We start from the raw sequence: 72,089 nt of genomic DNA on the forward strand, positions 1-72,089 counted from the left end.
CAAAATTCTAATTTTCTACCCCGTCCTTTCATTTCATGATCCATTTTTCTACATCATCCCTCACTTGATTTGTAGCCTGTTGTTTGTATTACCTCATTTTGATCCTGGAAATCCTTATTTAACTCTTGGATTTCATGGTCAACCTTTTGATTCATTTCTGACTTACAAACTTCTAATTTCTTACCCCATTCTTTTGTTTCATAATCTGTTTCCCTGCAACATCTCTCAGTTTTTAGCGTCAAGATTTTTAACATTTTGTTCTAAAACATTAAACGTACCATTAATTTGAGCTATTCCTATGCTGACTTCTTTTAACCTCATATCTACTTTATTTTGAGTTTTGTTTAATTCCTTCTTATTTAGTTTTTGTTCTTGTGAAATTAATTTTCTTAATTCCGTCTCATATTCTTTTTGTTGTTGCAAAATTAATTTTAGCATAGACAAATATCCTAATCGTCCTGAGTTGGCAAAGTGTCAGCTGATGTTGTACCATGACTTACTTCCTTTTCTCCAGACAGTTTACTAATACTAATGTTTCAATTACAAATTTTAGACTGCTATATGCAGTTACTTTTCAATCTCGACATACTGCCGCTGATTCTCGTAGCTGTGGGCCACACCACTGTCTGCAATTTCGCTGTTGTGGTGTGCAGAAGTTGACAAGTTATATGCACCCTGTACTGTTAACTGCTCTCACGTCTTCTGTACATTTATATGAAGAGCTCTTTATGGTAATAATATACAGTCTTACTTATAGAAAAAGTTAATGACCATGATAAGTAGCATGATAAAGAGATTTGATCGAAAGTGCTATTGATTTGAACTGTTTTTATTTTTGCTGTTGTTATTTCAAAGCGACATTTTCCATTTTACAACTGAGGAACTGTAATATTTGAAATTTGGAAATTTGTGGTAAGTTCTACGAAACCAAGCTGCAGAGGTCATCAGTCCCTGGGCTTACACACTACTTAATCTAATTTTAGGTAACTTACACTAAGGACAACACACACACCCATGCCCAAGGGAGGACTCAGGACTCGAACCTCCAACAGGGAGGGAGCCGCACGAACCGTTGCGATGCGCCCTCGACCGCATGGCTACCCCTCACAGCAGTATTTGAAAAGTGTAAGAAACATGTATTCACATTATGTTACAAGGTCAGGTTTATTTAGAAACGAAGCATGCTCTCTCTGTAAAACTCCCGTACTGGACTGTAAGTGCTGCAAAAATTAATAAACGAAAATACGTTAGAGGAGATTCACAAACTTTCAAAAGCCATCTATTGGTTTTTCGTTTGTATGTATATGTACCTGTTAGCTAACCAATTGTGTATACAACCCTTTTCGTTCAATTATAATCCAAAATCAATTTTGGCTTCTTACCAGTCCTGCCACTGATTTCATTGTCACAGTGGAGAGTACTCATTAGTACAACATTCTTATTTCTCTTAGAAATATAATTGACCACAGGATAGTGATATGTTAAGTAAACCGAAGAGCTATGATCGTCCTTGTTGATCATTTTTGTGGAAGTTCTAGCATATTTTTCTGTATTATATCTCTCAAGGTCGTTAATTTTCTTTTGAGCAATAGTTGTACCAAATTATATCAAGCAAAAATAGTGTTACATGACATTCTGATCTCTTAATTCTTAAGTGAGACCAGTAATTACTCAGATTCTCTGATTTTTATGGTGCTGCTCCTCTCTTCTTTCCTATATAAATTTGGGCACCCAGTATGTATCAAGATTCGCTGTCACCAGAATGTATGTTTTGAACCCATATTTTCTCAATTTACTAGGGATATGCTATTTGAATGGACAGCCACCTCTAAATTCTGCAAACTGCTCGTTGATAGTAACATTAACTCATGGATTAAAAAGTTGAGTATGGGCTTCTACCAACTTTCCCAGGTACTACGAATTGCAGCAAGTTTAATGGTATGTTGTCTTTCCTCTCTAGTTGAGTTCTTATCAAATCACAGGACACGCATTATTATACAGAATGTTCGATTAGGCATGGTGCTCGAAATACGAAAGTCATAACATTATGTCCACCGCCCATCGTGACGTTGGATGCTGCCTGGTGGCGTTGTAGACATGTACCGCGGTAATAAAAGGATATAAGCAGAGCAGACATGGACGAGGAATCACCACAGCGAAGGTATGGGCTGCAAGTAGGGAAAACCATTGAGATAAGAGACTTTGACAAAGGTCAGATTATTATTATGCAGAAATTGAGAACGAGTATCTCGAAAACGGCGAAGTTGGTCGAGTGTTCACATGCTACTGTCGTGAGCATCTATGGAAATAGGTAGGACAGTGAAACTGCCACAAGGCGCTAAATGGTTGGGTATCTACGACTATTCACAGAACGTGGGGTTCAGAGGCTTATCTGCTCTGTAAAGTAGGATAGATGGGTGATCTGTGGCATCTCTGGCTAAAGAGCACAATGCTGGTGCATGCATAGATGTTTTGCAGAAAATTGTTCATCGTACATTGTTGAACATGGAGCTCCATAGCACACCACCCTTCATGTATTCACATGTTGACCAAATCAACCGCGAATTATGACTGCAGTGAGCACAGGACCATCGGAATTAGACCGTCTATTAATGGAAACGTGTCGGCTCTTCAGGTGAATCACATTTTTGCTACACTAGGTCAATGGTCGTCTCCACAAACGCCGTCATGATGGTGAACAGCGGCTCGAAACCTTCAGCGCGCCATGGAGGCAGGCTCGTGGGAGTAGTTTTATGCTCTGTGAGACGTTCTTCTGCGATTGCATGGGAGCTGTGATAGTAATGGAAATATACTGACAGCTGCGAGTCAAAAATGGTTCAAATGGCTCTGAGCACTATGGGACTTAACAGCTGAGGTCATCAGTCCCCTAGAACTTAGAGCTACTTAAACCTAACTAACCTAAGGACGTCACACACATCCATGCCCGAGGCAGGATTCGAACTCGCGACCATAGCGGTCGCGCGGTTCCATACTGAAGCACCTAGAACCGCCCGGCCACCACGGCTGGCCAGCTGCGAGTCACCTGCAGCCCTTCATGCTTGATGTCTTCCCTGATGGCAATGCCGTCTACGGGCAGTATAATTGTCTGTGCTACAGTGATTTGAGGAGCATTACAGTGAACTGACATTGATTTCTTTGCGACTAATTTCGTCTGATGTAAATCTTATGGAACTCATCTGGGTCGCTATGGGGCGCTATCATCGTGTTTGCAAATCAGCGGCCTGTTATTTACGTGAATTACATGACCTGTGTACCTGTGCATAGACATCTAATGCCACAACCTCCACAAACTTACCAACAAACTGTTGGTTCAAATGGGTTCGAATGGCTATGAGCACTATGGGACTTAACATCTGAGGTCATCAGTCCCCTAGAACTTAGAACTACTTAAACCTAACTAACCTAAGGACATCACACACATCCAAGCCCGAGGCAGGATTCGAACCTGCGACCATAGCAGTCGCGCGGTTCCAGACTGAAGCACCTAGAACTGCTCGGCCACACTGGCCGGCAAACTGTTGGTTCTCTGATATACACAATAAGTGATGTATTTCGTTCCAGAGACGGACAAACAAGATATTAAGGAAGCAGTCATAAAGTTTTGGCTCATCAGTGTATATTCTGTTCAGTATCCACATTCAACAAATTTTTTGTAAATGCTCCATGTGATAGATACAAACCCACAAGGAATAAAAGTCCTAAATATCCTAAATATGGGCGATAAACAGAATCATCCATATTTGTCTAATGTTGACCATAAACTCTATGCCCCTCAATATTTGGCATCTCTATTTATTATTTTGAAGTGCTGAACAAAATACTGTTTCAAATGAACTTTTTATGTCACTTATTCTGCTGGTTATGTACCTGGGATACTCTTGATGATATTCGAAGATGATAGGCAGCCATGTTCGCTGGTGGATGTAACTGCCATTATATCTTCAAATTTTTAAAAAGAAAAGACTGCGCATTATTTTGCACAGGCTGTGGACTGTCATCACTGACATCGAAACACTTGCTTTCGGATGCAGTGCTGACATGATTTCCAAACTTCGGCAATGTTCCTTCATCAGCTGAAACATCTACTAGTTCTTATAAATCAATATCAGTCAAAGATCTAATTGTCATAGTGTCACAACTCAAAGTGAGCAGAAACAATAAAGAGTCAAAAAACTGAGAAGCACTTAACAATGTCGTGGAAAAAATGAGAAATAAGCCCAGTGTCGTAAAAGTAGTTTGTTGACTATTCAAAGTAAACTGGAACGATAAAAATCGTTATTATAAAAAAGTATAACAAAAAACTAAGACATATTTCACATCAGAGTAGTCACACTTACGTCAGATCATTATGATGAAGTCATTATGTATGTCATTTTGATGGTTTATAACCAAACTATAAAATGTTTTAAAAAATTTTAGACACATATTGCTCTCGCATTTTCAGACAAAGTCATCGAACTTCATAAACTTATTTTGGTATTTAAATAATGAGAAACGATATTTGTAACTATTTTGTGTCATATAGGCTTGAACAGAACATAGAAATTAATATCCCTAAACATTTTGAAAATAATTAGATCACTATGTTAGACGATTGCAGGTTAAAACATTTGGACATTAATGTACACTCCTGGAAATTGAAATAAGAACACCGTGAATTCATTGTCCCAGGAAGGTGAAACTTTATTGACACATTCCTGGGGTCAGATACATCACATGATCACACTGACAGAACCACAGGCACATAGACACAGGCAACACAGCATGCACAATGTCGGCACTAGTACAGTGTATATCCACCTTTCGCAGCAATGCAGGCTGCTATTCTCCCATGGAGACGATCGTAGAGATGCTGGATGTAGTCCTGTGGAATGGCTTGCCATGCCATTTCCACCTGGCGCCTCAGTTGGACCAGCGTTCGTGCTGGACGTGCAGACCGCATGAGACGACGCTTCATCCAGTCCCAAACATGCTCAATGGGGGACAGATCCGGAGATCTTGCTGGCCAGGGTAGTTGACTTACACCTTCTAGAGCACGTTGGGTGGCACGGGACACATGCGGACGTGCATTGTCCTGTTGGAACAGCAAGTTCCCTTCCCGGTCTAGGAATGGTAGAACGATGGGTTCGATTACGGTTTGGATGTACCGTGCACTATTCAGTGTCCCCTCGACGATCACCAGTGGTGTACGGCCAGTGTAGGAGATCGCTCCCCACACCATGATGCCGGGTGTTGGCCCTGTGTGCCTCGGTCGTATGCAGTCCTGATTGTGGCGCTCACCTGCACAGCGCCAAACACGCATACGACCATCATTGGCACCAAGGCAGAAGCGACTCTCATCGCTGAAGACGACACGTCTCCATTCGCCCCTCCATTCACGCCTGTCGCGACACCACTGGAGGCGGGCTGCACGATGTTGGGGCGTGAGCGGAAGACGGCCTAACGGTGTGCGGGACCGTAGCCCAGCTTCATGGAGACGGTTGCGAATGGTCCTCGCCGATACCCCAGGAGCAACAGTGTCCCTAATTTGCTGGGAAGTGGCGGTGCGGTCCCCTACGGCACTGCGTAGGATCCTACGGTTTTGGCGTGCATCCGTGCGTCGCTGCGGTCCGGTCCCAGGTCGACGGGCACGTGCACCTTCCGCCGACCACTGGCGACAACATCGATGTACTGTGGAGACCTCACGCCCCACGTGTTGAGCAATTCGGCGGTACGTCCACCCGGCCTCCCGCATGCCCACTATACGCCCTCGCTCAAAGTCCGTCAACTGCACATACGGTTCACGTTCACGCTGTCGCGGCATGCTACCAGTGTTAAAGACTGCGATGGAGCTCCGTATGCCACGGCAAACTGGCTGACACTGACGGCGGCGGTGCACAAATGCTGCGCAGCTAGCGCCATTCGACGGCCAACACCGCGGTTCCTGGTGTGTCCGCTGTGCCGTGCGTGTGATCATTGCTTGTACAGCCCTCTCGCAGTGTCCGGAGCAAGTATGGTGGGTCTGACACACCGGTGTCAATGTGTTCTTTTTTCCATTACCAGGAGTGTATTTAACACTTTCAGAGATAATTACAGTAGTGTGCTAGACCGATGTTGAGGATGCCAACTATCATCATTGAGTGTCACACTTCATCAACTATAATACAGACTGAGTTAAATCATGACTTAATTATTGTAAATTATGAAAACGTGCCAGAACAGGGGTTCATACATACATACATACACCCATGATGAACATAGCATGTTGTACCTTAAAACATTCCCTATATTTCAGTACACTATTGTACAGTTTGTAGATAGATTTGTCAGTTAATTAATTAAATTTTCATTTGACCATTAATACAGATATTAATTACGTAAAATCAAATGTCACTACTGAATAGAGATCAAAAAGACACTTTGTGTGAGAAGGTAAAATTTAATGTTAATTGTTCATTTGTGATGTTTTATTTGTTCAAATGTTTGTGAAATCTTATGGGATTTAACTGCTGAGGTCATCAGTCCCTAAGCTTACACACTACTTAACCTAAATTATCCTAAGGACAAACACCTAGACCCATGCCTGAGGGAGGACTCGAACCTCCCTAGGGACCAGCCACACAGTCCATGACTGCAGCGCCTTAGACCACTCGGCTAATATTGTGCGGCTATGTTTTCCTTGTTGTAGATGTTGAGTGTATGTGTGAATAATTTGTATTTAAACTATTTATGACGAAAGTCTTAGAATTCAAGTATCATGTGTTGTCTGAGAAGGCTCATTGGAGAGAGACATTCCTCTCAGCATGTAAATATTAATCTGTAAGTTGCATATATTTTAAATGGTGGTCCAATCTATTCATTTCATTTATTTGGCTGGGCTGAAAACAGGCATATGAGTGGGCGCAAATGGCCATTTCAGGTCATTCTGTTCCAAGCCAGTGTAGAGGTAACTTGAGTCTGTCTGGAAGGATTTGATGTAATGAAATAATAGAATTTTGGTGACAAGTGGCCGCATGGTACTCAAATATTTGCGAGGAGTTAGTAAAATTTGGTACTGAGTTGAACAGAGAATTTGGCAATGGATTGGCACTCAACTTTGGTGAGCATCTGGCGAAGTGCAGCATGAGAGTTAGAAATATTGTGAGTGCTTTTAAGATTTGCTGTGAGTTAGCCTGCAAGATTCTATGAACGCTGGTAGGTGTTTATCTTATTACCGAACTGTAACCCACCTGTGAGTTAGCTATGATTAAGGAATAGTTAATGCAATATGGAATTTTATGACACTCGCATATTAGACAATTAGTTGAATTGTGGGAATCTGTTTACATTTGTATCTGATTTATCAATCTTAACTGCACTTGATTTGTTATTTGTTTCTTCTTCATTTGCATACGTTTTTAGGGCCACCATTTCTTTTCATTTTGTGCTTTTCAGATGAATAAATCACAATTTTATAAGAATTCAAACCTCTAGTGTAGCCAACCATTACTTATCCTAAAACATACATAATACACAGAGGCCTGGGTTTCATGACCATTACAGTCGTAGGGTAGAGTTGCGGTGTTGAGTTGTTGTCAGGACGATTGTCGATGCTTGTTTGTAGATACATCAGCAATAGTCATATATTTTACTCAAGCACAAACTACAGCACTCATAGCAACACTCATCAGTGGCAACATCCTTCTATGGGTGCGTGCTTAAATCAGTGAGTGTGGAGGCATTGAAGCAAGCAGGTAGCCTGCAGCCTGTAGCCTGTTATGATGCCCATGGTGGCAGGAAAGCTGATGTAAGGAATATGCAGCAGCATGTGTGTCCCATCTGTGCACAGCTCTGCAACTCAGGGCAATGGCAGAGGTTCTTGTAGAGGAAAGCAGCTCTCGTCAGTGGTATCCACAATTGCGAGTGAAGGTGTACAGCAACAGTTTGCCCATCCATCTGAAGAAGGCTGAACAGCTGTACTGCCATGGACTCGAATGGCTGCCCACTAGGACAGAAGGCTGGTTGTGGCTGAAGTGAGCTCAGAGGTGGCCCACCAGATGGAAGACGCTAATTCCACAACAACTGACTTAGAGCATAGCAGGCCTGCTGTTGGTAGAAGCCAGTCATGTGGTGATAGCTCATCAACCAGTGTAGACCTCCTTTTGTAAGTGGTGGCTGGTGGACTGAAATCCCTTTGGCTGAAAATGATGGGTATTTATAGTGGTTCGGTGTACAGTTATTTCTTCAAAGCACTGCTTTCAACTACATAGCCCATAAGAAGCCCATGATTTGGAGGTGTAGTAACTATCCCACCAATGTTGCCATCATTTTACCTTTCTACTGTGTCATCACAGCCCACGATCTAAAAACCTGTCAGTGGCGTTGCTACATCTTATGTAACAGTGTTGTGGTCGACTATGTACTCGCCTTTTTCCCTGGCCTTTTGCAATAGCTGTGGCAGTATTTCTGTTTTAGTCTCTGGGGCACACTGCCTTTTCGAATACTGACCATGCAGGTGGAGAGGCTTGCATTTTCACATGAAACTGAGGGCTATGCTGGCTGTAGTGAGGCTACTGGCAGGGTCTCCCTTGCCAGACAGGCCCCAGCATATGAGTTAGATGAAGAGTGTCCTACAGTGTCCCATCTCTCCCTCATCCACTCCCATTTCATTCCCTAGTTGCCCAGATATCCACCTCAAGCTGTGATGCAAAACATGTCGAAGGATGTGTGGCACATGGGAAGATATGTCATGAATAGGTAGCAACCACCCTTCTGCTGAGTAGTTGGTCTTGCACCACATGGGGTTCCGTGGTGTCAGCTGAATGGATCCCCAGTTCTTGTGCGACCAAAATGGTGAACACAGAAAACAAAACAAAAACTGAGGGACTTGATGTTTCCTTAAACACGCAACCATTATGACCAAAACCAATGGAAGTTATTTCTACAATTGGATTGCCTGACAGGCTAGTCCAAGAACTGAGAACTGCTACTGAGAAGTTGGACCAGGTCAATATCAAAACCTGGTCTGGACTTCTGAGGAGGAAACTTCTCAAATAACAAAATGAGAAGATAGGTAAAGAATAGCTTCATAAACATAAATGGAGGGAACTAAAAGGTCTTGAACTTAAGACCTCGGAAAAAAGACTGCCTGATCAGATCCTTTCTACCTCTAACACAGGGGAAAAAGAGAGAAGGGAGAATCTAATTCTCACACTTCTCAGCATAAATGGATCCAGAAACAGCTGAGGCAGGAAATAGTGAAGCAGACCTATAGTAGTGCAGTCTCCATTTTCTTGATGGTGGTTATACAACAAGGATGTCTACTTTCAACATAACCTCACAACAGGTGGAGCTCGTTCATATGGCTTTCTCTAAGAAGTTTGGGGTGGCTGCAGGTTGAAGTCAGAAATTCAAAAGGGTTCTGTCTGGACAACGTGCTCTTACCATTGTCTGCGAGAGGATGTAAAGAGTGAATTGTCCTGAGGAGATAGTGCCCAAGATACCTTTGTGGGAGGAGGCAAAGCTGATCAAGACTATGGTTGAATTCTTCAAGACCGCAAAGATATCAATCTGGGTACTGAAACTTTTTAAGAATACTCCTCCTAAAACTCTTTTCGAGAAAGTACAAGCCCAGAACCAGAAAGTCTGGACAGAGGACTGGAGAGTTCAAACAATTTGAACAGTCAATTCGCTGGGAAAATTTTAAAATCCACATCAGACGACTGGAGAGTTATTTCAGAAAGGTTATATCTGATGGCCAAACCCTTGTGATGGAAGTTGGCAAAAAATACCTGATGGTAATGCTGAAACAGGACCTGAAATTCCGCTTAGAATTCTCGCAGGTTGCCATCAGGATATTCGTAGATATTGGAAACGATCATGGTGGCAGGTTTGATGTTGAAAATGCTGCAGATAAAACTGTGACACAGTAAACAGGCAACTGCCTCCTAAGGCCAGCTGGTGTGGCCGAGTGGTTCTAGGCGCTACAGTCTGGAACCCCGCGACCGCTATGGTCGCAGGTTCGAATCCTGCCTCGGGCATGGATGTGTGTGATGTCCTTAGGTTAGTTAGGTTTAAGTAGTTCTAAGTTCTTGGGGACTGATGACCTCAGCAGTTAAGTCCCATAGTGCTCAGAGCCATTTCAACCAACTGCCTCCTAAGCCATCTTCTAGGAAGACAGGACACTGACATGCCCTGATCTAGGAATTCTGTCTATATAAAAGGGATGTCCCAGGTCTTGTGGGAACTACGAATATAAATAATTCCAGAATGTGCGTTTATGTTAAGAATGGAATTTCGCTCATGCTGATGGCGGCCTTCTGTACCAGGGATTTAGAGACCATCAGGGTGAAACGACCTGCGGAACAGAGCATAAAAGAAATTGTATTGGCCTCAACTAACCTTCCTTACAAAGACAGTGCTTCTCCTTCTCAGGAAGTGAGAACACATGTAGATAGCTGCTCACAGCAGAATGAGCAACTGCTCGTTGGTTGTGATGCCAGTTCCCACAACCTTGTATGGAAGTAGCGACACCAATATCAGAGGTGAGTACCTTCTTAAAGTTCTAATCGACAACAACCTGGAGATCCTGAATTGGGGCAGGGAACCTACATTCAGGAACATAAGAAGGGAAGATGTAATTGACATAACTTTTGGGTCCATAGTAATGTGTAGCTACGGCAAACAATGGCATGTGGCATTGGAACCATCTCTGGTACTGGGTGCCACAGAAGTTGTATACCTGCAAGGAGGAGGTGGGCTGAAATGGCCATTAGAGGGCACTATGACCATACAGCGCTGCGCTCGTGTGACGAGACCGCCGTCATGTGAATACAGCAGCCAATAGCATTCCACATGGCTGTTATATAGGTGGCCACCCAGCACACAGTTGGTTAGTTCAGTGCTTGGACTTCATATTGTCGCATCTATCTTTGCTGCACTAGGACTGCTTGATAACTGCTTTGCTTGTCGCCTAGTTACTCTCTTTGGTCATGTCTTAGACTTGTCTCTCTGCTGCTCTTGGCCTTGTTGTCATCACTGTGCCGAAGGCTTTGCTTAACACCTCATTTTCCGCAGTCGTCTGTCGCATTTCACTCACCTACCGTTAGTTTGGGTTACTTTTCTGCAGGCAATTCTCCCACCAGGCTCATCCCTAGATGTCTCCATTTCTTACAGAGCTCCGAAATGCGCACCGATATCCAATTAGATGCGAATATAACACCATCCTTACATGACCAAGTGTATATTATTTTTCAACACAATAAACTTTACCGACAGCCATACATTTTAAGATATTTTATTTTATTTCGAACGCAACCAGTTTCGGCAATTCATTTTGCCATCTTCAGGCCCCATACGCTTTTATCGAATCAACGAGCTTATCGTTTAGAGCCATAAAACTGGATATCGTGAATCCCAATCGTTGTGCAGTTGACTCATAAGAACGCTTGAGTTGCTGTCACGCTTTTGTATGAGTCAGTTGCACAACGATGGAATTCACGATATCCAGTTTTATGGCGCTATACGATAAGCTTGTGGATTCGAAAAAAGGCTAGGGGGTCTGAAGATGGTGGAATTAATTGCCGAAACTGGTTGCGTTCGAAATAAAATAAAATATCTTAAAGGGTACGGCTGTCAGTAAAGTTTATTGTATTGAAAAGTGCGTACCAGCCCATGTCCCCTGGCGATAATGAACCGACAGAGAAGTGTATATCATGTTTGAGTTGAAGCAAGTGTAGGAAAATAGACTGGGACTCTTATAGGAAAGACTTCAACCCACGCTTAACAGAAGTCAGAACTTCGATAAGAAAGCCAGTAAAGTTTGTCAGACACAGTGACATCTGCCACTATGACCTCATATTTAGAAAACTGCCCAATCACAACGAAATGCACAAACAGGAATGATCTTAATGGAACAACAACCTGGAATTGCAAACGAAGCAGACAGAAAGACCGTTCAACCTTGCAAGAAGGAAAGGACAGTGAGGAAAATATCATTAAGCCATTGCAAATACAACATTGTGATCAAGAAAGCGAAAATATCATCCTTGGAGGTATTCTGTGATGAAGTGGAAGGTACCGCTACTTGCGCCAGACTTCACAAAATCCTCACCAGAGTAGCAACTAATCCAGTAGGTACTCTAAGGGAGAAGGATGCTGAGCACACAAGGACAGTTTATGACACATTGAATGTGTTCCTCGAGACACATATTTCCCTCAGGGCTCTCTGGCACAGACAAAGTTTGTCTCTAAGCAGCACTGGTTTACAGGTAATCAGAGGGAGAACTGAGAATCAGCCGCATAATGTGCCGATTTCAAAAAAATCCACTGGGCAGTGAGAATACCTCAACCCCTCAAGTCGCCAAACCCAGATGGTATCTTTCCATCTGTACTGCAACAAGCAGGAGATAGTTTAATTAGACTCCTATGTAGGCTGCTTATGGTTAGCCTAGATACAAAAACCATTCGTAATGCTTAAGGGACAGTGAAGGTTGTTTTCATTCTGAAGCCAGAAACAATAGATCATGCCAAGGCCAAGGAATCACACCGATCTGTCTGTTCTTCATTATTTGTAAGACACTAGAAAAAGAAGTTAATGTGCACCTCGAAAAAATAGATTGAAAGATGCATATTTATTTGGACATATTTTTCGTAAGAGTTTATCCTGGCAACTAGGTAGGATTTTTTATCATTTTCATATTCCTTCTTTATCATATTCTACTTGGATCAATAGCTATAGTAAGAGATCTGTGGGGTATATGTTTTATTTAATCCTAACTTTCCCTTAATAATCAACGGCCTCTATTTTATGAACACACCCTGTCTTTTATGAAATCCATTCCTTTAGTTTGCATTTGGGCTACGGCCAATTTTCTGCTCTTTATGAGCTTAAAATGGAGGGCTGAACCATTGGAATGCACAGGATAATAGCAGAGGGGGTGAAGTGGGGGTGGGGGATCAAATGGTTCAAATGGCTCTGAGCACTATGGGACTTAACATCTATGGTCATCAGTCCCATAGAACTTAGAACTATTTAAACCTAACTAACCTAAGGACATCACACAACACCCAGTCATCACGAGGCAGAGAAAATCCCTGACCCCGCCGGGAATAGAACCCGGGAACCCAGGCGCAGGAAGTGAGAACGCTACCACACGGCCACGAGCTGCGGACGGTGGGGTATCGAAGAACAATGACAGAAATACGATGTTGCAGTGTCTGTGTTATTCCGATTACGATGCAAAATTCCTTTGGACATGCATGGATGTTCAAAGGAGCAGGCATTGTGGCTACCACAGCCGTTACAAAACACGTCAAATGAATTTGCAATTGCGAATAAGGACCACCGTCAGCTGTAGAATGGAATAATGACAATCAAAATTTGTGGCAGACCGGGACTCGAACCCGGCTTTCGCGCTTATCGCGAGCGGTCGCCTTACCATTCTTTTTTTTTATCTCATTTTGTTCGTGATTGTTCGTTCTATTTGTTCGGAGCAGACGTCCCATGATGCTTGTTCAAGATTATCATTGATCTGTTTACTTAGTTTTTTTGTTACAGAGGGCAGCCAACCCTCTGACCAAACACATTGAGCTATCGTGGCAGCGGCCCCATTTTGCTATCCCCTTGCACGACTCACGTCCAGACCCATATGCCGTCAACCATGCGTCTACGACCTAAACTGGTACATCCATTATGTATGTTCCCGTACAGGTCAGACGTTGTACTTCAAAGTCACTTCCCCAGTTGTTGTTGTGGTGGTCTTCAGTCCTGAGACTGGTTTGATGCAGCTCTCCATGCTACTCTATCCTGTGCAAGCTTCTTCATCTCCCAGTATGTACTGCAGCCTACATCCTTCTGAATCTGCTTAGTGTATTCATCTCTTGGTCTCCCTCTACGATTATACCTCCACACTGCCCTCCAATACTAAATTGGTGATCCCTTGATGCCTCAGAACATCCCTTCTTCTAGTCAAGTTGTGCCACAAACTCCTCTTCTCCCCAATCCTATTCAATACCTCCTCATTAGTTATGTGATCTACCCATCTAATCTTCAGCATTCTTCTGTAGCACCACATTTCGAAAGCTTCTATTCTCTTCTTGTCCAAACTATTTATTGTCCATGTTTCACTTCCATCCATGGCTACACTCCATACAAATACTTTCAGAAACGAGTTCCTGACACGTAAATCTATACTCGATGTTAACAAATTTCTCTTCTTCAGAAAAGCTTCCTTGCCATTGCCAGTCTACATTTTATGTCCTCTCTACTTCGACCATCATCAGTTATTTTGCTCCCCAAATAGCAAAACTCCTTTACTACTTTAAGTGTCTCATTTCCTAATCTAATTCTCTCAGCATCATCCGACTTAATTCGACTACATTCCATTATCCTCGTTTTGCTTTTGTTGTTGTTCATCTTATATCCTCCTTTCAAGACTCTGTCCATTTTGTCCAACTGCTCTTCCAAGTCCTTTGCTGTTTCTGACAGAATTACAATGTCATCGGCGAACCTCAAACTTTTTATTTCTTCTCCATGGATTTTAATACCTACCCCGAATTATTCTTTTGTTTCCTCCGCTGCTTGCTCAATATACAGATTGAATAACATCAGGGAGAAGCTACAACCCTCTCTCACTCCCTTCCCAACCACTGCTTCCCTTTCATGTCCCTCGACTCTTATAATTGCCATCTGGTTTCTGTACAAATTGTAAAAAGCCTTTGGCTCCCTGTATTTTATCCCTGCCACCTTCAGAATTTGAAAAAGAGTATTCCAGTCAACATTGTCAAAAGCTTTCTCTAAGTCTACAAATGCGAGAAACGTAGGTTTGCCTTTTCTTAATCTAGCTTCTAAGATAAGTAGTAGGGTTAGTATTGCCTCATGTGTTCCCGTATTTCTACGGAATCCAAACTGATCTTCCCTGAGGTCGGCTTCTGCCAGTTTTTCCATTCATCTGTAAAGAATTCGCTTTAATATTTTGCTTCCGTGACTTATTAAACTGATAGTTCGGTAATTTTCACATCTGTCAACGCCTGCTTTCTTTGGGATTGGAATTATTATATTCTTCTTGAAGTCTGAGGGTATTTCACCTGTCTCATACATTTTGCTCGCCAGATGGTAGAGTTTTGTCAGGACTGGCTCTCCCAAGGCTGTCAGTAGTTCTAACGGAATGTTGTCTACTCCTGGGGCCTTGTTTCGACTCAGTTCTTTCAGTGCTCTATCAAACTCTTCATGCAGCATCATATCTCCCATTTCGTCTTCATATACATCCTCTTCCCTTTCTATAACATTGCCCTCAAGTAAATCGCCCTTGTATAGACCCTCTATATAGTCCTTCCACCTTTCTGCTTTCCCTTCTTTGCTTAGAACTGGGTTTCCAACTGAGCTCCTGATATTCATACAAGTGGTTCTCTTTTCTCCAGTATCGGCAGATAAATACGATGTTGCAGCGCCTGTGTTATTATGATTACGATGCAAAGTTTTTTGGACATGTAGCATGGTTTACGACAAATGGAAGTTGGGGCCACCTGTGAGTCGTACACGGATAGCCAAATGCTAAGGCAATCGCTCACGATAAGCGGAAAATCTGGGTTCGTTCTACAGTTGATGGCAGTCCTTATTCTAATTGCGAATTCGTTTGATATGAATGACATATGGTGGCAGAGGAACCCAGCCCTCTTTGTGTCGATGTACGTGACATGGAGCATTAACTGGAACCATCTTTCCGGCGGAATTCGTGGACGAGAGTCCATTGGTTGCCAGAAGTTCACATAGTAAGCTTCGAGTTCTTCCTAGAAGACCTCTCAGTAAAACGGATGAGCGAGGAATCCGTAGAGCATGCTCTTTGACGTGAGCCGATTTGGCCTTTGTGTTGCTCCCATTAGGTAGGCCCATGATTGGCTGGAATGTGAAACAAAAAATGCGTCGTCTCGGGGATGCTGAGGAGAGAACGGTGGGCAGTTGAAGACGAAGCAAGCTACAGTTCGGACTTGTTGGAGATGGTGTTGCCTGGTGGGGAGAAGCTGTGCAGCTGTACCATGAGGCAATGATTGTGAGATTCAATGAAACTGTTTAATGAACTGCTACTAGTTAGGTCGTGATCAGAGCTTGTTTGTAGTCACAATTATTTGTACGAAAACCTTTCCGAATTGCTGAAATCTCTGTCATGCTATTAGTTAAATTCCTTGCACTGTCGTGTTTTAGGTTGATCAGTATGTTCGTTCTCTTGCTTCAATAATTGTAACTCATACCCATTTTCCTCTTGCTCTGTTCTTGTCCCGTGCAAATCAGTTAACGAAACTGTAAGTTTATTAGCCTCGCAAATCTCAGTGAAGGAGTAACGGCAACTCACTCTCTTATTCTTTGCCCTCAACAGAGCTTATCGCTGTTGCAGCGTGTTGGTTCATGCACAAGCTTATAAAATCCTTTCCATTATTTAAATAGAGGCACCCTCCATGCTGATCGTTTTGTCTGCTATACTATTGTCTGGTGTTCACTTCGTAAGGGATAGTAGCATTTAAGAACATTGCTTCTTATGTAATTCAAATTTTCTTTATATAAAAGTAACTCTTATAAATCCAGAGGTCTGAATTCAATCTTTTACTTCGAACCCCACCCCCTGCCAGGTCATTTTCAGATGCATCATTCAACAGAGTTATAAAGGTGTGTGGTACAGCTAAACATTGTGTTTGTCCCCCAAAGGCCACACTGTGCATCTTGTTTGTGTTGAGCTAGGTTAAAGAAATTGTTTTACATGTACTAAGGGCAGAAATTCCTCCTACTTTAATTACCACAGTGTGGCCGTTGCACTTATTGGGAATGACGCCATCATCAATGAATGTGTTAAAAGAACAATAGCAATTGGTGACTAAGGGATTACTGTCACATTTTCGCTGATTTGCAGCGATAAAAGCAGATTAAAATCACTACCATCAGATCATTCCATGCTGCCAAACACTAAACTCACAGCTGACAGCTCATATAAATTATGGTGATCCTACCATAGGATAGTTCTATGTAGCGCTTGTGATCACAGTATCAGCTCATGAAAAAAAAATTTGTATGTAAGTAATCTTTTCCTTTAGCTTTCACAAGGCAATTCTGGCTTGATTGTTTTCCGAGTTCTCTGAGTTGAAAACGAAACAATATTTCTGTGCATAATGCATTGTTCATGGCTTTTATATCGTTACCGACTTTATTCACGTACTGTTTGGCTGTTTGTAGCTTGAGAGAGTTTCTGAAATAGGTTACATGACAAAAATACACATATCAAAAAGAGTTTTGCATTACCTCTGTTCCGAGAGTTCCGGAACCTGTACAGAAAATTGGAATAGAGATCAACATTTCTGCCCTTTTTATTGCTCATGAAAACCACACATTGCATGTTGTACCACCAACACAGAGAGACCTTCAGAGGTGGTGGCCCAGATTTCTGTACACACCAGTACCTCTAATACCCAGTAGCACGTCCTCTTGCATTGATGCATGCCTGTATTCGTTGTGGCATACTATCCACAAGTTCGTCAAGGCCTGTTGCTCCAGATTGTCCCAATCCTCAATGGCGATTCGGCCTAGATCCCTCAGAGTGGTTGTTGAGTCATGTTGTCCATAAACATCCCTTTTCAATCTATCCCACGCATGTTCGATAGGGTTCATGTCTGAACAAAATGCTGGTTACTCTAGTCGAGCGATGTCGTTATCCTGAAGGAAGTCATTAACAAGGTGTGCACGATGGGTGCGCGAATTGTCGTCCATGAAGACGAATGCCACGCCAATATGCTGCCAAGATGGTTGCGCTATTGGTCAGAGGATGGCATTTGTGTATTGGACAGCCGTAACGGCGCCTTCCATGAGCACCAGCGGCCTATGTCGGCCCACCATAATGCCACCCCATAAACAGCAGGGAACCTCCACCTTGCTGCACTCGTGGACAGTGTGTCTAAGGCTTTCAGCCTGACTGGGTGTTCTCCAAACACATTCAGACGGTTTGGTTGAAGGCACATGCGACACTCATTGGTGAAGAGAGTGTGGTGCCAATCCTGAGCGGTCCATTCGGTATACTGTTGGGTCAAAATGTACCGCACTGCATAGAGTGGTTGCAAAGATGGACCTCGCCATGGACGTCAAGAGTGAACCTGCACGTCTTGCAGCCTTTTGCGCACAGTCTGAGCCGTAAAGCGATGTCCTGTGGCTACAGGAAAAGCATTATTCAACATGGTGGCGTTGCTGTCAGGGTTTCTCCGAGCCATAATCCGTAGATAGTGGCCATCCACTGCAGTAGTAGCCCTTGGGCGGCCTGAGCGAGGCATGTCATCGACAGTTCCTGTCTCTCTGTATCTCCTCCACAACAACATCGCTTTGGTTCACTCCAAGATGCCTGGAAACTTCCCTTGTTGAGAGCCCTTCCTGGCACAAAGTAACAATGCGGACGCGATCGAACCGCGATATTGACCATCTAGGCAAGGTTGAACTACAGACAACACGAGCCATGTACTTCCTTCGTGGTGGAATGACTGGAACTGATTGGCTGTCGAACCCCTCCGTCTAATAGGCACTGCTCATGCATGGTTGTTTACATCTTTGAGTGGGTTTAGTGACATCTCTGAACAGTGAAAGGGACTGTGGGAACTGGGGTGATGCAAAACTTTTTACGACGTTTAAGGTACTTGTGTGAGGCAATTATAATTGCCTCGTGTTGTCTAGTTTAATTTCATGATGAGAGTGTCAACGCGATTATGAGCTGGGAGCAGTGCTTGTCCGGGCTCAATTGAAGAATAGGTTTTGCAGGAAGTCGTAACCAGCGAAAGTTCGCGGAATATGGGTGGCGAGGTCACTAGTCCACAGAGTCTGTTACCGGTCGACGGTGCCTAGAAGGGTACTACTGAAGAAAGCATGGATGAAACATGGGACGTGAGGGCTGAGGGTCAAGAAAGTGGCATATAGGTCACAGACTGGCCATTGTGTTGGACAGACTTCACTGAAACAACAGAGAACAATGTGCTTGGGTACACCACAAGATTTCCCTCCAGTCTTTCACTTTAGAAGCTTACAAGCTATGTTGTCAGAAATAAAAATACAGGCGAAAATACATAAAATGAAATAAAAGACTTGGCGAGGCAACTACAGAAAAACTGAAGGAACAGGAAATGAATACCTAACAAAGGTTAGATGAATTTATAGCAGATAACTGAGGTATTGTCGAGAGCCTTCAATCGGAACTTGCCAGAATTAAATCCAGTTTAGATAATGTTAACACGTGGCGTGAGACAGCGTGGTAAATAATACGAATGTTAACAAGTGGCATGAGAGGCCATGGTAAATAATACGAAACAAGTCAACGACTTCAGACATCAACTTTCAGTTCTAGAAACTAACAGTGGATCACGATCCAAAACCATGATGGTTGATCCAGCTGTTGTGCAGGACGTCGTGACCGAGGTTAATAAAGAACAAACAGAGATGCTGTGTGAAGTGTGTCAGCACGTAACTCAACATGAACTGATTTTAAACCAGCAGTGTGTCATTGTGACGAAAGTGTGCAGTCAAACAGAGGTACTCACAGCCACATTAGAGCAGTTATCAGTGCTTGAGTACGCTAGTACAAACAGAACAGGACCGACTCGACTAAATTGGCGGAGAGAAAGGAAGCACATTCTTGCTGCAAGTCAAGGAAAACTAAATCGAGATCAATGAAAGACATCGTGAATCGTTAGATGAATTGTACAAGGTAGCCGTACTTGGTGAACAGTTGCTGGAACTACAGGAAAATGACCATTCAGATGCGAAGAAAAGGAGACACTATGAATCAGATGAACTCCGAGAATTTGAAAAGAGATTGGCAAGGATTTTGGGTCCGATGTCTCTTAATAGGGATGTTCCGAACGATTCAATCGACGAATTCAAAGATGACGGAAATTGGAGGCATTTCCTCACAGTTCAAAAACACAGACTGTTTCCCCATTAAATAAACAATTTGCACTCTCTTATTTTTCATTACGCAATTTGACAATATATTTCGCCTGTCTTGGAATCCATCGTTAAATATGAATATCGTGTGTGCACATTTTCATACAGACGCAGCGGCAAGAATGCGCAATACTTATGCAGGACTGCAAAACGTATGCAGAATTTCGTGCATCCTTCCTGGCCAAATATTAGTCAGAGAGTACGCAGGATCACATCAAACTGAACATTTTGATGACAGAAGCATACAGTGATTTATGACGTCAGAATACTACTCTTTCTTTAAGACATGGTACAGCGTGATCAATATCTTAACGCACCCTATGACCCACCAGAATTAATTCAGATCTGTTTGATGGAACTGCCTTATCGGCTTCAGAGAGAAATGATGGTTGGGAGCAGCAAAATGAATGACATTCGTGGTTTTCAGTCTCTTTTATAGGACCTGGGCTACAAATGTAACACTGTACCAAATCCACCAGTTTCCCCTGTTAACAATCAATACTGCGTTTCTCGTCACTCAAGTGAGATGCAAAGAGGACCACGATGTCATTATTCAAGATGTAGCAATGGTTGAAGAAGTCAAAATGGATAGAGAGACCTCAGGCTGCTGTGAAATCGATACAGTGATCAAAGAAACTTTGATTGCCCTAGTCCACCAGGAGAAGAGAAAGTTGTAGAGAGGGAAGTAGACATTCATGATACAGTACCCAGCCATAATGTCCCATATGAGGAAGAACAACACAATAGCAGAGCCTGACTGAAAAAATTAAGAGAGAGAGAATTCATAGATTTTAGAAAACACAATATTGATTTGGAAATAGACTTTGAGTAGAAGGAGCAGTAGTTTATCTATGATCAGTTTAAAGGAATAGAACAGACAGGGAAGAAATACAGTATCCCAATGGGCGCAAGAAGAGGCACCAGTAAACCGCGTCATCAGTGATTCATTGAATTAAGGGACAAGTGCAGAAGAGGAAGGAGTGCCAAGACTAGAGGATACGGGATTGTAAGTTCTTTGTTGGAAAAAATCTTTAGTGAGAACGCACCAATTGTCAAGGAAGCACCAATTCTGTGTTGTAAGTTCTTCAACATTTATGTGAAACCCTTCAGGGTCTAGAGAATTATTGAAGCGAAAAGTCTACCTATCCGAAAATCTAAGAATATACAACATGAAGTTAATCTAACAAAATTTTAGGAATAAGCACAGGGAATAAATGGTGAGACAAAGTCCTGCCCACCTGTTCATTCTAATTGAACATGGATTGTATGTGACCTATATTAACCAGTGGTTCTTACATAGATAGGGTGTTGCTGCATTGACCACTTGCGCTGTGTTTCAGCTGTTGTGATCGCTCATGTTTGTGACATTGGAGAACATGTTGGTACCGCACTTCTCATTTGTTTCTTAGAAATATTCTTTAACTTCAAGAAGTCATATGTCGAGCCCAATCGTTAGTGGAGCAGATTGAGCAAGTGAAATCGGTTCAAGGTTTCCTTAATGGCCATATGCAATAGATGCAGTTTGCTGATGTTCATAATGCTTGGGAAGCACTGAGGATACTGCAGTCGACATGCAGTCGCTGGGATCGATGCAGGTCCTGCAATTATGTAGGAAGTTTGCGCTCTCTGTTGCAGGAAGGAACAAGTTTTGCTTGACACGAGTGGGGGGCGGAGGGGGGGGGGGGGACAGCAAGGATTTATGCGCTGCAGCTTATAGTTATGAGTGATAATGGAATTACGAATCTGAATGTGGAAAGAAGGAAATGATCAAAGCAAACTATCCATGCAGCAACAGGCATCACAGAAGTTGAGCACTAATGTGTTCAAACGAGTATGTCTACACCTTCCTATTTGCAACTCCTGGTTATTCAAAGAAGTATTATACGATGCTTTTACGTTTGAGGAACGCTGTTGACCGTTATTACACTACTGGCCATTAAAATTGCTACATCACGAAGATGATGTGCTACAGACGCGAAATTTAACCGACAGGAAGAAGATGTTGCGATATGCTAATGATTAGCTTTTCAGAGCATTCACACAAGGTTGGCGCCGGTGGCGACACCTACAACGTGCTGACATGAGGAAAGTTTCCAACCGATTTCTCATACACAAACAGCAGTTGACCGGCGTTGCCTGGTGAAAGGTTGTGGTGATGCCTCGTTAAGGAGGAGAAATGCATACCATCACCTTTCCGACTTTGATAACGGTCGGATTGTAGCCTATCACGATTGCGGTTTATCGTGTCGCGACATTGCTGCTCGCATTGGTCGAGATCCAATGACTGTTAGCAGAATATGGAATCGGTGGGTTCGGGAGGGTAATAACGGAACGCCGTGCTGGATCCCAACAGCCTCGTATCACTAGCAGTTGAGATGACAGGCATCTTATCCGCATTGCTGTAACGGCTCATGCAGCCACGTCTCCATCCCTGAGTCAACAGATGGGGACGTTCGCAAGACAACAACCATCTGCACGAACAGTTCGACGACGTTTGCAGCAGCATGGACTATCAGCTCGGAGACCATGGCTACGGTTACCCATGACGCTGCATATCAGACAGGAGCGCCTGCGATGGTGTACTCAACGCCGAATCTGGTTGCACGAATGGCAAAACGTCTTTTTTTCGGATGAATCCAGATTCTGTTTACAGCATCATGATGGTCGCATCCGTGTTTGGGGTCATCGCGGTGAACGCACATTGGAAGCATATATTCGTCATCGCCATACTGGCGTATCACCCAGCATGATGGTATGGGGTGCCATTGATTACACGTCTCGGTCACCTTTTGTTCGCATTGACGGCACTTTGAACAGTGGACGTTACATTTCAGTTATGTTACGACCCATGGCTCTACCCTTCATTCGATCCAAGCAAAATCCTACATTTCAGCAGGATAATGCACGACCGCATGTTGCATGTCCTGTTCGGGCCTTTCTGGATACAGAAAATGTTCGACTGCTGCCCTGGCCAGCACATCCTCCAGATCTCTCACCAATTGAAAAGTCTGGTCAAGGGTGGCCAAGCAACTGGCTCATCACAATAAACCAATCACTACTCTTGATGAACTGTGGTATCATGTTGAAGCTGCATGGACAGCTGTACCTGTACACACCATCCAAGCTCTGTTTGACTCAATGCCCAGGCGTATCAAGGCCGTTATTATGGCCAGAGGTGGTTGTTCTGGGTACTGATTTATCAGGATCTATGCACCCAAATTGCGTGAAAATGTAATCACATGTCAGTTCTAGTATAATATATTTGTCCAATCAATACCCGTTTATCATATGCATTTCTTCTTGGTGTAGCAATTTTAGTGGCCAGTAGTGTAGTGTGTTTCAGGTTTGGGCTCCTCATTTGTGACGAGATGATAGATGCTGAGCTTGTTTCAGTGAATGAGATAAAGGCAGAGCATGGAAGGACCAGGAGATTGTTTTGTTGTGGTTTGGTGCCAATGAACAAAACCTAGAGATCACCCCTCCATCTTTGCTACGGTGTGTGTTGATATACATCTGCAATTTATCAGCTGCACCCTCATAAGGTAATTGTAAGGAAAACTCAGCCGCATGCTGCTGGAGAGTAGTGATAAGAAGCGCTACTTCACTTGAATGAATGACTGACAGATAGCGGTAGCCTTTTATTGCGTGACAGATGATATGTGCTTGCTTACTGCTCGTTACTGGAATGTGTGTGGGCAGTGGTTTAGTATCCAACCTTTCCTGCCACTTATATGACAAAAACCTATTCTAAGCGTGGAAAACACCTCATTCTCTGATGATTTTTTAAATTTTTGTCTTAGGTAATGTAAATTGTTAATAAATAAGTTTTGTGTTGTTTGACAGGTAAGTTATACTTGATTAGAATTCAAATAAAATAGGCTTAATTTTGTTAAGTAAGACTGTAAACGAGTTATACTTGATTTACATTGTACAGAAGACAGAATCTAATGTAAAGCAAGTCGTCTTATTTTTTTGTTCGTTTCAAACTCAGGTCTGAGTTAGTTCTAATTATGTAAATTTATGTAAATATTCTTCCTCATTTTTAAAAATTATTGTGTAGGCCCCTGTTGCTAGCACCACTAATCACAAGAACATTTAGTGGGATTTGTAATATTTCATCTGATTATCGTGTTCTGTATTGTGATGGCGAGTCATCAGAGATGGGAACGCTGCTGGCATTACTGCTATATTCTGGTGTTGGGCCAGCACAGCCTAATGGGACCAAAGCAGAGCTTGTTGGGGAGGTCTGTACTCTTGGCTGGGCAGGCAGTGACCTTGGGAGTGGATGAGCAACTCTACCCACAGCTGACATGTTGCATAGGGCCAGCTCAACGACCTTCACTGGAAACATTCAGTCGCCTGAGGCGACCCACCCTCGGCTGGCATGCTGCTGTTGCCATCTGGACCCACCTTGCACCATTTCTCCCATGAGACCTCTACAGTGGGTCCTCATTAGAGAACCCTACTGCCTCCACCATGTTGCTGCCTGCCAACGAAAGTGAAAGCGACACTTCTGAATGACATGAGGTTTGCCAACACTATGGCACCAGTTGCGTGGACCTCACCTGATTTTCTGTTATTGGAAGCCTATAAGCAATAGCTGGCGAAGAAGATGATAGCTCCTTTGACAGGGATGACTAAAGAAGATTTCTGTAGTCTGATTCATTGGACTCCCTGTTACAGCACACTAGATGCAAAGTGAGTTCCCTCAGAAACAGTTAGTGGTGGGGAACACTAGACAGTACACAGATCCCCAGTTCATCCACAAGGATATCAATAACTTGGAAATTAAAATCACCATCAGAAAGGCAGAGTGCTTGCTGATCCAGTGGTTTAGCTGCCATTTTCTTAATTTCCATCTAATTTTTGTGTGACGTTTTCCTTACTTAAGGGAAGAGTTGGTTGTGAGGGTAGGAGGGGACATCTTAGTGGGTCGTGAAGGTGTGCAGATATACAGTGTGTACATAAAGTCCCTTTACAACTTCAAAATTTTATTACAACAGCAGTTGTTGAAATATTTTAACAAAATTTCTTTTATTGTAATCATTGTTTACCAAAGTTTTTATATATACTAAAATTTTGTGTTTCAGATACTCTGTTGATGGAAGGAACTGAACGTCTATAAAATGGCAACTCCTCAAGAGAAGGCACAATGTGTGTCTTGGTTTAGTCAGACAAAATCAGATGTTCAGACTCAACGAAACTTCAGAACGAAGTATGGAAGAGGTCCACCATCGCGCCCTTCAATCCGTGCATGGCACAAAAAATTTATGGAGAGAGGGACAGTGTTGGATAAAGGGAGGAGTAGAAGACCAAGAACATCTGAGGAAAACATCGATCGCGTTTTAAACGTCTTCACTCGTTCACCTACGAAGTCCATCCGCACTGCTGGCAGACGGTTGCAACTACCACGTTCAACTGTGTATAAGGTCCTCCACAGGAACTTACTATTGTATGCTTACAAAGTGCAACTGTTGCAGACACTTGAGCAAAATGACAAGCCAAAACGGACAGAGTTTGCACTCAACATGCTAGTACGCCCTTCGGCGCATGAAGCATTTCTCAATTGAGTTTGTTTCAGTAACAAGGCAACTTTTCAAGTTTCTGGGTCATTAAACAGGCACAGTTTGAGAATCTGGGGATCTGAACACCACCATGTGACTAGGGAGCTTCACCAGGATAGTTCAAAAGTGAGCTTGTGGTGTGGAATCATGTAAAACCGAATAATTGGTCCATTTTTCTTCAACGAGTCAACAATTACTGCAGATGTTTACTCGAACTTCTGACTGAATATGTAGCACCACAACTGATTGACTTACAACCAACTGTCATTTTCCTGCAAGATGGTGCACCACCACATTGGGAACTGCATGTTCATCGGTTCCTCAGTGAAACGTTTCCAGGCAGATGGATTGCGAGGAATGGACCAATTCCTTGGCCATCGCATTTGCCAGATATCATTCCCTTGGACTTTTTTTTATGGGAGTATGTAAAAGCTATCGTGTATCAAACACAGATACGGGACATTGCTGACTTGAAGCAAAGGATCCGTAATGCCATTGCCACCATTGATTACGCTATGCTACAATGAACATGGCAAGAAATCGAGTACTTTCTTGATGTGCTTCATGCAACTAAAGGCGCCCATATAGAGGTCTATTAAACACTGTCAAAAAAAGCTTTTATAAACACTGATTACAGTAAAAGAAATGTTGTTGAAATATTTCAAAAACTGCCATTGTAATAAAATTTTGAAGTTTTAAAGGGACTTTATGGACACCCTGTATGTGTCTCAAGTTCGAAGTCTGTCCTTGATGACACCCAAGTAGTTTCACCGTCAAATGCAGCTTTTGCCCTACAGGTACAATGATACATGGATGTAGGCGAAGTTATACATGAATCTGTGCTCTTGGTTTTTGTGGAAGCATCACACTTGGCGACTGGCTTCTTAAGGACTGTCGCAAAAGAAATAGCAGATGCCAGAGGTTGAATAGCTTTGAAAGCTTTTTTTTTTTTTTTTTTTTTTTAGTTTCACCATAGGGAATATGTCTCATAACTTTCAACGTTTTTGAGGAAGAGTGTAAGAGTCGTCTGATTCGTGAGCTGGGCCTCCACAATGTCCACATGTAGCCCTCCTGTTACATGCCACAGCGGTGTGACCAAATCTTTGGCATTTAAAACATCACATTTGGTTGGGACCTAATGGTCGAACTTTAAGAAGGATATAGCCCGCAGGAGTATGTTAAGTGTCATTGACTCTCCTTATACAGTTCAGCACTTCCATGACACACGTTTTTCATTCTTCATGTAATTCCTCAGCGTCCATCTCCATTACATGGGGCAAGTAAGCATGCCTCTACAGAAGCTGAAGGTGTTATGCAATTCACTCATAACAGGACAGTCACCTCAGTTCTTGCATCCCAGAAGCATAGATTCTTGGTGTGGGCGGCAGTTTCAGCTAGAAATGTGCCATTACAAAGTCGTTTAACACTTTTAAAGGACCCAAAACTACCCTCTATCCTCTTGTGAATATAGAAAGGGGAGACCTTCTCAAAGGTTCCCTCTACTTTCTTGATTATGATGTAAGTGCTATGACAGAATACTGCCCTGTTACTATTTTTTGAGACTTTTTCCTGGTGGACTGACCATAGAAACACTCTTTCTTGGTTGGGTCTAGATACTACCTGGCAGTACATCCCTCCCTTCAGGAGTAGATTAGAGTTGGTGTCACTCATAGGGATTGCATGAGCCAATAGGAGGAAACAAATGTCAACTCATGGAGAGCCACACATGCCTGTGCAAGCTTTATCAAGTGGTAAGGGGGGTGGGATGCAGGTTGTGCAGACTCATTTACCTCAACAATCATTCACCTCATCAGCTCAGAGCACATTTCGAGTTTAATGGTTTTTTATACAGAAGTGTGTACACTCCTTGCAGTCCAGGTAGTGAAGCCAAGGTCCCAATTCTCTGAAAGATGTAACTGTCCCCTTCCACGCTTAACAATGGTCCCTTAAGTATGCCAGTGGTGTGGCAGCACTGTCTAGTCCTCAGCTATGGAAACCTGCTGTACCATACACAGGCAGGAGCTCACTGGCGGAGCTCCCTGTGAAAAAGCATCTCTCCCTCCCCTGAGTTATGAGACATACATTCACAGGCCTCTGAGCTGAGGACCACCTGCCTCAGGTGGCCCTACCAATAGGTATGCTACCACTTATAGTCTTCAGCATCACTGAGGTGAACAAACCCTCCCACCCCACATTGAAGGCGCCTACAATAAGTTCATGTCACCTGAGAGGGAGCCAGGTTTTATCAGAGACTTGGTGTCAGTGGCCAGGTCCATGTGACAGACTGTTGGCACTCTTACTGGCCCCCAGAGTGGTCGCTCATAGTGGATACTGCAGGAGAACAACCTCAGTGTCAGATGCCACACATATATCATTCCCCTCCCCCTTAATCAGTGTGTAAGGTCTATATTATGTCCTTGTAACTGTATGGGGGAGAGGTGTGGGTGGGCAAGACAATGAAAAGTTTGTTGTCCATCTAGACTCTGTTATCGCAGCATCCTCTGCTTGCGGTGGGGTGAGGCATGGTGCTGATACTGGAATTAGCTGATGAGTGTGTCCATTGCTGGAAGATGGTGTTGCTGGAGGTTATAAAGTGTCCCATTACATGGTGGATCAGCTCCAAAGGAGCTGAGCCTGGAGAAGTGGATTGTTCGGGCATCTGAAGTTGTACCGAGGTGGAGGGCATTAAATGTAGGATGCTGGTTGGCGAATTGTATCAGCATGGCGCCACTGTTGACCACTGTGAACATTTGTTGTCTCCAAGGGGCTCTGATGAACCTGGTATCAACCCTGAAACCTTCCCAAAGGTGCAAGCCCAAATCTCTGTGCTCAGTGAATAATGGGGATGACAGTTGTGCGGTGTGGGTGTGTTGTATGCCTCAGCAAGTCCAAGAGTGGCCAGTTTTGGGCAGCGATGTAGCAGTTCTGCCAGAGTGTGCTCCTATATCAGTGTGGTCCTGCAGGAAGCCACGAACTGGGTCAGGATTTCAGTCTTGAGTGTAGTCAACAGCATCTTCCACAACTGCGCCTTAAATGTGTGAATAAATCAGTCAGGTACACCACTGGAGGCATGATTGAATAGCACCATTGTCAGATGCATTATACTACTCTGAAAGCAGACATTCTGGAACATACTGAATGAAAATTGAGAGCCATTGTTCAAACCGATTGTTTCTGGGACCCTTCAATAGGGACATTTTGTGAATGCATTTATTGGCTTCCTTATTGTGGTATTTGACATTTGAAAGTGTTTGCTATTGTTAACACTTAATTTTGAATCGGACTTGTTAATTATAATGCTGTGCACACACATCTTTATTGGGTACATATGCAATTATTACATTGCATACCACCGATTTAGTGAAGGATTGTTTACAGGTTTGATTATCACATAAAGATCGACATTTAGGGTCATCTCTCTGAGACATCTTCCTGTGCAGCATATGACTGATGCGACTTCTTGTGACAGCAAAAATATGCGTGTCTAATTGCTAGAACATTGCTTGTTGCTCATAATGCTTAGCGAGCAAAGTATCAATTTTAGACAGATCCAATCACTCAGAATTACCTAGAGGATGTAGCTTTTGTAGAAGACATAGTACTTATGATTACTAGAGAGCAGAAAAACACTCTGCTTTGCAATTTCAGTTATACTACTCATCTGGAAGTGGAGCTGCAGATACCTGTAGTATGAGTCCCAGTCTTAACCTTCTGGATGAAAGGGCACAAGTGGTGGTGGTGGTGGTGGATGCACTTCTGGCTTGATGAGCTGCTATAATATAAGCTGTTGCTGCTGCTGTTATTCCTGAATTTGCTTTCGCAGTTCATGTTGTACCTGGTATTGAATTTGAAGTTGCAGCTGTTGCTTTTACCGTTTCATTAAATCTGGATCGATGATCCCTGAACTCAGTCATTGGCCTCGTCCACATGCTGAGTTTGAGTCTTTATCTCCAACACTACGCCTGCTACAGTGCAAAACACACTTTTTTACACAGAAAACATCGATAACTGCAATCACTCAATAATTCAAAATTCCAGTTCATGCTGGGTCATCGTGAATTGCAGAACACACTAGGTGCCTATAATCCAGGATAAAATAAATCTGGAATGTGGTCCATTTGAAATGCAGTAAACAACCAGGTTACAAGGGGGAAGGAAGGAAGGAAGGAAGGAAGGAAGGAAGGCAGGCAGATTTAACCTGATGACAGAACGGTCATTAGAATCAGAGCACAAGCTAGGATTAGGAAAGATGGGGAAGTAAATTGGACTTGTCTTTTCAAAGGAACTATCCAAACATTTGTCTGGAGTGATTAAGGGAAATCACGTAAATTGTAGATCTGGATGGCCAGATGAGCATTTGAATTATCACTACCAGTCTGTGCGAGTCCAGTGTGCTAACCACTTACCCACCTAACTTGGTGCAAACACACTCTTAGCACAGGACAATTCGAAGGGTCTTGCAGTGGCCTGTTGGCTGGTGTTTATCTCGTGCTTAATGTCAGCGGCAAGGCGCACGTAGTGGTCCACTGGCACCTCTTATCGTCTATTGATGGAGTCGTCAATAGCAAACATCTCAGGGCATCGACCTCACTGTTGGATGCCAAACATATACTGGTAGCAGCCCACATACCTTCAGTTCAGATAACTGTTCAGATTTTAAATTGGACGAACAAATGCACAGTTAAAGATGTGTTAAGCATTTAAAGGACACTGCCTTCCTCAAAATACGGGGCAAACCCTATTAGTATCCCCAGGAGAGTTGTCAGAGTTTGAATTACGTGATTATTTGGGTATGTTAACCTGGCCAGTTCCCTGAGCTGCTTCATGTATGTATGAGTAGGTGCTATGAGGTCTTCAAAGACTTATGTAATAGCCAAGATCTGATCTCTGGATGGATCTTGTAACTCCAACATCTCTTGGTATACATTTTTGTCTGGCATGTTCAGGATTATAATGTATGTGATCAGTGAATTCACTTAAAATTGCTTGCACTTGATGATAGCACGGACGAAATTACACTTGTGACTCAAATTTTGAATGTCAGCGAACCTTGCTGCACTCATCTTATAGGGCTGCTTCTGAGACAGGCAGAACTTTAAAGTCATTCCAATACTGCACTGCCGGCCGCGGTGGTCTAGCGGTTCTAGGCGCTCAGTCCGGAACCGCGCAACTGCTACGGTCGCAGGTTCGAATCCTGCCCCGGGCATGGATGTGTGTGATGTCCTTAGGTTAATTAGGTTTAAGTAGTTCTAAGTTCTAGGGGACTGATGACCACAGATGTTAAGTCCCATAGTGCTCAGAGCCATTTGAACCATTTGAATACTGCACTAGGGTCATACAAGTCATGAGATACCTCCTGAAATCGCTCGGACCTCCTTTTGCCAAACACAGTGCAGCAACTCGTCATGGCATGGACTCAAGTTGTTGGAAGTCCCCTGCAGAAATATTGAGCCTTGCTGACTCTATAGTCGTTCATAATTGTGCAAGTGTTGCTTGTGAAGATTTTTTTGTGCATGAACTGATTACTCGATTACGTCCCATAAATGTTTAATGGGATTAATGTACGGCGAACTGGGTAGCCAAATCATTCGCTCTAAAGGTCCAGAATGTTCTTCAAACCAATCACAAACAATTGTGCCCTGGTGACACAGTGCATTGTCGTCCATAAAAATTCCATCGTTGTTTGGAAAATGAAGTCCATGAATGGCTGCAAATGGTCTCCAAGTAAACGAACATAACCATTACCAGTCAATAATCAGTTCAGTTGGATCAAAGGACCCAGTCCATTCCACGCAAAGACAGCCCAAACCATTATGGAGTCACCACCAAAATTACACAGTACCTTGTTGACAACTTGCGGCTATGGCTTCGTGAGGTCTGTACTATACTTGAACCCTACCATCAGCTCTTACCAACTAAAATTGGGACTCATCTGACCAGGCCATGGTTGTCCAGTCATCTAGGGTCCAAACGATACAGTCGTGAGTCCAGGAGAGGTGCTGCGGGCAATGTTTGTGCTGTTAGCACACGCACTTATGTCCGTCATCTGGTGCCATAGTCCATTAACGCCAAATTTCGCCACACAGTCCTAACAGATATAGTCATCATACGGTGCCGTGTTGCTTGTCTGTTGACACAGACAACTCTCCATAAATGCTGCTGCTCTCGGTCGTGAAAGCCATCAGCTACTGCGTTATTCATAGGGAGAGGTAATGCCTCAAATTTGATAATTTTAGCATGCACGTGACACTGTGAATCTCGTAATATTGATTTCCCTAACGATTTCTGAAATGGAATGTCCCATGCGTCCAGCTCCAACTACCATTCCGCTTTCATAGCCTGTTACTTCCCATTGTGCGGCCATAACCATGTCGGAAACCTTTTCACATGAATCATGTTAGTAAATACAAATGACAGCTCCGCCAATGCACTGTCGTTTTGTACTTTGTGTACGCGATTCTGCCACCATCTGTATATGTGCATATTGCTGTCCCATGACTCCTGTGTGTACATTTCTTTGTTTATCAACCAATATTTCTTGTTTGATTAAGGTTTTTCCATATTTAGCGACCTTCTCTCCTTTCCTTACTGACTTATTTGCTGTTCAAAGATATTTACTGTGTATTTAACGACTACTCTTGTTTCAGTTTTACAATTTCCTTCACATTCTTTTAGTGCACAATTTACCTGTGTACAGGAACTCTTCACCCTCTTTCATATTTTGACGATCTTTTTTACTTCTTCAGTGGTTTTTTCGTGTTCAGTGGCTTTTTTGCCATACTTATGAAAAAGCATCACATCTGAGATATCTAACTTCTGTTGCTTCATTTCATTATTGGATTACAAATAAAAGCATTGTAAGGCACAAAAACATATTGTAATACTGATTATGTACCATGGCTTTTGATATGTATGCACAAAAATGACGGACCATTGAAACTGCAATCACAACTAATGCATATACTGTCTGTTTGGACTTTCCCACTGTAATAAATGGCATTCACGGGTGACATGTTGGATAATGTTGTGAAAACTGCACAGTATTTCAATGAGACAGCTGCTTATCATCTTCAGGTGCTTACTGATGCACTGCTGCAGTTACTAGTCAATATATGTGCTGGCTCACTAGAAAAGTGCTAGCGCCAAGATGGTGGGGCTATAATGTCATCGTAGATGAATCATAGATCACAGCGACACCCAATTGAGTCTTCATGGATGGGGAACTGGATCCGCACACTTAAACTAGGTGCCATCACTCTGCCAACTCATATGCACCGATCAGCAATGTCGACGTACACTATGATACGTCTATGACGACTTTATAATCTGACCACTTTCTAGCAAGCCAGTGCCTGTCTTGGCAAACTGCTTCACCAACACACCAGTAAGCACCTGAAGATGATGAGCAGCTGTCTCATTGAAATATTGTGCAGCTTTCACAACACTATCCGATGCAATGCCCATGAGCCTGTGAAGCAATACATATACTGCCTGTCATAAGTGGTATGTGAATACAGCACAGTGTGTTACCATTGCATCACCCCATTCAGCAAAACGACAAATCCCATTTTCTTTCCCGATTCGAGCTTGTGCTCCCTCTCTAATGACCTTGATGCTGGCAGAATGTTAAACCATAATCTTCTTACCTTCTTCCTTGTATTAGTTCAGTAGGAATTCAAATGGGATGCGGATGTGAGTAATTTGTCAAAGGAAGTCTCTAAGGATGCTTTAGTTGGGGGATATTAAAATCTGAAATAAATATGCAAATAGGACTGTAGGCATACTGTACAGTTCCATCCACTACTTTCCTATAGAATAATTTTCTGCGTTAATGCTAGTCAGGTCATAGATATATTTACAGTTTTAAAAAATGCAGTGGAAGTAATTTGTGACCTAAGAAAAGTAGTTTTGTAAACCTCACTTTACTGAGTTTGGTGGCCTGAATGTTCCACACTTGTTTATTAATGAAACTTTCTTAGTCACTAGACTACCCCATGAAAACTGAGAAAAGTAATAAAGAACAAGGATATGCACAATTACTGTAAATAGGAGTACCAGGTTTGTCTAGAGGATGTAGTTGACAGGGATGAGTCATGGGCAGCTTAAATACAGTTGAAACCTTTATTACCAAGGTTTCGTGCCCATGTCAATTGGGCACTGAATAATTGGTGTCAAACTCACAGACTGATGAGAGGAAGAGACGTAGCTAGTAGTCACTACATCCAGGTCAACACAGCAGTTAAGTGAACTTGCTGTGCTTTGCCAAATAGTATAGACAATTTTCCCCACCTTCTGAGACTCTTTTCAATCACATGTCATGCACACTCTGCATGAGGGTGGATGCGGTGGGTCATGTTATGGCTACAAGCACCACTGCGGCCAAGTGGGATCAGGTGGATTGCGGAGAGAGAGTGTTGCAGCAATCGGAATTTGCAATACTTCCCAGAAGCTACCGCTGTGCCTGTGGTCAGTGCATGTGGTGCATCATTGGCACCAGCACATGGCATGGCCAAGGCTGACACCTTCGGCTGTGCTTGGAGATGGGCAGCAAGGAAGTCGGGGACTGTACAGTATATGAGCAGAAGAGATGACAGCATCAGTGGCTTGAGTGACTCGAAGCAGCAAGTCTTATAGCACAACCAAGTCTGAGGAGCCTCAAGAAATGGCATGTCCAGACAGTTGCCAGACAAAAATACAGGCAGTGTGTGCAGAGCTGCCTTATGAACAACTTAGTGGAGCGATTGCTGTCCTTTTTCTGTAAAAACACACTGCACTTCCAGAGGAGGTAAAGGAACAGCTTCTGTTGGTCATAGGAGCACCACCTAAGAGCTTCTGCAACTGATCGTGGTGGTCTGGTGACTGACATAGTGCACCATGTTGTGTGTGAATGTGCTTTGAGTGTAGCCACTTGTAAAACAAATTCCTGAATGGAAATCTGCAAGTATTCAGTAATGGCCTGTTTGTATTTATAGTAAGTGGAAGGGTGTTGTGATACAGTGCGAGCATAGTTGTGTCAATAAATGCAGAGGTCATGATCAAGCAAATTAAACACAAGTTGACTGTTTTTCACTATAAGCACAAATAAGTCGTTTATTCAATGATTTTAAGAGTGGATTGTGTACTGAATTCTTGTGGCTGAACAATTGGTTCACCCTTATGCAATAAGATTTTGTTTTACAAGAAATACGTTTGAAATTGCAAATATGATTGGACTCCAGCTGCACAACGTATTGGCGACAATGAAATTCTGTGCCAAAGCAGGACTCAAACCTGGATTTCTCGCTTTATGTGAGCTGGCACCTTAACCACCTCGGCCATCCAAGTACATCGTTAGGACTGATCTGAATTTCTGTGTTACCATGTGTATATGTCTTGTACTCACACACTTGTTGTGATTCCTGCCCAGGGAGACACTTATGATTATTGTTGCGGCTTTGTCTTGGCATGAAATACTGTATTGCAATGCCTGTGTTTTTATGACGTACTCTGCAATGTCCTCCAGACATACATGCCAAATAGTGAACTTCCTTCAGTATGCAATGACACATTCTGAGCTAAGTGTCAATTATGCAACTTGTAATTGACTACAGGTGTCCTGTAAACATACCATGTGTTCTTGGTTGTCCTTAGAAAATATTGTAATATCATTTGAGTACACAATATATTGCTTCAGTTTCGGGCCTTGTAGTAACCCTTCTAATACAAATAGGAGGCACAATTTTGAATTCAAATAGCATTCAGCGGTGTTGGTAATGACCAGATGGAACTGTAAATGTGTCTCGGACCAATCTTTTGATGCTACCTCCAACTGCTGGTAACCACTTCGCAAATCCATGGCCGCAACATAATGGCATTGTCCGAGGTTATCTAAAGTTTCTGTGATGTTTGGCTTTAGGTACTCGTCCGTGACTGTAGTTGATTTAAATATTGATAGTCATAATATGATCTATCCCATCCTGGAGCTGTTGATTTATAAATTCCTTAATCACTGATTGAGGTGATTCGGGACTTGGTATGACTTCCTGCACACTGGTTGTTCATTCTTGGAGTGTTCTGTATGCTCCATTATTGGTGTAGCTGGTGAAGCTACATGAGAGTTAAAAATTCTGCATTTTCCTCTAACAATTTTCCCATCTCCTCCCTATCAGTTCCTTACAAATGTATCACTTTTTTACACAGTGTTGTTAAATCAGCAGGCTGACCTGGCTTAGACCTGCCGCAAAGAAAATCCTCACAGCACAAAAAAGAGCAATAAGAATCATTTGTGGTGTACCCCCACGAACCTCATGTCGAAATCTTTTTAAACGACTTGAAATACTGACAGCAACATCTCAGTACATATATTCACTGATGTGCTTCATAATAAATAACCCCACTCTGTATGAAACGAATTGCCTACATCATGAACATAACACCAGAAGAAAAGAGGATTTCCACTGTGAGTTAAAGAACTTGACACTTATTCAGAAAGGGGTAAAGTACGCTGGAACGAAAATTTTCAATTCCCTACCCAACAGCATCAAAAGTATAAGGAGTAGTACATCAGTATTTAAACGTAGCTTGAGAAATTATTTACTTGAGACCTCACTTTGTTCACTAGAGGAATTCTTTCAGAGAAATAAGTAAAACCCAGATTAGAAAGATGTTTTTAAATTTTTTGACACTGTTTACTGTTAAACTAATGTAATAATGCCCTAATGTAAAAATTCCTGTTTTTCTCATTTCCATTTTTGGGTCACTTTTAAACCCAAAGTGGGGAGTTTTGATTACTGTTCAAGGTTAAAATAGATGCAATAATGCCCTAAATATGAAACTGCTATCTTCACATTTATGTTGACTAGTTTTTAAGCTAATAAGTGACTTTTGTGCACTGTTATTAATACTATAACAATGTCTTTATTCTATGTATTTTATTATGTACATTGACACGTTCCACATCTGAGTGACTTGCTCAATATGTACAGATCTATGGAACAAGTATATAAATAAATAAATAAAGAGCATTTTATACTGAAATCCCTATCCAAATCATCTTCCTCCAACATTTCTAGGTTGGCAACTCAGTTACTCTTCCACTGAACTAAAATTATTTGTGCTTACAGGCATTACTAGGCTTCCATCAACATCTTGCAGATATGACGAGTATGAAAAACAAAACACTCTGCCTTTCCAGTACCTCATATACTGCCAAAGGTGTCAACTACACATGAAGTATTTACTAGAAAATCTGCTTCTCAGTCTACCCAGACTAGCGTCCCCATACATTTCGATATTCTATCCTGCAAGTCGATTCTGAGGGACTGTGTACACAGTTTAGGTGGCTTGCCCGACATCGGGAATGAGCCTTGCAGTATTTTTTTCCAGTAGCAAAACCCAAACACAATGATGTCCCATCCAGCGCTACTATGCGCCATTCCATATCGACTTCTGCGTGATGTTTACTCAGCAAATCCAGTCCGAGTATGACCTAGTACATGGTACTAATTTGAGGAAGTACTTCCACGCAAGACCAGAAGTCTTTCCCTTCCACTCAGTTCATCAATAATGGACCAAGAAAATGAATACTACCCCTACCTATTACAAAGTCTTCAATGAGTTGGGCTCAAAATCATACATCAACCAGACCCTGACTTCCTTTGTATACCTACAATCACATATCGAGTGAAACCTTCCTCCTACATGGCTGTTGAAACAATAACCTGGCAATGATTCCACATGCAGGTAACCCGTGTTAACATTTTCTGGGAACAAGGCAGTGGCCACACTATTCCATTTTCTGTTTAATGCTGGAGTATGGACTCTAGCCAGTGACCCCTTCCTGTGCCTGGGGAAACGTGCTGACACACCCATTCTGAGCGCCAGTTTGCTTACACCTCCCACACTGAGGTTTTCTACAATTTTGTCGAATGTGGCTACACTGACCACAGTGATAGAACATGATCTCTGCAATAAAAACAACCCTCTTTTCCCTTGCACTCTGTGAGTTAACGAGCATTGCGCTCTCATTTAAGCATATGGCCAAAAAGTCAGCCTTCAGGAATCGACATTTCATATAGAAGCACATCATTAAAATGACACATGGTGTAAATATCGACTCTGTAACTTTATTTGTTTAAAAGATATAGTAAATTTAAATTATCACTATTTTCAGTTAAGCATCAGATCATCATTTTCTCCACACAAAAAACATTGAATGATGACAGCATGACACCTTATTGAATCACTAGGTAATAGAATATTTGTTGTAAAGTTTAGTGCATAATACTTACTTTTGTTCTTTATTTATTTATCAGAAAGCACATTGGTGCAAGGCTACTGGCCGTGACATTCAAAGTTAAGAAAAGAAATTATATTGGTTTTATGTAAAAGAATTTAAGGTTTATTATGTAATGGATATTATTGTTACTTTATTTAGAATGTGAAAGCGGTCAAGCTTTGATTATTTAAATGTGTTAAAATGTAATTAATGAAGAATAAGCAGTAGCCAATCAGATGGACGGCTTCAGGAAAGGGAACTGCGCTAGTCAGTTGAGCAAAGATGTTTGGCGCATGGGAAGTGGGGGCCAGAGACTGGCAGAGAGGGTCAGTGCGACTGGAGACAGCAAAGAGTACAGTTCGGATGCAGACGCGAAAGCGGACAGTCAGTCTTTAGGCAGCTAGGAAATGAAATGACTTAGAAAACTTCGAGTTGTGTGGTATCACGGGACTTCGTCTCTGAGCAGTGAGCAGCCACACGCCTGGTGTGAACCAACTTTTCGCATTCGTGACGAGATTGTGAATGATTAAACTGTGTCAAATGGATATGCACTCTAGTGTAACAGTAACTCTAAGTACAACCACTTTCGCTATTAGTTTGCTTTCTGAATAAACATTATTCCAACCAAATCGCAACTGTGTGGCCTACATCATGTATGGGTCGTTAATTTAGTTCCCAGTATTATTATTACTGTTATTATATGTTATGTTAACTTTGTATTTTGCAAAATTGCCATCAGCCAGACAATTTAACCAAAGGGTCACAAGTGTCAATTTAGGGTGTGTAATGTAACACATGTGGGTCAACACCTAGACGAGTTTGAGCCAAGACATTTCAACAAAGAGGAACCGCATGTGAGCTCGAATATCTTTGGGGTGTTAGCTCACAACTGGGGGCTCATCTGGGATAGTAATTTGGAAAGTGTTAATTAAGGGATAAGAATCTTGCAAAAGTGTTGGACCAGGATTGGATTTGGAAAGTGTTAGATGCGGAATATGAACTCTGGAAAGATTTAGAATTGGATCTGAATTCTGCAAAGTGTTACCAAAAGTTACCTGAACTTCACAGAACCTCTTGCAAAAGCTAAATGTGAGATCGGTTCATGACTGAATATCAGGTTTCTTTAATGGTTGTGAAATTACAGTTGTAATTCTCACAGTTAACGATATTCTGTGATCTAGGTCCCAAGTCTGTGGCAGTTTAGGCTGTTAGTGTGGGGGTCTCTGAGCTACGGATTTTGCAACAGCTGTGTGCACCAAGTTTTAGAGTGGTTAGGAGTGATAAAAAAGTAACACAGAAGAAGAGGCAACATTGAAAGCACTTGGTTCCAGCCAGCAGCAGCATCTTCAATGGCAGTTGCAGTACCACAGCAAGGGCTATGAGATCTTCAGCATCGGTTTCAACTGCAACATCGGCAGCAATACCATGGTAGAAGGATCCAGCACGACAAAGCTGATAGCAAGATAATGTATGACTCTGTAGTTCAATCGCCAATAATAGATGTCGGTAATATTAAGCAGTCAGCCAGTTTGTGTGGGTCCGAAAATACTAGTGAGCCGCTTAGCCCGAAGTCAGAACGGGAGAGAGTGATCGGCGGTGAATTTAATAGGGCAAATAGTCTGAAATCAGGCAATGGAGATAAATTTGAGGGAGACATGATGTCACAATTAATGCAGATGATAAGAGGATTGGGATCCAAAACTGATTTTGTTAAAACCGATATGGGTGATGCAAATTTAAAAATTGATTCGGTTCAATCCAAAACAGCTTTGGGTGTGAAAGACAAAGTAGGTAAAATTGCTAGTGAAATCGAGGAATTGATATACGGAAGATTAAAAACTATTCAGGATGAAATGGGGAAAATTTCTGATGAAGTTGGGATACTTGGCTTCAAGGTAGATCAAGCAGAGAAAAATTTCAGTGATAAGGTGGAGAAGTTGCAGGCACATCTGGGAGGCAACGTAAAAAATTGTATGAGTAGGCGAGATGCTCTAATGGCTGAGACGACAGAGGCTGTTAGCAACTTATCTATTTGAAGGGGAAAAGAAGTAGATGAAATAAAGGAACAAGTAGAATCTGGCATTAAAATTGAAAATAGTGAAGTTAAAAAAGAAATCAATGCAATAAAAAGCGAATTGAATTCTTTAGCTGCACATCAAACCTCTACATTGGTCAGTGTTCCTTGGATGAACTCAGGATCGATCAAATGTTTTGGAGACGACGGGAAATATCACCCAGTAAATTTTCTAGCAGCACGCAGGGACGGTTTCATAAGGGGAAGTCCGACGAGACGAAGATAAAATTCGTGAAAAGACATTTGGAATGTGAGCTGCTGTCGTGGGAAAATATACACAGTGATGCCTTCACTACCTACGAAATATTTGAAAGCAGTTTCCTGAACAAGTTCTGGAGTGAAGCGAAGCAAACGCGACTCCAAAATGAGTTCCTGAACAGGCCAACATTTAAATACGGGAACGGGCCAATCCGAGAATTTTGTTAGTGTGAACTTGCGAGATTAATGCATGGAAATGTCTATTGGGATTGCTTACTGAAATTACGACGTTGAAAAGACAGTTACCGGAAAATTTGCAGCGGGATCTAGTGCACAGTCCCAGCAACTCAACAGACGAATTTTTGGACTTGTAGAAAAATCAGAACGGGCGGTGACATTTAAACCGCCAAGTAAGCAGACAAATAGTTTCAGAGTGGAAATTATAACTACAGTCCAAGTAATTACTATAAAAGATATCCGGGAAGTTATCAATGGTACGCAAACATCAGTTTTGATAATGCAAACGGTAACAGGAACACATCCAATGATAAATTTCAAAGGTGTAATGGGAACGGATACTTTCATGACAGGGACCGACACAAAGAATGTAGATTGAGGGACCAGCACCTGGCGAAATGAACCAACGTAATGGGAGATCAGGAAACTAAGTTTCGCCGCAATTCAGGTCCGGAGATGGCAAAATAAACCGGCGATGAATAGGATGCGAGTAAATCGGCAGAATGGCGTCAGAATATTGAAATGAAATTAAAATTAGTAAGAGGTGAGAATCAAATAGGTAAATTTTCAAATCAGATCGTATGTGAAATGCATTATCCTAAGATAATGAAAGGTAACGATAAAGGTGATGACGATTTAGGGATAAGTGATTTGTTTTATGAATGTGAGACGAAAGAGTGTTTGAATGTCAATACAATGAAAGATTCTATGAGCCAAAAGGAGGCTGAGATGGAGTTGAATTTGGTGGAGTTAGATGGTATGGAAAATTCTAAAGAGATGCTAACCAGCGGTAACGATTATAGTGATGATGTTTCAGGTGATATTGTGACGGCGAAAGTTGTTAAGGAGGTTAATAAGGGTGGCGTAGCACCAGTCTCATCAGCTGTTGATGAATTTGTGTGTGTATTGGCACATATTGGTGAATTATTTTTGAAGGAAGGTAGTAATGATGTTTTATGTGCTGAAGTTACGAAAGTTGAAGCTGCTGGTATTGATGCTTCAGAGGAAGGAATCTGTGCATATCTTTCTACTAATGGAGGTGAATCCAAAAGTCTGGATTGATCTGTGGATCTTGAATGTTTCTTTGAGAATGAATGAAGATCTGAATTTGATGCGCGTTCTGAAATTAATGTGGCACGGTACTGTTGACTCTGAAATTACACGATGCTGTAGCTACAATTTATGTGATGTAACGGCAGAGGATGGTGACACTATGACAGTTCTTATATTGGTGATTTGTCGACGGAGGTAAATGAGGTTTTATGTAGCGAGTTGTATGATGTATCAGCTGTTGTTGAAAGTGCTGTTTGTGAAGGTGTTTTTAATGACGTGAAAGTAAAAAGTACTGCTTTATTACATGATAATGATGTTGTAGCTACTAATGTTGATAGTTTTAAGGGAGAATACAGTGACTTTGATTCTAATAAAGAAGGTGATATTTGGACAGAATGGTATCTTAAGGAGGAATGTGATTTTACTGTAACTGATTGGCACTGGTACAGTAGAACATTGTGATTGCCTCAATTGTAGACTTGAGAAAAGTTTAAGATAGCGAGAGCTCTAGAAGGGAGAAAAAAAAGGAAAGTGGGGCGAAAGCAGCATTTAATGAATTATTTTGGGATGAGTACAAAATTGAGATGTAATTAGCGATGTTTTATTTCAGGATTTATTGTAGCTTGTTTGTTGTTTCGTCGCATAAGGATTTTTTGTTGTACAAGACCTGTACAATTATAAACAGATAGTTTAGATGCACATTTGGGTGCGAGGAGGTCGGAGAACTCTATTATTTGGTGAATGGTATCAAGTTAAAAACCAATGCACAGTATGTGTATAAATTAGGTTTTTGGAGGTATATAAGGGATTTATTTACGTTTATGTCTTAGGCTTAAGTTTTTAGATGGTTTTATGTTTGTTGTAATTTCCAAATTATAAGTTATGGTCACGCCAATTTGGGTGCATGGAGGTTGGAGAAATTTGTAAAATGAAAATTAATAACGCTTAACTAAGAAGACAGATGCATATTTATCTACTTATCTAAAAATATTTTGGTGGAATAATTTATTGTGTATGGAGTATCGATTTGTGTACGCAGCTTCACTGCACAGAATTAAATGAGGGGTGAGGTTTGGTCATATTTGGTGTTAGTTTTGAGTCCAAGGGAGTTATTTACATTAAAAGAAAAAATTAATTTGCCGATGAGGTCGATTGGGAATTGTCACGAGATGCATGTCTCTAGTGGGACTTGAATAACGTGTTATAATCAGTGAAGAATTACGAGCATCTTGCAATCGCTGTAAATCAATTGTTTTCTGTTTAATTTAGATCTGTTTGTATAGATTCCAATGGGGGAAACTTTCAGTGCAGATCCTAAGTGGTTTCAGAAGGTGTTTGTCTTCTGGTATCTACACTTGATTCGAGTTTCAACAGATTTGTTCCCGAAAAACGTTGGTGATGGAATACAGAGCCATACAGAATTTCGGCGGGGTACTGGGCTCCGAATCTGTGGAGCGCCACAGGAGATATCGTTGTGAGAAAAAGGTTCTGTGAAAGTGAGCTCAGTGGCGCTGATATTTCTGCAGCATTTCAACAGACAGTCGATTTTGATAAACATATAGTTTTATTTGGCATTTTATTAATATGCCGCAATTCATAATTTCTTTAAATTTAAAGCTTGCTGCATCAGCACCACTACAAATAATTACACTGTTGATCAGGCGCTTATGATATTTATGTTGTTGTATTATGAATTTGTATCTTGTAAATTTGGGTGCTACTTCATTACATGTGGGGCATGCCACCAAGTTATGGAGTGGAGATGTGAGAGTTAACGAGCATTGCGCTCTCTTTTAAATAAGTGGCCGAAAGAGCCAGCCTACAGGAATTGTGAAACAAATCCTGTCATCCAGGACGCGTGCCTCAAAGGGTGCAGATTCACCACGAGATGGGGAAACTCACAGGTGTCCATTGTCTATTGAGGTATAAGCACTGTAGAGTGCAAGTGAGACAGATGAGAACCTACGTAATAGGAAAACGCAGTAGAAGACATCAGTGGACAAGGAGACGCAGCAGTGTTAAATATGGCAGATCTAAGATCGGCCATAAAGGGAAACATCTATGAAAGCCATTTAATTCTGTAGTTATTCTGGGAATTAAGCCACAGTTAATTTATTCCACCATCCTTCATAAATTTTCATGGTGATCCCAATAAAACATAAATATTGATCATATTTTTAATAGTTTAGGGTTTATTGTTAAAGTGAAATTCACAAGTTTTGTAACAACGACCTGAATGCTAAAATCTGAACGCTGTGGTCGATCTTAACGAGAGACATTACATATAGAAGCGCATAATTAAAATGTCAAATGGTGTACATATTGACTCTGTAACTTTATTTGTTTAACAGATATAGTAAATTTAAATTATCAGTATTTTCAGTTCAGCACCAGATCATCATTTCCTCCACACAAAACACATTGAACGGTGACAGCATGACATCTTATTGAATCATTAGGTAATAGACTATTTGTTATAAAATTTAGTGTGTAATAGTTACTTTTGTTCTTTATTTATTTATCAGAAAGCACACTGGTGCAAGGCTACTGGCCATGACATTCAAAGTTAAGAAAGAAATTGTATTGGTTTTATGTAAAAGAATTTAACATTTATTATGTAATGGATATTATTGTTACTTTATTTAGAACGTGAAAGTGGTCAAGCTTTGGTTATTTAAATGTGTTAAGATGTAAGTAATGAAGAATAAGCTGTAGCCAATAAGATGGATGGCTTCACGAAAGGGAACTGCTCTAGACAGTTGAGCAAAGATGTTCGGCGCATGGGAAATGCGGCCAGAGACTGGCAGAGAGGGTCAGTTCACCTGGAGACACCAAAGCGATGTTCGGATGCAAACGGATGCATTCGGATGCAAACGCGAAAGGGTCATTCCATATCAAATCACCCAATAAAAAATAAATTTTACACCCACTTCCTTAGATTTTCATGAAATTTGGCTCAAATGGTTCTAATACCATCCTGACAACACCTGCAATTTTTTTTTTACTGTATCTCTTACAGTTTTTTTTTATAAATTTTTAAAGTTTTTATGTTTTGCGTTTTCTGAACCTTCGGAAATGGTCAGTTTAATTTGTATTCAAAACTTTAAATTTGCTTATCTTAAAAACTCTTTTAGATAACATCATGAATTTTTGCAGCAAGTTTATTTATTATACATATTTGAAGATAAAAATGATGCTATTAAAATATATTAATATTTTCTATGAAAAAAAATATATATGTATTTTTTTCTTTTTTTTAACGGATGTTTTGTTTTATAAGAATTGCAATATCTCGAGTCTCAGACCTGATAGAATGCTCAAATTTGTTTTAATTTACTCTTAAACATATAGGCTACTTGATAAAACAAAAATAATGATGGCTTTTTAACATGTTTATTAATTATACTAGATTACATTAGAATTATGTACAAAGATAGTTTACTTACGACACTTATGTATAACCCAACTGATTGCTTGAAACATTGAATTTTTTGAGTAATTTTGTCTTTTTAATAAACATTAATGCTGATTCAAACTGTTTTTCCACTTCATCCAAGAGCTTTCAGTTCTTTTGATACAGTCTTTTTTGAAGTAATACATTCTCCCAGTGCTGCTTGATTGAGGTGCGTCTACTACACAGACTATGTGCTCCAAAGGCACCATGCAGGAATCTTCTCTTTCAGGCCAATAAAATGATGCAGTGGGTCCTGAAGGATGTAGAAATAGAATTTCTGCATCTTCTTCATCATTGAATATTGTTTTTACCAGTCCAAAGTACCAGTTACCATCATAATTTGCAGCCACATAGCAATTTATGGATGGTTCCACACGAACCCAATCAGAAGAAGAATGGAAAGAAAAGACTAAGGAGGGTTTTACACTGTCTGTAGTCCTTCTAATTTTGTCTTTTTAATAAACATTAATGCTGATTCAAACTGTTTTTCCACTTCATCCAAGAGCTTTCAGTTCTTTTGATACAGTCTTTTTTGAAGTAATACATTCTCCCAGTGCTGCTTGATTGAGGTGCGTCTACTACACAGACTATGTGCTCCAAAGGCACCATGCAGGAATCTTCTCTTTCAGGCCAATAAAATGATGCAGTGGGTCCTGAAGGATGTAGAAATAGAATTTCTGCATCTTCTTCATCATTGAATATTGTTTTTACCAGTCCAAAGTACCAGTTACCATCATAATTTGCAGCCACATAGCAATTTATGGATGGTTCCACACGAACCCAATCAGAAGAAGAATGGAAAGAAAAGACTAAGGAGGGTTTTACACTGTCTGTAGTCCTTCTAATTTCAAGGTTGTTTGTTGGAAGTGGTTTGAAGTTACGAAAACTTCTAGTTCCAGGAATGGTTCGGGTTGCTGAAAAACGTTTTTCTAGTTTTAACCGTAGCAAATCAGCTTCTTTTTTGTCAATAAAGTGAAAATGAATGTTTTCAATATTTTTTTCACAAAACTTATACACATCGATTGCTGTCATTATTTGTTCTTTGTCTGAAAGCTGTAGACTGGCTTTCCTTAAAATTCTTTTAATAGTTCCTCCTAGGCCATCACAAATTGACTTCCCATGACTTGTTGCAAAAAAAGAGTGTTGGGCCTTCAAATTAAAGTCTCTCAAGTGTTCAGTCAAATTTTCAAAACTGTTTCTATTTTTGTACTGCCCAGCACAACCATCTATAAAGTAGTGAACTGAGTCAATGTCAGTATGATGTAATGACAGCCACTTTGTAATTTCTTTTTGTACAAAGTTAACAAAACCAGTGTCATGTTCTTGGTAATCACTAATAAAACAGTGGTTGGAAACAAAAACATTGTTTTCCTCATTTCTTATAAAAACTCCAACTGGGTGTAGAGTACAACCACCTCTATTCCAGTGGTAACTTTGGATCTCATTTTGTATAACAAAGGAATAATTTTCACTGAAATCCATCACAATAATTGCCTACACTTCTCAACGATTTTTTGATGGGCTTTTTGTGTTTTTTTAGTGGGTCTACACATGTTGTTTGATACTTTTGAAAAACATTTAAAAAGTAGTAGCTGTTGTGTGAACATATATTCTTAAATTCACACAGATTAATTCCAGATCGTAAGTGGATCAAATCTTTTTCTTCCTCACTCAATTCTGATACCGGTTGTAACTTTTTTGAAGGTGTGTAGGTTGTTTGGAAACAGTCAGATTTTTTTAAATAACCCTACACTACAGGTTTGAATATCTGACATACTGATTTCACTTTTGGTCTGATTACTGTTCTGGTCACTTTTATAGGATATTGGAAAAGAATCTCTGTAAACTAAGCAACAGTACTTACTGAGAGTTCGAATAAACTTAATAAAATATTATCCAAGCACTATTTAACACTGTAATAATTTTTTACTTCAAAACACAGGAGTAACAATACAAAATCCAAGTGTACATTGTTACTCCAAGAAGACAAAAACTTCTTTTCGGTGTCTAAGTCACTTGACATTTTTTATTTTTAAAATATAATTAATATTATTTTAAAAATTAGATAACTATTAAACAGGTTAAAAAGCGAACGTAATTTTTCTTTTATCTAATAGCCTATACAATTAAGAGTATTTTAAAACAAATTTGAGCTTTCTATCAGGTCTGAGACTCTAGATATTGCAGTTTTTGTAAAACTAAACATCCGTTAGCTAAAAAAAAAAAAAAAACACCCCCAACCAACAACAACAACAACAACAACAACAACAACTTATAATTTTTTTTTCATTTGGAAGAATTTAATATATCTTTATGGTAATTTTTTTTAACATTTAGATATAATACACAAACTTATTCCAAAATTTCATACTGATATTTTGAGTAGTCTTTAATAACAAATTTTTTTAGTTGTGAGGACACGTTTAAGTTACAATTTCCGACTGCTGAAACAAAGCCAAATCTAAAAACTTTAAAAATTTATAAAAAAAAAAAAAAAAAAAAAAACTATACGAGATAGAGCAAAAAAATTTTACAAGTGCTTTCAGGAAGATAAAAGAAGTAACTGTACCAAGCTTCATCAAAATCTGACATGGTTGGTGTCAAGGCCTGGGTGACTTGACATGGAATGACCCGAAAGCGAATGGTCGGTCTTTAGGCAGCTAGGAAATGAAACGACTTAGAAAAATTCGCGTTTTGTGGTATCGCAACACTTAGTCTCTGGGTAGTGAGCAGCCGCGCACCTGGTGTGAACTCTAACTTTTCGCATAGTTAATGAGGTGGGGTATCGAACTTGTAATTTGTGGTGAGATTGTGAATGATCGAACTGTGTCAAATGGATATGCGCTCGAGTGTAAAAGTAACTCTAAATACAACCACATTCCCTGTTAGTTTGCTTTCTGAGTAAACATTATTCTAAGCAAATTGCAACTGCGTGGCTTACATCATTTATGGGTCGTTAATTTAGTTCCCAGTATTATTATTACTGTTATTATATGTTATGTTAATTATGTATTTCACAAACTTGCCATCATCCAGACAACCAAAGTGTCACAAGTGTCTAATTTAGGGTGTGTAATGCAACACATGCGATTCAACCCCCAGATGAGTTTGAGCCAAGACATGTCGACGAAGAGGAACTGCATGCGAGCCCGAACATCTTTGAGATGTTAGCTCGCATCTCGTCACTACATCTATTTCTGCTAAAGCTGTTGCAGACACCCCGCTTCATTTAATGAGTCTGGAAATTCTACTGACACTTAAGAGGAAATTTTAGCTGACAAACCCCACAAGAATATGTTAGCACCCTCTGCTCTATGTGTTTAAGAATGGCTTTGTTGGTTCTGTCATAACCCGTTAGCTCATATGCATTAAAATTCAACTTTCTAATTCAGCCAACAAAAATTTCCACAGCCTCTCCTTGCTTTGAGTTATATTTTGAGCTATTCACAATAATACCTACAGCTATTTTCATCTTATACCATTCCAGCAGTCCTTCCTGTAGGCCCTGGAAAGAATGATCCTTTCACAGTTTCTCATGGCACATAATGTTTGCCCTAGCAGCCCCAGTCAACTATAACCAAGCCATATTTAATAACTGTTCATTACTTCATCCCTTCAACTTTTTAGCAGTAAGTAAGTTATCAACAAAAATCGGCACACCCTCTCAAGACTTGCCTGAAGCAGCACTTATTCAATGACAGGGTGTTGGTCTCTAGGACGGGTAGGTATGTACTATGAGGTGACTGTGCCCTCCTCCCCACCCCACCACCAACCTTCCTAGTCACTCAAGCAAATCCACGTTATCAGCTTGCATTTGAGCAATCTGATTCAACACAGGACACTTTTCAGTTGCTTGAATGTGAGCCTGCCCACGTGGAGGGGCTTTCAGCCCGACTGGTAACATGTCAGCCATGTAAGGCGCATATTCACAGACTGACCTTACTTGCTGGTAACAAAAATCTGAGCTGTCACAAGTCCAGAGATAGAACTGGCAAAGCACAGGAAGATGAGTAACAGAAAAACAAAAAATCCTTTACTAACAAAAAAGTAACAGTGGGACTGGCTTTCCAACTGTAGGCAGAAACAACTGGAGAGGGTTGGGGGTGGAAAAATGCCATTAAACTCGTATACTGCACAGGATACGTCTGCAGACTTGGGTTCACAATGCTAGTCCTTTAGTGAAATACCGTGAGTCCACACTCCAATTTTATATTGTGTAAATTATAACCGTTGCCAAAGTTGTGAGAGTTTGTTGCTACTATAGTTTTTTAATGAACTGCAGGACAGGTGTACTTCAAATTTTCAAAGAATGCCTTTCAAATGCTATATTTTCTAAATTACAATTTCTTCAACCTGATGTACTAAGCACAGATATAAAAAATTATATATAGCAAAACCTGTAATATATTTTATTGCTATTATTATTAAAATTATGGGTACCCCTCTGATACTGAAAGTGTGTGCGACATGTTATATTTGTGATCAAAGGGAAAGATACAGCAACAGTGACCCACCCCGGACCTGAACCCTGGATCTGCTGTTACATTCAATTGCCATTCATCAACTGTACAAACATTCACTCTGTATGCAGTCTTCCATAACAACAGTGCAGTCAATGCACAAAACACAGCTGTCTTAAAGTATTCCTACAGCTTCCTTATTTTCATTAGTTCTCTTGACTCTTATCACCTCTCTGCAGAAGAAACAAAGCGACGTTTCAGACCACAGGTGACAGAGCTAATTATTGACAATGTAAGTATAGCTGACTGTACCCTAAGCTCTTAACCACTCACATATTGCTTCTTCCAGCTAACAAACAATTTCACTTGGTATGCACATTAAGCTAAGACCTGTATCCCTTTCATTTCTTACAATCATTTCCATAAGCGCCGGCCGAAGTGGCCGTGCGGTTAAAGACGCTGCAGTCTGGAACCGCAAGACCGCTACGGTCGCAAGTTCGAATCCTGCCTCGGGCATGGATGTTTGTGATGTCCTTAGGTTAGTTAGGTTTAACTAGTTCTAAGTTGTAGGGGACTAATGACCTCAGCCATTGAGTCCCATAGTGCTCAGAGCCATTTGAACCATTTCCATAAGCAAATTCATTAAACACATGTCAAACAATTTTTGTCTGGTCTAAATGTAGTTTCTCTCTTACTGTCTCATTTATACTCCTTTCTCTTCTTGTTCTGTGCCAACACTTCTGCATTTACCGGCAATGGGCAAGAGTCAAATGGGAAATGTTTACTTCTATGTGCATTACAGAAATAAAAAATATGTTCTGAAAACAAAGCAAATAAACTGAGTGTGCTTAAATTGCACTGCTGGTTGAAAGCAATTAGCATCACTTGATTACAGTCAAAAAGCATGAAATGCATCCCAATTCCAGGGCAGTAATTAGGAGTTAAGTACTGACTGATTTAAATTAAAACTAGTGTGATCATTCTTTACTTCTCTTTTTATCACTATCTTAATTTCACCCATGTATTACATACATTCTAAATGATCTGTCTGCAAGTTTTTTGACTTTTTTGTTACATTTTCTTCGCCGCCGCCGCCGCCGCCGCCGCCGCCACCACCACCACCACCACCACCACCACCACAGGTTTTCATAAATTAGCAATCTATGATAAAAGTTCCAAATGGAGAATTTATGTTGAAACTTAGACCATATTTAAAAGGCACAAAACTAACAGATCAGTTGATCGCAGGAATAACATACATGTTTATACACCCACTGCAAATGCATTTGTGATGAGTGATGGGTGACACTCATGAAGCCTTCTCAGTGTTATCCTTCAGCTGCCTGCATTACTGGTAGCCAGTAGTTCTGATCCTTTTATTTCAAGTGTGTAAAATCATATGTCATTGCTTGAAGCATGTTTTAAATGGTGATATATACCACGTGGCTATTTCTGCCTGAACTTAACATGTCTACCACCTGTCATTGCATTTCTTCTTTGTATCAAGTATTTGACAATACTGTACATCCTATTACAATAGCCATTTGTTGCAGTCTGCCAGATCTCCTTTTGCCTATGCATTTAAAATATTATTTTTCCTTTCCAGGGTAATATTTCACTGTCTTTCCTTTCCAGACGCTTATTCCACTTCAAACAATTTTGGTCTGGTCTAAATCTAGTTTCTCTCTTACTGTTTCATTTATACACCTTTCTGTTCTTGTACAGACTTTCACTGGGCTGAGGAGTCTCATTTATTAACTCTGTATTTGGTTTGTGAATAATTTCATTTCACAAGAAACAATTTCAAAATAAATGACATGTCAAAAATCCTATCATCACAAATGAACTTTGCCTTCCTGATTACGATTAGGAAACTGATCTCATCACCAGACAAAACACTGCTCTGCAATTTAAAAAAATGAAAATGTGATGACTGCTCAAAATGCTTTATCACCAACCGGCTATCATAACTGTCTACTCCCAAATGCGCAGTATTCAGCATTGTGCAAATTATGTGAATAGATTGCAATTGCTAGCAGGTGGCAGAACTGAGCAGCACTACTGTGTTTTCAAATCAATTACTAAAGGACGATGGGCTCAGAAGCATTATCTGTTCACTATATACAAATAAATGCTGTAAATGAGCTACTTATTATAGCACCTTATATTTATCTATCATTGCTACCACTGCTTTGCCATACTTATGTAAGCGCATGAGGAAAAAAGAATCCAAAGGCAAGAACAAAACGATTATAGGTAAGTGGACCTTATTTCATAATAATATACATTAGTTTAAATCTTACAAAAAAAAGATGTCTGTAATCTGTATAATTTACAGATTGAGTGCCTAATTAAGTAAATTAACTGTGTTTCTTAGGTAACAGTGCAAAATCTGATGAGAGTTTTTGTATCTATTGTTGTGATAGTAATGTCTTATCAAATATAAAATTCATTATAGAACAAATGAACATTCGACCTTGCCACTGGTGGGGTGGCTTGCATGCCTAGAGATACAGATAGCTGTACCGTAGGTGCAACCACAACGGAGGGGTCTCTGTTGAGAGGCCAGACAATCGTGTGGTTCCTGAGAGTGGCAGCAGCCTTTTCAGTAGTTGCAGGGGCAACAGTCTGGATGATTGACTGATCTGCCCTTGTAACACTACCCAAAACGGCCTTGCTGTGCTAGTACTGCGAACGGCTGAAAGCAAGGGGAAACTACAGCCATAATTTTTCCCGAGGGCATGCAGCTTTACTGTATGGTTAAATGATGATGGCGTCCTCTTGGGTAAAATATTCCAGAAGTAAAATAGTCCCCCATTTGGATCTCCGGGCGGGGACTACTCAGGAGGACGTTGTTATCATGAGAAAGAAAAGTGGTGTTCTACGGATCGGAGCGTGGAATGTCAGATCCCTTAATCGGACAGGTAGGTTAGAAAATTTAAAAAGGGAAATGGATAGGTTAAAATTAGATATAGTGGGAATTAGTGACATTCCATGGCAGGAGGAGCAGGACTTCTGGTCAGGTGAATACAGGGTTGTAAATACAATCAAATAGGGGTAATGCAGGAGTAGATTTAATAATGAACAGGAAAATAGGAATGCGGGTAAGCTACTACGAACAGCATACTGAATGCATTATTGTGGCCAAGATAGATACCAAGCCCACGCCTACACAGTAGTACAAGTTTATATTCCAACTAGCTCCGCAGATGACGAAGAGATTGATGAAATGTATGATGAGATAAAAGAAATTATTCAGATAGTGAAGGGAGACGAAAATTTAATAGTCATGAGTGACTGGAATTCGATAGTAGGAAAAGGGAGATAAGGAAATGTAGTAGGTGAATATGGATTGGGGGGAAAAAATGAAAGAGGAAGCCACCTGGTAGAATTTTGCACAGAGCATAACTTGATCATAGCTAACACTTGGTTCAAGAATCGAAAAGAAGGTTGTATACATGGAAGAAGCCTGGAGATACTGGAAGGTTTCAGATAGATTATATAATGGTAAGACGGAGATTCAGGAACCAGGTTTTAAATTGTAAGACTTTTCCAGGGGCAGATGTGGACTCTGACCACAATCTATTGGTTATGAATTGTCGATTCAAACTGAAGAAACTGCAAAAAGGTAGGAAATTGAGGAGATGGACCTGGACAAACTGAAAGAACCAGAGGTTGTAGACAGCTTCAAGTAGAGCATTAGGGAACAATTGACAAGAATGGGAGAAAGAAATACAGTAGAAGAAGAATGGGTAGCTTTGAGGAATGAAATAGTGAAGGCAGCAGAGCATCAAGTAGGTAGAAAGATGAGGGCTAGTAGAAATCCTTGGGTAACAGAAGAGATATTGAATTTAATTGATGAAAGGAGAAAACATAAAAATGCAGTAAATGAAGCAGGCAAAAAGGAGTACAAACGTCTCAAAAATGAGATCGACAGAAAGTGCAAAATGGCTAAGCAGGGATGGCTAGAGGACAAATGTAAGGATGTAGAGGCCTATCTCACTAGGGGTAAGATAGATACTGCCTACAGGAAAATTAAAGAGAACTTTGGAGAAAAGAGAACCACTTGCATGAATATCAAGACCTCAGATGGAAACCCAATTCTAAGCAAAGAAGGGACAGCAGAAAGGTGGAAGGAGTACATACAAGGTCTATACAAGGGTGATGTTCTTAAGAACAATATTATAGAAATGGAAGAGAATGTAGATGAAGATGATATGGGAGATATGATACTGCATGAAGAGTTTGATAGAGCACTGAAAGACCTAAGTCGAAACAAAGCCCCGGGAGTAGACAACATTCCATTGGAACTACTGACAGCCTTGGGAGAGCCAGTCCTGACAAATCTCTACCATCTTGTGAGCAGTTTAATAAGCCACTGCTGCAAAATACTAACACGAATTCTTTACAGGCAAATGGAAAAACTGGTAGAAGCTGACCTCGGGGAAGATCAGTTTGGATTCCGTGGAAAAGTTGGAACACGTGAGGCAATACTGACCCTACGACTTATCTTAGAAAATAGATTAAGGAAAGGCAAACCTAAGTTTCTAGCATTTGTAGACTTAGAGAAAGCTTTTGACAATGTTGACTGGAATACTCTCTTTGAAATTCTGAAGGTGGCAGGGATAAAATACAGGGAGCAAAAGGCTATTTACAATTTGTACAGAAACCAGATGGCAGTTATAAGAGTCGAGGAGCATGAAAGGAAAGCAGTGGTTGGGAAGGGAGCAAGAAAGGGTTGTAACCTCTCCCTGATGTTATTCAATCTGTATATTGAGCAATCAGTAAAGGAAACAAAAGAAAAATTTGAAGTAGGAATTAAAATCCATGGAGAACAAATAAAAACTTTGAGGTTTGCTGATGACACTGTAATTGTGTCAGAGACAGCAAAGGACCTGGAAGAGCAGCTGAACAGAATGGACATGGTCTTGAAAGGAGGATATAAGATGAACATCAACAAAAGCAAAATGAGAATAATGGAATGTAGTCAAATTAAATCGGGTGATGCTTCCGGAATTAGATTAGGAAATGAGACGCTTAGAGTAGTAAATGTGTATTGCTATTTGGGGAGCAAAATAACTGATGATGGTCGAAGTAGAGAGGATATAAAATGTAGACTGGCAATGGCAAGGAAAGCGTTTCTGAAGAAGAGAAATGCGTTAACATCGAGTATAGATTTAAGTAGTCAGGAAGTTGTTTCTGAAAGTATTTGTATGGAGTGTAGCCATATATGGAAGTGAAACATGGACAATAAATAGTTTAGACAAGAAGAGAATAGGAGCTTTCGAAATGTGGTGCTACAGAAGAATGCTGAAGATTAGATGGGTAGATCACATAACTAATGACGAGGTATTGAATAGAATTGGAGAGAAGAGAAATTTGTGGCACAACTTGACTAGAAGAACAGATCAGTTGGTAGGGCATATTCTGAGGCATCAAGGGATCACCAATTTAGTATTGGAGGGCAGCGTGGAGGGTAAAAATCGCAGAGCGAGACCAAGAGATGAATAAACTAAGTAGATTCAGAAGGATGTAGGTTGCAGTAGGTACTGGGAGGTGAAGAATGCTGCACAGGATAGAGCAGCATGGAGAGCTGCATCAAACCAGTCTCTGGACTGAAGACCACAACAACAGAGCAAATGTACAGGCGTGTAAGAGTTAGAGTTTGCATCATCATCATCATCATCATCATCATCATCATCGTCATAAATATTTATTTTAATTATGTAGATAAAGTTAGCCCGTGTAAATATAAAGGAAGTGCAATGAAATTACAGAAACAAAAGAGCTTAAGTGTACTTATTTACATACAATGAAAAATACAGTGAAAAATACACTTACAGAAGATGCTGAAAGAGATCCCTTGTAGCAGCACCTATATACAGCTCTGCACGTCTAACAATATTGAGATAAACCTGGCGTAAAGTTTGGATATTGACGGCAGCAACTTCAAGGCTGCTGAAGTCTTTCGATTCCTAGGTTGTGGAAATATTTGTTTCATAGACTACTTTTCAATTGTCCCCACAGGAAAAAATCACATGATGTTAGATCTGGCAAACATCATGGGCATTAATGTTTGTTGACAGTTCATTCCTCAGTGAAGACACCATGGATTCGTTCCATGTGAAATACGCTCACTATTTTTATTTACTTAAATTTGGCATATTTCGTGACAGTACCTTTTCTGTGAAATGGTTACAAGATGATACTTGTCTTGGCTTCAGTCGTCTAGTGGAAGTATGATTCCACAATGCAGTTTCGTCGGCTGCAGAAATGACCTGGTTCAATGCGTTTGCCTCATTTTTGGTGCTTCAAATACCATTTCTTCGAATGTGGTTTCTTCTTAAAGTTTATATTAAAAAAAAAAAAGTAACATAATTCATTTTTTCCTGCTCACTAGCAAATATTTATGACGGCGACCTGCACATTGTTTTACCGTCAACACACACCAAGAGTTAACTGCCGAGATACTACAGTCAAAGACAACTCCAGCGTCAAAGACATTTTACACAACACACAAGCTTCCACTTGTAATCAGTCTCTTTGATATTCTTCGTCACATCTACTAATAGTAATCAATATGCTGTCACTCTCAAAAATATAAGTAAATTAGCATATAATAAGGCAAATTACAATAAAAAAATTCTGACAAAAATATAAGAAAACATTTACAATTTGGTATCAACAAATCCGGTAGAAAATAACACATCTCCCAGATCCATTACACATGAATACATTAGATGTGTGACATTTTGCCCCATCTTGCTGGAAGAAGCAGTATTGCTTTCATATTCAGTGAGCTGCGTACAAAATTACCAAAAATTTCCACATATGCAACCATGTTGAGGGTAGTATCAAAAAATGTTGGTCCAGTGATGCACATTCCTGTTACACTGCACCAGATACTGGTGTTTTCAACATGGAGTGGTTGGTGACATGCAATATTAGGGTTCTCTGTTGCCCAGTACCTTGTGTTCTGTGAATTCACATGACCAGAAAGATGAAACATTGCTTCATCACTCAGAAAGTAATGGAAAGGATCTAACAAACCATCGCCGATGTCATTCAACAGCCAAGTGCAATAATCTACACATTTCCAATTATCATCCTCCTGTAATTGCTGCACCACTGTAACACAATATGGCTTCATATTAAGACTTTTCAATATCTGCTGGCATCTTCTCCCATCTACATGAGCCTGTTGGGCCAATTTACAAGAAGACTTCTTCAAGGTTTGAATAATTCTTCGGCAGATGTCTGCAGTAACTTCTGGTGAGCAAACTGAATGAATTCTTTGTTGTTTTACATTTTGTCCAGATCCATAGATGCGCCAACTTTTATACAGACTCTGTATTGCTCTCTTTGCTGGTAGAACTCTATCCAGTAGCAAATTTCCTTAGTCAAACCTGCTTTCACATAAGCTTCCACAATTTCAATTGTTTCTTCTATCAAGAAAGTCATTTTGGAGACCACAAAAAGGAACATCTAACTTCACTGACAACGTAAACTGAAATACTTACAGAAGAATGTTACCAATTGATTATTGCATAAAACTGTCCATTGTTGTTCATAAGTCGAAATATTGCATTCGCATTCACAGGGGAGGTAGGCTACTTTTAACTACACCAACCCATTTATAATCTATTTTACATAAAAAATTCAGTAATATTCTTCAAGTAATTAATTATGTGTTTCACAGTGTGGGCCAGTGAAAAGTTAGTATCTACATGTGATGAACAAGATACCATGGCTGCATAAAGTGAAGTTCATTGCATCTTGGACATTATTAAACATTTTTATGGAGTCTGTAGAAGCATCAGACACAATACGCAGAGTGAAGTGTAGTGCTGACACTATAACATGACAGTCAGCCATAAGCGTAAACAAACAAGAACTTAGATGGCTTGAGGGAAGAGGAGTGGGGGCCTGCAGGGAGAAAAGCCCCACCTCCTCCTCACGGGGCTGGCAGTCTACATCCATGTCCTACACACATTATCATATTGGTGGTATATTCCTTCTGGTGTCATGAGAGTCTTTAGGTACCCATGATGGATCAGGATTAGTCTCTTCACTCACTTCAAAATAAAAAATGAAAACAATGAGCTACACACATCTCAAAGTAAAGCAGAGTACACAAAGTATCGTCCCATGGCTACAATGCACTTGCTTAGTGAGGTTGGCAGTGTCAAAAACTAGGTGGGTCAGAGCTGACCTCTATCAGTCTCTTATGGGACCATAGTTCAAAACACCATCCATTTAAAACTGCCAAGTTAAAAGTGTCCACATAATAACTAATTTTCAACCGAGCAAATAAAACACCTGAGAAAAAGTAAGTTAAACAATGCAAAATCCAGCACTAGCATATGGGATCTGAGAGTAAATAAAATAAGGGCTTTATTAACAAATGACGCACGTACGTAACAGAATGAGAAGAATTTAAAATTTACGTAAGAAATGCAGGTGTTAATAAGACAATCTTACAAAAGTTTTCAAGACATTAACAAAAAAGTAATGGAAACCAAAATATAGGAAATTAACTGCAGGAACAAATACAAGTATAGGATTTATGTTTATGGAAAAATATCTGATGGTTTGTATTTTGGTTCACATTAGAAGTGGGCAGAGATTAAGCAAACTGAAGAAGAGGCAAAAGACAGGCAATCTCTGAGGACTCAAATTTAGTGTCGAAGAAACTGGTGTAGGCATGCATATTCAAATACAGAGATATGTAAACAGGCAGAACACGGCGCTGCAATCGGCAACACCTGTATAACACAAGTGTCTGGTGCAGTAGTTGGATCGGTTACAGCTGCTACAATGACAGGTTATCAAGATTTATATGAGTTTCAATGTGGTGTTATAGTTGGTGCACGAGTGATGGGACACAGTATCTCTGAGGTAGCTATGACGAGGGGGATTTTCCCGTACGACCATTTCACAAGTGTACCGTGAATATCAGGTATCCAGTAGAACATAAAATCTCCCACTTCGCTGCAGCTGGAAAAAGATCCTGCAAGAACAGGACCAACGATGACCGTGTTAGAAGTGCAACCCACAAATTGATGCAGACTTCAGTGCTGGGCCATCAGCATGTGTCAGCGTGTGAACCATTCAATGAAACATCATCAGTATGGGCTTTTGGAGATGAAGACCCAATCTCGTGCCCTTGATGACAACACGACACAGAGGTTTACGCCTCGCATGAGCTCATTGGACTGTTGGTCACTGGAAACATGTTGCCTGGTCGCACGAGTCTCATTTCAAATTGTATCAAGTTCACGGATGTGTATGGGTATGGAGACAATCTCATGACTCCGTGGACCCTGCACATCAGCAGGGGACTGTTCAATCTGGTGGAGGCTCTGTAATGGCGTGGGGCATGTGAGCTGAAGTGATATGGGACCCATGATATGTTTTATATAACTGACAAGTGACACACATGTAAACATCCTGTAAGATCACCTGCATGGATTCATGTCCACTGTGCATTCTGACGGACTTGGGCAATTCCAGAAGGTCAATGCCCCAGGAACACTTCTGAGTTTAAACATTTCCGCTGGCCATGACTCCCCAAACATGAACATATTGAGCATATTTGGGAGTATTAAAAGAGGATGATATAACTGGATAAACACCATAATGTTTGGTGACAAGCAAATAGCTGTAGAAGCATGTCAGGTCAATTTGCAAAGGGTCTGGAACAGATAAGCAAGTTCAGTATTTCTGAAAGAATTAATATTATCAATAATAAAGGAAAAGCCCTGTGAGTTACAAAATAGTTCTAAATAATCACGTTTTAGAGCATGATTCACAATTAAATCTCTTAGATCAGGGTGTAAGTAACAGGTTGAAAATGACAAAAAGAACAAGAGTGGGTGAAATTACACACAACACTAGGCAACAAAATACAGAAAGAAACAAAAATATCATTAAGACACAAAGGAATCACAGACAGAATGGGTAGAATGATCACTGATTTTTATCAATGGAGAAAGTTGAAAATTTGGGCCAGAGCGGAATTCGAACCTGGATGTCCTGCTTACTAAGCAGATGCTCTGACCACTAAACCATATGGACACAGTGGTCATCACAGCTGCACAGACTACTCTAGAATGTCTCCCATCAGTACCAACTATTAATATAAACACACACACACACACACACACACACACACACACACACACACACACACACACACAAGCAGACGTAAAATATGTCTGCTTGTGTCTGTATATGTGTGGATGGATATGTGTGTGTGTGCGCGAGTGTATACCCTTCCTTTTTTCCCCCTAAGGTATGTCTTTCCGCTCCCGGGATTGGAATGACTCCTTACCCTCTCCCTTAAAACCCACTTCCTTTCGTCTTTCCCTCTCCTTCCCTCTTTCCTGACGAAGCAACTGTTTGTTGCGAAAGCTAGAATTTTGTGTGTTTGTTTGTGTGTCTATCGACCTGCCAGCGCTTTCGTTCGGTAAGTCACATCATCTTTGTTTTTAGATATATTTTTCCCATGTGGAACGTTTCCCTCTATTATATATATTTTGTAACCTAAGCGCTACACCTGTTTCGAAAAACACTCAGACTTTTCATTGCAAAAACGAGCACTTTCATTTGTCTCAACAATGTATCAAGCAATTGCTTACATATCAACAACATAGGAATACCCAAGTGGCAACTGGCGCTGCACACCAGCATCACTTTTATTCCAACTCTCTTCTATGAACTTTCCCCATTGTTGAACTGGCCTGGCAGGATATTCATTTAATTTAGGATCTCACTCTATAGCATGCTTCTTGTAAATATTTGTAGGAATATTGCTTTTCTCTTAAGCAATTGTTTAGTGGCACACAATATTCAACTAGTAAGTCCTCAAAATTGAAGTGGTATATACAAGGCATGATTCTGTGGCAGCTTTTCAAAATGATCTACATATGTGGAAGGAGAAAAGAGAGTTACAACATGCAAATGTACCTGGATCGTGATATCATCCAGTCCTCAGATGTGACCGATCTATAAAATCAACGAATGGTAAGTGTGTGAAAAGCTGTGCCTTATGTAGGAAGTAGGATGACATTGTTTAAATGCAAAATAGAAAAAGTGATCAGGACAGCGATTTTTTTTCCCGTTAACAATATTTCTGTGAATAACAGAAATTGACAGTGTAATGGCATGGCAGAGCTGACAGTCAGTGAAGTTGGAATAGTTAGCAAGATGGAAGACAACTGAGAAGTACAAGTAACAAGTAAATGGAAACATTTTAATAAACTCTGAGTTTGCTGGATGGGAAAGTGACTTAGGCATAGGAAATGACAGTGTAATTAGTGAATATTTGACAATGACACTCATGACTCGTAGTGAACCAACAATGCATAACAATGGTAATAAACTTCTAATGCAAAATGGGCTATTAATTATGGTAACCATGGCTTGGGCCAGAAATTTGAAAATTGTCATCACTGATTGATTTAAAGTCATTGTGAATTAAGATATTTAATTGCAACAAGTGAGAAAAATGTCAGAGATTCAATCATGGAAATTCTTAAGAATAATAACAAAGAATTTTAAAAAGAATTTAGCAGAAATCCCAAAAATCTGATAGGGTTCCAGGAATAAAAGTGGAATTTGTATGACACCAAGTCTGTTGCGAATGAATAATGACAAATTTGTGAATGTAGAGCATCAAAAAAGGCACTGAAATCTTAAAACAAATGTTTGGGCTTCATGAGGTATCTTCAAATTATCTTAAAGTTTTCCTTTTACGACTTTTTAAAAAGAAGCATAAAATGGCTTTTGCTGGATTGCAGCAAGTGTCAAAGCGAATAATCCACATAGGATTTGATGCATGCTTCAATCCAGCACACAGCCATTTCATTTCATGTTTTTTAAAAATCTTGTAGAAGGAAAATTTTAAGATTATCTAAAGATATGCTTTAAGTCAAAAAGTGTTGTTAGTAAAATAATAAATTGCATCCAAGACTGTTTTTAATTCAAATATTCTATGTATAGTTCCTGTAACACAGTCTAATGGAGTGGAAGATATGTTATTTGAAGTAAGTTATAGCAGTGAATTAGTCAAATCCATACATCCTCTGAGAAAACTATATCTATCAGTTTTAAAAGGGACAAACGGAAAATGCATAAAGAAACTGCTGCAACATTTGAAGTTCAACAGAAGTAACTTATTGTTACCATCATCAGAATTGTGAGTGATATGTAATTATACAAGTATGCATCGATTTCAGTCATTCTAGCAAACGAGCTAGAAACACCCAGTTGCTTTCATGAAACAGTTTAGACATCAATTTCCTATATACTGGGATGAAAGGTAGGAAATGAATTAGTGTGTTGGCTTTAAGCAAGGAGAAACACATGCCTGGGGAAGCAGAGCAGTTGATTAATAAAAGAGCTATGAACGACTGGAAGACAAGTTCCTGAAAAGGTTCTGGTTGCAGAACAAACAGTGATTGGTGAAACTGACTTTCTTGAGACTCACCAATTACCCATCTCGAAATGGAATGATGAAGGAATTTATCAAAAAAGTATTTGGAGAAGAATGATGGACTTTTTGGTTCAAAGTTTCAGCATTGCTGCACTGTGTAAGACAAAAGCAATGGCAGGAAAGGAGAGCCGAAGGAAGGAAGGAGGCAGACCAGAGAACGGTGGTCTTGAATAGAGAAACATTGGGCAAAGCATTTCTGTAACTGTGAGACACACAGGAACACTGGTTATTAGGGACAGTATATGTGTCATAATTTTTATGACTGCCTGATGCACACTGTTTACAATAATGACATGAATGACGAAGAAGCAAGAGATTCAGATGATCAACTAGCACAGTAAGGATATCAGCAAGATGATCATCACAAATTTATGAATGGTAGGAAGAGCTCATCGATCCAACTGCCAGAAGCGAATAATTATGGAAAATGCACATAAGTACACCACAAATAGGAAAACTGAAATAAATTTCTAATGGGACACATTTGGGAACGAACACTGTAAATGCATCAGTACCAATAATGACCATACAACTCAAAGACCAGGGGGATGCAAGGCAAGATGTATTACCTGAAAACAAAATTATACATAGTGAAATGCTAATGTCTATATGAGAGACATAAACATGCAAATTAAAGATAGTTGAATCAACATGGCCACAAATGCCTGCTACAATCATCAAGGTTGTTTCGACTACACAGTAGTAGTTTCACTGCCAAGCCCTTGCACATCCTCCTTACAGCCTCAATACCTCCTCATGTGATTTCCAGATTTTTGGTGCCATTTTTTTGCTTCCATAGGTAATCGCAAACATTTTTCCATGAAGGCGTTAACTGTCTTGTCTTTCAATGGGATAAATGTATTACCAATTATGGTTATTATTTTTGAAATAATAAAGAGTTTACAAACAGTTTACTTACTTTTTTCCATGTGTCTCATTTTCATTTAACTACACCTTAGGGGAAGAAGTGAAAAATTGATGCACATACAGATATGAAATCAATGCGTGTGAGGTGGGAGAGAAAAAACTGTCATACATAATAAGGAAAGAATAGAAGATAATCATGGTCCACTAGTGAAGGTAACACACTCAATCTAAATTAGAAGAAGGTGGAACATCTTATTGGATTACATGAGGTGCAAATTGACACAAGTTTTGAAAACAAATCAGTCTGTGTTCTCCAAGAAAATCAGCAAAATGTGCAGATGCACATGAAAATTCCACATAAGAGAACATGAATTATTTCATACAAAGCTGTACTCAATATCAACAGGAAATAGAGCAGCTGTATAAGCAACAATTCAAAGAATGCTGAAAGAAGACATAATTGAGAGACCAGATAGGGGTACTATAGCTATAATCCATTACATGTAGTGCCGAAAAAGAATGACACTGTACTGATTGTCATCTATGCTTTACAAATAAAATTATTGTACCACAACATGATCAGCCTGAGAATAATGAACTATTGCAACATTTCAACAGTGTGCTACTTAACCAGTCTGGACTTAACAACCAGCTACTGGCTCCTGGAACTTGATCCTAGCAGTCACAAATACATGGGATTTATCTTTAGCAGCTGGTGCTACCAATTTAAAATGGTACCATATGGATTAAATGTGTCAGCTTTGGCATTTATACATGAATTAGATCAAATACTGGGAATAATAGTATTAAGAGAGCTGATGAATTTTACTGACAATTTCTTTGTGTTGATAGTGACGTGGAAAGAAAATTTTTCCATCACAGAAGACATCCTACAAACATTCAGAAATGCAGAAGTGACACTGACCTTAGATAAATCAGAGCTTGCAAACAAAGATTTTAGGGCATACAATATCATCAACAGAAATAAAACTGGATCCATCGAAGTTGTCTGCTGTAAAAAAATAAGTCCTTCACCTTTATGCAAGAAACTAAAAGCTTTTCCTAGGCTATGTAGTATTACAGAAAATTCTTGGAAGACCATAGCTTAACATATCCAGCTTTGACGAATTATTATGAAAGGATACCTTATGGCTGTGGAAAAAGGAACAAGAAGGGGCTTCTCAAAGAATTAAACACACGCTGTGTAGAGCTCCCGTACTGCTGCATCCAGATTTAAAGAAAGATGACATCATGGAAAGAAGAGATGAGGATGCTGAAGAGACTAGTGAGATATGACCAAATTTGCAGAAGATCAGTTATCTGAAACTCTTTGTATTATACAGGTTGCAAGAGACTACCAGTATTCAGTTGCAGTGAGTTGCATTGTAATAGACAGTGTGCTACAGCTGCAGTGATACTGTCAGTGTTATTTTGCATATTGCACATTTATAAGGGGCATTACTTTTTGGATAGTGTACACGAATGACTGTGCCAAGAGAAACTGCACTCATGAGAAATATTAGTTACTATGTCACAAACTAGGCAAAGACCAGAGAATTTTTTATATTCTATGAGCATGATATGGTGCTACTATGACATACGTTCTGACGCAGGCATTTTAATTTCTTCACACTACCTCAAAGTGTGGCGCAGTTACAAGCTGTGGTGGTGTCAGATACATTTTGCTGCCAGGTGCTTGGAGGGAAATGAGTCTGCAACATTTTGCAAGCAATAAAAAGTACAAGAAATCTTTGCAAACTAGGTCATCTGGTCCCCCTAATGCCCTTTAATTTGAAGTTCCCATAGCTTTCCTCAGCATCCCTGGCATCGAAAAATTTACTTTTGAAGTGATAGTAAGAAGAATTACTACCAAAAACAAAGTGCACAGCAAAATATTTGTTTTTTTTTAAGTGAAGCAACAGGTGTCTTTAACAGTAAGTCTAACAAAACTAAAAACAAACCCACACTGATATGATACTGTATCATGTGTGTAATATTTATTTCTCTTTCAACACATTTCTTGCCAGCAGCCTCGCCATACAGGGCCACAATGCTTGTCAATGTACTTGTGTCTCATGTCAGAGAACCCAAGTGCCACCACACACAGAAGTGGGGAAAGTTACAAACATTTGTATGTGTATCCAAACATCATAGAAATGATTGAGGCCCCCATTTCACAATGCTGCAGTACAATTTATAAATATTTTAGCATACAAATGGATGAAACAAAATAGGTCAAATGCACAAGCATACAACAAAAATTTCAGGATCAATAACCCCAGACAGTCAAGAAAACCATGACATTACATCCCTGAAAGGCAGTCCAAGTTGGATAGTACGAGGGTATTTTTTAAAGTAATAACCGATTTGTAATGGAGTAGCAGGTACTTTATTTGAGAACATATTGTATCACAAAACGCAATATGCACATTTTTTCACTTTTCAACGTAGTCACCATGAACATTGTGAACATGTTTGGATCGCAGCATTAAAAACCTCTGCTGCCTGACTGTTAAACCAATTAGTAACAGTTTCTTTCAACAAGTCATCATTTTCCAAATGCTTTCCACCATGAAATTTCTTCAGTTTTGAAAACAGATGAAAGTCTGATGGTGCTAAGTCAGGGTTCTATGGTGGATGATCCAGTAATTCCCAATGAAACTTGTCCAGCTGCGTCTGTTCTTGCTGCACTGTGAGGTCGAGCATTGTTGTGAAGCTAAATGATGTCACAAGAGAGCAGTCCCTGCCAATAATTTTGAGTGGCACACCTAACCTTTAATAATGCTTCACAGTACCTCCCAGCATTTATCATCATTCCTCTTGGCAAAAAGCTTAACGCGAGAATGCAATTCTGGACCCAAAAAACCATGGCCATGATTTTCCATGTTGAAGGTTATTGTTTGAATTTGTGTGATTTTGTCAGAGAGGTTGAATGATGCCACTCACTGGATTGAAGTTCATTCTCTGGAATGTAGTGTGCAATCCATATCTCAGCACTGGTCACAATGTGACTCAAGAACTCATCACCACCCTTGTGATAGCACTCCAAAACGGACAAAGAATGTGCCATTTTCTTTGTTTTGTGTTGCTCTGTCAACATTTTTGGCTCCCATCTCATGCACGTTCTTCTGTAGTGACGTGTGTCAGTGTGAAAAACTGCTGATCTTGAAACTTGTGGAAATTTCAGATGCAGGTCTTGAACAGTGAAGTGCCTATTTTGGCGAACTGCCTGATCAGCTTCTTGTATCAAGTTTTCACTCATAAGAACAGGACGTCCAGATCGTTCATCATGAATATTTGTCCTTAATTCATTAAACAACCTACACCATTTATGGATATTTCCATTATTCATTACACCGGCACCATAAACTTCAATAAACTACTGGTGAATTTCAGCAGGACGAACTTGTTTTGCATTTAAGAACTGAATAATCGATTGCACTTCACAACTGGAGTGATTACTGAATGAGATGATGACAAACGAAACAGTATAACCATACGACCAACTCTGGCAGAGATGTGAAGGGTAATGATGGCATAGTGAGACATTGGTCAAGAGCGATTGACCATGAACAGACGCTACATGACAAAGCGTGGACACGATGTGTTATCAGTTCTTACTTTAAAAATTACACTCATATATTGGAATGCTTAACTCCACCTGATTATTAAGGGTATGTTTGTGGTGTACTTTAAGACTCTGCATAATTTCAATCTGTCCCTTACCCTCTCTGTGCAAAGCTTGTAAATTATTAGCTACACCTATCTTTGTTACAGAGTGGCCTAAGTCACATCAGTGGTTACTTACCGCAGACTTTGAATTCCTCATACTTTGTTGTCTCCTCAACCTAATGGCAAACACTCTGCCCCACATACCTTGTGGACACAGCTGAGGCTATACACACAAGTTGCAATTTGCTTTCCACAAGTGACACTAAGTCTTTGGCCAAGATTCTGAGGAATAAAGAAAGCTAGCTTTATCTTCTCTGTTCTAAGCTTCTTGCCTACGTTTTGTAAAATTGTGTCAAGGTATGATATCCTATGGTCACCGATGAACTCGTCTTCCCCCTCGTTCAACCTCTGTAGTGTGATTATATCTCCATTTGACCTCTGGCTAGTACTAGCAAGTTGTTGATTTTTTTTAATATCCACATTAATGTTCATTACATAATTAAGTTGTATCCACTGATACATGTGATGTGCAGAAAACACCAAAATTCTTGATAAGGGTACACATGAAGGCAATATGACATTCGTTCTAGAAGCTACCATCTTATACACAAGTGAGTGATTAGCACTTTGGCGTATAACAGTATCCATCACTGCAGATTTTCTAAAAATATCATACTCAATCCCTGTACCCACAAGAAAATATTTATGTCTACATAAGGAAGGCAGGCAGTCGTCCTCCCTCATTGTGTTCTGTACCTTTTCATTTCATCAACAAAATCACAGCAGTCTTCCTTGTACAGTAAAAATACGTCATTGAATATCAGCACCATAGTACAATACTGTCACATAGAAGAAGGTGTAAGTAGATGAATGACGAACACTAACTTCGTGTAATGAAGGTTTACTCAGCACTTGCACATACAAGAGCGCGGAGTGAACTGCCTCCGGCCAGAACGCACACGGTATATATACAGCTACAATACATTCCAGTACAATGATTCTTGCCATTTTCGGATACTTCTAGAATATACTCGAACTAATTACAGAAATTAAAATTTTTCAGTTCAGGTGAGTTTTGAACTCACGACCCTCCATGCAACAGTCTAGTGTCACAAACACTACACTACGGCGACTGTGCTACTCAGCTTCTTCTGCGACATTGGTCCCTCCTTAAGAGAACAGCGTCTCAGTGTTACGTCCTCCTAGTCCAGGCATGAGTCATCGCTCCTGCATACTCTGACTCCCGATGACTGATGTTCGCCCTGGCAGTGATCATTTTAGAACTTCCCTTGCCACTATGTTATTCATAACCTTTCTGCTTGTTGCCTGTTGCTGGAACTTCGAATTTACCCTGGGTTGCAGGATCCTTATAGGGCTTCATTTGAAGGACATGGACCGTATCTCTGATCTTTCGTCGTCTTGTGTCTGGGTCGAAATCTTTAACTTAATAAGTAACATCAGACAACTGTCTTACAACCTTATAAGGTCCAAAGTAGCACCAGAGGAGCTTCTCAGAGAGACCAACCTTCCGAACAGGAGTGAAGATCCAGACGAGGTCACCAGGCTGGTAGACAACAGGACAGTGGTTAGCGCCATACCTTCGGCGATCGTTTTCTTGAGCATGCAGCGTGCGGAGTCAAGCTAACTGCCAAGTTTCCTCAGCTCTGGTTAACACCTGACCGATGTAGTCGTCATCCACGTCATCAGGATGTAATGGAAACACAACGTCCATCATTGTCGTCGCCTCACGCCCATGCACCAGGAAAAATGGCGTAAAGCCTGTGGGTCTTGTTTGGCGGTGTTGTAGGCAAACGTCACGGAAGGTAGCACCGCATCTCAGTTGCTCTGCTCAACATTGACGAACATTGATAGCATGTCAGCCAAGGTCTTATTAAGGCGTTCAGTAAGCCCGTTAGTTTGTGGATGTTACGCAGTCATCATGTGATAAGTAATGTTGCATTGACGGTTTATTTCTGTCACAAGATTTTATTGAGAAACTTTCCCTCGATCCGTAATTAATGACCTTGGGACACCGTGTTTTAATACAATGTCTTCTACGATGAATTTGGCTACCTCGAATGCTTCGGCTGTTTTCACGGCTTTTGTAATGGCATAGCGTGTCAGATGATCAGTGCAAACAATAATCCACCTATTGCCAATAGCAGATGTTGGAAATCATCCGAGGAGGTCAATCCCAACACGCTGGAAAGGCGTTTTGGCTGGTGGAATTGGTGTGAGACGGCCAGGTGGTTTCTGACGAACTGCCTTTCTCCTCTGGCACTCTCGACAGTGCCACACAGTGACGGACACTCCTAAATAAACCTGGCCAGAAAAATTTCTTGCGGATCCTATCGTATGTCTTAATAAATCCTAAATATCTGGCCACAGGTGAGTCATGGAATTTCTGTATAACATCTAAGCGCATGTGTTTAGGAATCACTGGTAGCCACCTCTTCCCAAACAGATCAAAGTTTTTTCTTGCAAAGTAATCCATTAACCACCTTAAATTGTCCTTTCACATCCTCCGTCGGATTTACGGCAAGCATAATTTGAGATATCTTGGCGTCGTCCTCCTGCTCGTCAGAGATGTCCTGGAGTGAAGCTAGACAGTCACTATCTTCATCAAAGCCTTTATAGTCTTGTACAGGGTTTCTTGAGAGACAGTAGAGTCCACCTGGCGAGTTGTCCTGTTGGATACTTAACACCTGTCAACCAACAAAGTGAATGATGGTCTGTTAACAACTGTGAATGGCCTTCCTTAGACATACTGTTGAAATTCGCACATCGCCCAAAGCACAGCAAGACATTCTCTTTCTGTAGTTGAATGGTTTCTCTCGGCTTTTGTAAGTGTCCTAGAAGCATAGGCTATAACTGTCTCGTTTCCATCCAAAATCTGCACCAGAACAGCACCAATCCCATACCCGCTGTCATCTCATCATACAGACCAAGTATAGGGTCAGTCATTCAGATAAGTTTAGCATCGGCTTTTGACAAATCTTAGAGTGGCCTGGCTTTCATACTAAAGTCTTTGATAAAACGACGGAATTAAGAACATAATCCAGGGAAGATTCTCACATCTCTAATACTTTTAGGAATAGGAAATTCTGTTATAGATCTCACCTTTTCTGGGTCTGGCCGAACACCTTTATTTGACACAACGTGTCGAAGTATTTTGATTTCTTTTGCTACAAAGAGACACTTTCTTGGACTAAGTTTCAGTCTGCCTTGTTGGAGATACTTAAGGATGGCCCTCAGTCTTTTTATGTGTTCATCATATGTCTCTGAGAACACTATAATGCCATCTAAATAACAAAGACACATTGTCCTCTCCAAGTGACTTGAAGATTATCCATCATCCGTTCAAAAGTTGCTGGTGCATTACACAAACCAAACGGCATTACCTTAAACTCATACAGGCCCTCACGGGTGATGAATGCAGATTGCTAACAATCAGCCTCATCTACTTCGATTTGCCAGTATCCCGAGTACATGTTCATGGCTGAGAAAAACTTAGCCCCCTTCAGACAATCTAGTGTATCGTCAATTCGTGGAAGAGGGTAAACGTTCTTTTTAGTTATCTTATTAAGCTTCCTGTAATCAACACGAAAGTACCAACTGCCATCCTTCTTCCTGACGGGGACCACTGGTGATGACCATGGGCTCTACGAAGGCTGAATGATGTCATTCTTCATTTTCTCTGCCTCGTCGCGAATTATTAGACATTCCGTTGCTGACACACAGTATGCTCTCTGGCTTATTGGTTGATGGCCTCCAGTGTTAATCTGGTGCTTCACTGTCAATTTGTCTAATTTGCTCTTCACCTGTGCATTGAAGCATTCAGAGAACTCTTGAAGCATGGAAAGTAGCTGCTTCTGTTGTTCCTTAGTGAGGCCTGGTGATAGTCGAGACAGAAGATCTTGTCTCGTAGTGGTAGCACTAATTTTGCCCACAGACTCAGCATGGGAGGTTTCTATGACGCTCAGCTGTTCAATTACCGGCTCAGCATTTGCTACACACATGCGTCTTGGGAGAATCTGTGGTTCTAGGAGACAGTGAACTATCCACAATTCACCAAATCTGTTCTTAAATGAGATGACAGAGACTGAGATGACCAAGTTATTCTTCAGTGGTATGCTTCTCTTACATTCCACCACAAGATCCATGGGTTGATGCATGGTATGACACATGACGGCTACCTTTCTCGCACTGATTGCAGGAACAATCACTTCATCCAGCACACATACTCTCCACACACTTGGATGCGCATCTTCCCGTCCACAGTATCTCATCTTGTCTAGCATAATCTTCGAGTGAACACAATCTATAATTGCCTGAGGAGGTTTCAAACAGTCCCATCCATGAATGACATCATGACTACAGTCTTGTAAGACAATGAATTCTAAGCGCTGTGTATGGCCACTTATACCCACACGAATGCCACATCTTCCTGTAGGTTTTACATATTTCCCATTAGCCACCTTCAGCAGAGATGTTTTGTTGTCGACGGATACGGTTTTCTGCAACTGGTGACAGTACTTCTCCGAAATGACTGAATATGGTGCTTCAGAGTCCACAAGAGCTTGAGCTGGTCGGCCATACTCACAAATTCTGAAGGTGGTAGGGGTCAAATACAGGGAGCGAAAGGCTATTTACAGTTTGTACAGAAACCGGATGGCAGTTACAAGAGTCGAGGAGCATTAAAGGGAAGCAGTGGTTGGGAAGGGAGTGAGACAGGGTTGTAGCCTATCCCCAATGTCATTCAATCTGTATATTGAGCAAGCAGTAAAGGAAACAAAAGAAAAATTCAGAGTAGGAATTAAAATCCATGAAGAAGAAATAAAAACAGGGATTTGCCGATGACACTGTAATTCTGTCACACACAGCAAAGGATCTGGAAGAGCAGCTGAACGGAATGGACAGTGTCTTGAAAGAAGGATGTAAGATGAACATTGACAAAACCAAAACGAGAATAATGGAGTGTAGTCGAATTAAATCGGGTGATGCTGCCAGAATTAGATTAGGAAATGAGACAGTAGTAAATGAGTTTTGCTATTTGGGGAGCAAAATAACTGATGATGGTCGAAGTAGAGAGGATATAAAATGTAGATTATTGGCAATGGCAAGGAGATCGTTTTTAAAGAAGAGAAATTTGTTAACATCGAGTAGAGATTTAAGTGTCAGGAAGTCATTTCTGAAAGTATTTGTATGAAGTGTAGCCATGTATGGAAGTGAAACGTGGACGCTAAATAGTTTAGACCAGAAGAGAATAGAAGCTTTTGAAATGTGGAGCTACAGAAGAATGCTGAACATTAGATGGGTATATCACATAACTAATGAGGAGGTTCTGGGTAGAATTGGGGAGAAGAGAAAGTTGTGGCACAACTTGACTAGAAGAAGGGGTCGGTTAGTAGGACATGTTCTGAGGCATCAAGGGATCACCAATTTAGTATTGGAGGGTAAAAATTGTACAGGGAGACCAAGAGATGAATACACTAAACAGTTTCAGAAGGATTTAGGTTGCAGTAGGTACTGGAGATGAAGAAGCTTGCGCAGGATAGAGTAGCACAGAGAGCTGCATCAAACCAGTCTCTGACTGAAGACCACAACAACAACAATGATGCTGTATGTGTGCTCTTTGGAATATTCACCCTGACAGCTTTTTAGTTAACTATTCTCTATTCTGAATATTCAAATTACTTGGGTATAAGTAATGCTCATTAAGTATTTTGCTGAAGCTTCCTCAGTCTGATAACCAACAGCCTCCAACCCCCCACCCCCCTTGCATTAACCATAGGTCTAATTAGAGCTCCATTCTT

The 72,089-nt window shown here is 40.6% G+C and overlaps 1 long non-coding RNA gene across 1 annotated transcript; it reads left to right on the forward strand.

Annotated features, from left to right (window-relative positions):
• Positions 1-447: 447 nt before the first annotated feature.
• Positions 448-26,206, forward strand: LOC126475346 (uncharacterized). Its single transcript, XR_007586708.1, has 2 exons — positions 448-1,125; positions 25,033-26,206. It is a non-coding gene; the product is annotated as an uncharacterized LOC126475346 (long non-coding RNA).
• The last annotated feature ends 45,883 nt before the right edge of the window (positions 26,207-72,089 follow it).

The sequence above is a fragment of the Schistocerca serialis genome, chromosome 4 (assembly GCF_023864345.2).
Source record: "Schistocerca serialis cubense isolate TAMUIC-IGC-003099 chromosome 4, iqSchSeri2.2, whole genome shotgun sequence".
Classification (NCBI taxonomy): domain Eukaryota; kingdom Metazoa; phylum Arthropoda; class Insecta; order Orthoptera; family Acrididae; genus Schistocerca; species Schistocerca serialis.